Source organism: Coloeus monedula (genome assembly GCF_965178545.1).
Source record: "Coloeus monedula genome assembly, chromosome: 3".
NCBI classification, from domain to species: domain Eukaryota; kingdom Metazoa; phylum Chordata; class Aves; order Passeriformes; family Corvidae; genus Coloeus; species Coloeus monedula.
The window spans coordinates 33,841,605-33,913,238 of record NC_138783.1 but is presented as its reverse complement, the minus strand read 5'-3'; the positions used below and the strand labels follow the sequence as shown (position 1 = coordinate 33,913,238).

The following is a 71,634-nucleotide window of genomic DNA, read 5'->3' as shown; positions in this document are numbered from 1 at the left end:
AGAAAAACCAGTTATTTGGGGAACTAGTTAATGTGCCTGTCACCATTAAGCATTATTTATGCCTTGTTAGAGCATTTGGCCACACAGACTAGCTGAATGGAGCTGCCCAGAAGTGGATATAGATGGCTACACGTGTTTCATCAGGAATAGAAGTCCATACAAAGCTCCATCTCAGTGGAATCAGTCAGCATTCCTGCTGAAATCTGCCAAGCTTTCTGAGGCACCTCAACAGCTTTGCCTTATCTTGTGTGTCCTGTTCCTCTGATAACTGTTTTCTGCTCTGTGCTAAACATGCCTTATGTGTTGGGAAGTGCTGTTGATCTGGCAGGGTGCCTGAAAGGTTTTGGAGATGGGCAGGAATGTTTTGTTCTGATAAAGAAAGGGCTGCAGATGCAAGAATATCAATTCTCCAGAAAAAGGGAGGAGAGTATCTAGTGGAATGAAAATAACCCTCCTTTTCACATGGACAAGGGAAGTGTTTAATAGTGCTCAGCACCAGCTCTACCCATTATTTTGTCTGTGAGGAGCACCTGATCTTCACCTTGGTGATTTATCATCTACATGAGTAACTTTTACAAGAGGCAGTGAACTTACCTGATATAAAGACATTTGATTGCAGAGCTTGCTGCTGCTTCAAGTCTGTTGATCCTGATATTTTGGCAACATCTGTACATTAGTTTCTCTATTACAGCTCCAGGACTGTCACTTTCCTTCTCTTCACCAATGTCTTGATTTGATACAGTGTCTGTGCAACACTGTGAAATTTGTCACCTTTATGTTACACAGCAGTGTTCCAAAAAGCAAATCTTTTTCAATTTATACTTGCAACTTTCAGGCTTTATTTAATAGGATCCATTCAACAGGGGCCTGTTCACATCAGGTATGAAAGTGGCCTGAGAGACACTAAAGACTGTAATATTGAGCCCTCAGTTAACCTTTTCTTTTTTTGCTTTTACAATTGTAAGATTAGTCTTGGATTGCATTGCATCCCTTTACTACTCTCACAGCCAGGCACATAGGACCAAAATCCTGTCATCATGTCTCTCCACCAAGGTGGCTATTCTTTCTTCTCTTTTAAAATACCAGCTCCATGGGTTTTTCCTGGTGAAGCAGTGGGAATGTTTTCTGACTCACTTAAGTGAAAAATGGACAACTTGGCTTAAAAAGTTTAAATAATTCATTTTCATGATCTAGGTCACTTTGCCAGAGAGATGGGTTTGGAAGTGCTTACATAAACAACTCATCTGACAGATATGAGGGGTCAGGAATACATGGAAGAGAGGCAACAAAGAACATTTGGGAGTGATAACTTCTTCCAGTGTCACAGCTGATTCTAGAGGAAGGTATCAGCTCACGGACTGAAACTGTGCTACCCAGAAAGGGCTGATGTACACAGCTAGTAGTGAAACCATGCTCTGGTGTCTGGGACACTGGTTAAGCTACAATTCAAAATGGAATGACACGCTAGAAAGATGATACCAATATGACAAACCCTTAGACATCTTTTGAAAAGGAAATTTATGTCTCACCCTTACATTATAGTACTCTAAATCCATCAAAAAAATGAATCAGGAAGAATCAGGAGACAGAAAGTTGGACTTGAATGAGCCTTTGAATAAGGAATAGTTAAGCTATCCAAGAGAAGCAAAATACCATCCGAGGCCAGAGATGAGAGAAATCAGTAATTACTCCACCCATGTTCATCATAGCCAAGAGCTAACACAGAGTAGTGAAAAGTTTGGAGTAGAAGCTGCAATACTCAGTGTGGCAAGGCCACACTGCCAAATGGCATGCGACATCCCAGTCCTGGCAGTTTGGTGTCCTCCTACAGCACTCTTCCTGTAGTCATGTGTTATACAGACCTGGCAGTGATGGTGGGGACAGTGTCACCTATTCTGTCACAAATGCCAGAAGCAATGCTATCCCCCAGATCTGTTCTGGTGTGAAGGATTAAATGAAAGATCAAATGCTCTTTTTACTTGCCATGACTCTTCCAAAGGAAGAGCATCATAAAACACACTTCAATAAAAAAAATTTCTACCCAAATTAAACTCTTGCTTACATAATAAGAAAAACAACTTGTATTATTATCTGTAAAATTGCCATCCGGGGGCTACTCATATTATATTCCTTGTTTGAAGTGGTGACCATGGATATATTTATGAAGGTTCATTTCTGATCTGGAAAGAGGTGAGAAGTAGGAAAGCAAAATCTGCAGACTAGTCAGTATTATTTAAGGAAGGAGAGACCTGGAGACAGAGCAGAGAGTTTCTGAAGGAATATCCTGAAATAACGTGCTTGGCTTGGCCACTGGGTCTAATAAAGGATATAGTTAAAAGGTTGAGAGATGGGCAGTAAGACTCACATAAGAATGGAAAACCATGGGTATTAAAGGAAAAATGCTGAAACTTAATTTTAGAAGCAGGACAAGGAAGGGAGACTATGATGAATTTCATGAAATGGACACATAAAAGAGGCACATTGGGATTCTTCCATTCATGTGCTTTTCACAAGAAGCTGTTCACTGAAAGAGAATAGCAGTGAGCATGAAAGGAAGGAGAGAAATGTTATTTCAAACACTGTACAACCCCCATTGAGTTACAAGGTATTAGAGTGATGGAATAGGGGGTCTCAAAAGTATATTTTCTAATTTTTGTATTAGTATTTTCTGTGTATACCCATGAAAAATGGAAACATTCCCATTTAAAGGAATAGAGCTGAAACTCTGGTATGGAAGAGATATAAACTCTAAAATTCCATGGCATGAATGTAGCCAAACTGTAAGTGAAACTGAAACAAGGTAAGTAACTGTTTTAATTGTTTGTGACAGCTGCCTGTATTCCAATATCTACTTAAAAAATAAAGCCATGCCAATATGAGCTATAATAATTCCTGGGAATAGATTAGAAAACAGAGATATGCAAATTATTTTTTTTACTCAACACCTTTTGAGATTTCTCCTTCTGGAAAAGGTGACACCAGCTTTTGTTAAGGAATTTATTACTTTACAAATTGCAATGAATCAGAACTACAGTGAATATGAAATGAACGTGCACAGAGGGAAGACAGATGATCATAACCAGCAGCCTGATGGTCAGTGCCTGTTTAGCTGCTGTGGGAATTTATGTATGGGCATGAGTATCATTAAGATATTAAATTTGCTTTAAATGTGTCCCTGGGTAAAACAAAACAAAGGCTATATTAAGTGATCACCATTGTAACATGTCTTAAGCAAAAACAAGGCAGTCTTTATTTTCTTTTCCAGTATTTAAACATTTCATTGTTGAGCCAAAAGAGTTGTTCTGAAGAAGCCTACACATTATCCTGATGTGCAGCAGCTGAAGATTTAATCAAGGTTGCTGACTGGGACCTTCTCCCTAAATCTCTGGTCTCTTGTTCGTGTATATAACACAGTGACTGCATTCCAGTGAGTATCTTCAGGGAGCTCAAAAATATGCTGATCTCCAGCTTTCTTTGTGGTCTGTAGTCCAAGATGTAGGCAGGGCTCATTCCAATGACAGTTTGAAAATGCACTCCTAATATTACCTCTTCCATGTGTCTGTATTGTTTGGAAACTTGACTTTATATATAAGATGGTCAGCTTTGAGGTGATTTTAGGTCTAGAGATGAATTGTGAGGATGGTGTTAACCATGCCATTTTGCTATGAGGTCAGAGAAACTTTGGGTTGTGACTCATGGTCACAGGCAGATGAAAAACGGCTGTAGGGGCTGACACCTATAACATGAACACAGATTTCAGTGTCCTCCATTGCGCTGACATTGGAATTTGTCCAGTCCCTTGATGAGCTGGTTCTGGGCACCACAGTGCTAGGAAACTATTTCAGTGGAAATAAGTGAAAGTTTTCTGTGTTTTTATTGCCTTGGAATGGGGTGCTCGAGAGTCATATAAACATGACAGTTGGCACTAGGAACAAGATGGGATGATATGGCCAGGGACTAATCAGGCTGGTTTAAATTGTCACCTAACTGTGACCAAAGGTGGGCAACCACGCCTATGGATGGAGATCCTTTGCTGTGCTCAGCTCTGCTGCTGCTTCCAGACTCCTCTTCCCAACACACGGTGCTGCTGCCTGACATCTGCTCATAAAGCTGCCCTGTCAGGTCACAGGGAGCCAGGACACTTCCCATTAAAGTAATTAAGAAACCAAATTATTTGCGCCTGAAGTGGGCTGGGAGACAGGTCTGACAGCAGAAAGAGACAGCCAGCTCCAGAGGAGAAACATGGCAAGAGGTGGGATGGACTGGTACACAGGATACTGGCAGCAAGTACTCCTGTGGTCATGGCTGTTTACCATAGGTATGCTGCTTTCTACACTTCGAAAGCTGCTATGTTTTATCTTTAAAATATAAAAATAAAACAAAACAAAAAACCCCCCCAAGACAAAACCAAAAAATCCCCATAAAAAACAAAGATAGATTAGGAGGTGGCTTGATAACAAAACTTATTCTCACAGGGAAGAAATACCAGGTGCTACTTAATGTCTCTAAGAGCTGGAGCCAGGCACATTTCACAACAGAAGTAAGGCACAATTGTTCAACTGTGAGAGTGATTAACCAGTGGAACAGACTACCATGGGAAGCAGCAGATTTTCCATTTCTTCAAGTCTTCAGCTCAGAACTGGATGCCTTTGTGGAAAATACTTTCAATAAACATGAGATTTTGGGCCCAACACTAACTAATTCAGTAAAACTCAGTTGTGCTTATTAAACAGGAGGTCAAGCTGGATGATATAATACCCTTTCTACTCTTGAAAATCAATGAAGTGTAAATGAAACAGCTATTGAACTCCACTACGGAACTGGTTAGGGAACACATTCCTAAGCTTTCCTTGTCAGAGGCAGTGTTTTGGCTGGAATATTGCAGCCTCTGGTGTCCAGGAGAGCTCTTGCTTAACCCTCCTCTGAGATCAGCCTGTCTCTGTCTGAAGCCCTTCAGCTATGACTATCTCCAATTCAATGTTCTTTGTGTCTAGTTTACGTTGTGTTACATAAAAACAGGACTACAATATTATGGGAAAAAGAAGTATGCTTTAGTACCATGAGAAAGATAAATAGAAGGAAGCTAATTTAGTTAGATACAACAGATGCTACATGTGAATGAAGTCTGAGTAACAATTTTTTCATACAGTCTTAAATCTGCAATTTTCTCAGCAACTCATCTCAAAAGTCCTTAAAAAGCTGGTTTTTTTTTCCTCCTGAAAGTAATGAAACAATACTCAAAAGTGAACTTTTCCTCAATAGGTCCCAAAGTCCATTAGTGAGGCAATCATCATCATTATTTGCTTCAGATTTATAGACCGAAATAAAAAAAAGTGAGTTGTCCATAGCTAGTCAGAAACTAGTGAGAGTGATCTTGCTTTCTGTATCACAGACAAGTGTCTGACAAGATTAGAAGTATACAAATATCTTTATTTTATTGCAAGAAACCAAATATATTTTCCTTAAGGGCTTTCCTGTGGCTGTCTTGATAATAAACCTGAAGGAAGTGGGCTAAGGGATACTCTTGCTCATAGCTGGATCTGATGATTTCCACCAAATACAGTCACACAACAGATAACATATAGCTAAAGCTATAAGCATTTCTGGTACCTTCTGGAGTGACATTTCCATCCATTTAACATCTTTAAATGCAGTTAAGATGTTCAGAGTCAATCCAAAGCTAGCAGTGTGGGTAATGTGCATCTCAATGGGACATGAGAGATACCAGGTGGGAGAGGAGTAGTTGCAAAGTGTCTGGTGCTCAGCCTGAAATTCAGCACACAACTGTACAGCTGCTCTTCATGCACAATGCTGGTGCCTGTGTGCCACCCACATATTTACGTGGAATCATGATTAGGAACAGTTACCTTGTACACACTTGGACTGTCTGTGCACTCAAAAGCAAGCCTTCAGTCTGAGGATGAACTAAAACATCTATCACTGTTGAACAATATTACAACACTGTTGTCACCCATGAAAGAGTCACAGCAAATAGCCACAGGCCATGGTGCACAGAAAGGAACTTGAAGGCTCCACAGTTCTCACAGTATTTTTTTTTCCCTACCAGCCAACTTTAGAAACCACTTCCCAGCAATAAGCCAACATGCACACTGTGGAAACATTAACTCTTCAGTTTCTCAAAGATTATCAGAAATATGTAGGTACCCTGAGCTCAGATCTTACCTTGGCACTAAGGGTGGAGGAAACAGGCCAACAAGACTTTCCCCTGATTGTGCCGCTATGTAATCTGTTAGACTATTTTATTCTCTACTAATCCCTGTAAATTCTGTGCTTTTTCCTTGTCTGCCCTGCATCTGGAACATGTTTGTATAGAAGGGAATTCAAGAGGCCATTGCCCTCATTGGCCTTATATAGTATCAGTTATGCCTAAAATATTCTTGACTGACATTTCTTTAAAGTTTAAGCCTCCATATACTATCCTCCACAAAAATCTATTCCTATCAATTATCTTTTAATATATTTTTCCTATACATAAACTGAATCTTCTTTACAGCAATTAAAGCCCATTGCTTCTCCTGTAAAAAAGAATTTATTTCTTCAATGAACTTCCCCTTTTTTCATGTCTGTTATCATCTCTCTTCTCAGTTTTCTGTTATTTTGGGTAAGAAGTTCCAGTTTGTTCTATCTTTCCATTGTAGGTCATGGTTTCAAATCTATCATCATTCCTGCTGGTTCTTCTCTGGACACTCTCCAACAGAGCCAAATTATTCTTGAAGTGTAGTGCCTGGAACTGGATATACAGATAAGACCTTAGCTGCAGTAGTTTACATTATTCAAGTTTTTATCTGTTATAATCACCTCAGCCTCCTTCTTGAGGCCTGGTCTTTACTTCTGTGTTGTCTGTCCCATGTTTGTGCAGTTGAACATTTCTGCCTAAGTGCAGTATCTCAAATTTACCTCCATTAAAAAGCTATTTTCAGACCCTTTTATAAATATGTCAAGAGCTTTTGGAATTCTAATCCTACACCCCAGTGTATTTTCAGTCCCCTCCCACCTCTTTGTCATTTCCATGTGGAATGTGCCCATTTTCCATTCCAGCAGCTAAACTATTATTGAATAGATTGAAAAAGACTTAACAAGGGAGAATTCCACGTGGTAGTGCTGCTACACTAATAAAGGATGGCAGCAAGGAACAGTGCAATGCAATTGTGACTGCACTGTCCTACTCTGGTAATACCCAACACAGAGATAGACCAAATTTTTCCTCTCCAACCTTTTAAGGTCTTCAAGTGGAAAAGTGACACAAAGCCATCTTGGGCCATAGTTTGACCTGCTATGTTTTAAAGCAGCAAAAGTTTATGTTTTCTGTTTCCTGCCTCCCCTTTGGCACTTATACCCTGCACAGCCTCTTCTGTCAGGCCAACACAACTATTTGTGTGGCCAAGTGGTAAACCAGGTTGGGGGAAAACTAAGACAGCAGAAAAAGAAGAACCATAGCTCACGCATACATGCCTGCTCTGAACCAGGTCACTGTGGAGATTGTGCCCACACAAGGAAAGCGACAGGAAAGCACAGCTGGAAGTGTATGCTCACAATAGGTTTAAGAAAGATTCAGCCCTTGCTGCTACTTGGAGAAACTGCCCATGCACCTCTCTGCTCTTGCTTTCTCTCTGATGCTGGCTCTAATATTTCAAAATATTCTGTCCTTTTTGGCTCGGTTAATTTTCACTCTGGTTGGATCCCTGATCTGGCTGACCACAAGACAGGCACTGGACATAGGAGTGAGGCTCCTAAAAATATGATTTCATGACTGGCTTTCATTGAGCTAAAGTGATATTTTGGCCCAGAAGCATTTTCTTTACTGTGCCTTCCACCAGCTCAGCATGAGGCTGTGTGGCTGACAAAAGGGCACAGCAAGCATCAGCAGTGTGTCCTGGCCTGTTGCATCCATACCATCAGTGCCTGAGCCTTCTGTATTGCTAAGGGCCTTCCATCTGCAACTCCAAACCTGCCTCCAAGCTCTGTGTCCTCTCACCCTGGCTGCCTTGGCATTGTTTCCCAGAGCTCCTGGGGCAGTATCTTTCCCTTGTTTTTCTCAGGCTGTTGTTCTCATGCTGTTATTTTGTCATTCTCATGTTGTTATTCTCATGACCTTGCACCTGCAAGCCCCCGATAGTGTTCTCAGCAGGTTCTCATGGGAAGCTATTGCCACCAGCGTGGGAATCACCCCTCCTTTCCCCCTCTTCCTACCCTTTTGCTTCTGCTTTACATTTCAGGGGGCACAAAGCTGAACAACCACCCAGTGTGTGGCACCCACAACATAAGTGGGTTTCAACCAATACCAATTTGAGTGAGTCCCAATAACCATTATATCATTGCAATGGTAAAAGCACTACAGGGAAGCCTGGAGAGAAGTCCAAGAGAGAAAGTTTTCTGAGGACCCTCTCCTCACTTTTTTTTTTAACTGTCCGTGTAGAAGAGCTCTGCCTTTCCTTTCTCTTTCTCAATCTCTCTAGTTATTTTTTTCACTCTGAGTTTCAATGTATGCCCTCAGCCTTGAGCCCCACTAATAAATCTTTGTGCACGTGAACTTATCTCCACACCCTGTGTGGGTCAAAGGAAAGGCTTGTAAGGCAGAAATCCCCCCGACAGCCCCCTTGCTGTAGCAACACCACCTCCTATATCAGTTCTGCTGCATCGTGCAGGGAAGAGTGCAGATCCAGGCAGTATAAACGAATGGGTTTAGCTGATGAGTTTGCCACCACATGCAATGGAGGGGAGGGAACATATGGCTGAGGCAAGACAGAAAGTGACAGTGGAATGGCAGCTGCATTGCACTGGAATAGAGTGAAATCATACTCTAAGTGGGAAGAAATAAACATTAATACCCAGGACTTTCCTCTTTGTAGAGAGATAACAAGTTTACATGAATTGGTGTGGCCAGAGGAATGGTTCCAGCACTGAAAGCTGCCTGTCACCACAGAGACAGGCAGATCCTGGGGAACAGAGTTCTTGGGAAAAGAAGGCGCATGAAAAAAGTGATGAGGTGATAGGACACAGGAGCTGTTCCAGCAGCTGCTGGTGTGGACTGTCGTCCTCTTAAGCACTGCTGGCAAATCTGCCTGCACCCTGTTATGAGGTTTCACAGTTACTTTGGAATTTTTCCAGTACAACTACTGGAAAATGAAACTGAAATATGAGCTGAGAGAAAAATGCATTTATTTAAATACAGATTAACCACAGGTGTTGGACCATTTTCCCCAGCAAACAATTCCTGCACCATGCAGCTAAAGAAAGCCTGAATTACAATGCATAACTGTCTCTAAGGCATTTCTCAGTCATCACATTTTGCTGCAGCGAATCATTGCACTGAAGTTTTAGCACTGTGAGTAGCTTCTGAAGATGATGTCAACACAGTCATCATGACTGTCTGTATTTCAGTGGAAAACACTTGGGCTAAGCCTTGTGCATGGCTATTTCAATAGAAAAATATTTAAGGGAAAGTGTATTGCCATGGTGAACTACATAGAAAAACTAGGGTGTGGCATGGGAAAAAAGGCAAAAGTTACATACAGAGGCAAAGGCAAAAGCTGCATTTTGGAAAATTTTATTCATTTATCCGTATATTTTTTGCATTAGCTGCTCCTTTGGTGAGTGATGCTGCCACAGAACAGACGACGTAGCACAAGGCCTGAGTCTGTACTATCTTCCCTACAGACTGGCTGTGTAGCAGGATGGTTTCTCTAAGAGTATTCCCTGGTGTTAAGGAGACAACCAGGCCAAGAACTGCCTACCAAAGGGGCACCAAGTGGTAATGGAAGCTGGGGATTCCCTGCATGCTCCTGACTTGTATCTTTCCCAAGCTGAATGCGAATCTTTATGGGGATGATCCTTGTAGTGTTTTTGGGAAGAGGGGGAGAAAATCCTAGGGAAATAGCTGCGCATACTTCTGCTCACTGTACAGATGGCAAGTGAAATACAGTTTAGCTGAGTGTTAGTTTCTTATTGTGGGCTTTCAGATTCTTTGATGTTATGGTGATTTAGTGCTTTAATACTCACACTTCTACGGACTAGTTCTGGGATGGCCAATAGGATGGACAGCAGCCCTTAGCATTTAGGACATTTTTAACTGTTGCTGTTACAGGCTACACCAGCAGCTGAATTCCTGTTGATGGCAGAGGTTGCATCACAGAATCTTTATTGTACTTTGTCACTGACCCAGTGTGTGGGGCTGCAGATCCCCCCATTTATTCTATAAACTGGTCTCTAAAGTCCCTTTGCAAGCATGCTTCATGTACTGTAATGTGCCTGTCTGGTTCAGTGAGAGCTCCTTCACATACAGAACAAGCTATTCTGGAAGAGAGGTCACTTTAAACTAGACTAAAGGCTCTGTTCACACGAGCTGTGGGTCCATGAGGATTTATTTGGTGACAATACTGGCTTAAGTAATTCTGGCTTTTTTCCTGCCACCTCCCTCTCTTCCCACCACTTGTTCTTGTGCCACTCCCTGCACTGTGACAGCAGAGCTGTTTGTGTACTACTTTGTGAACAAACAAGGGAAAGAGAATAGAGATGTGCTCCTTGCTTTCTTCTGCCAATTCACTTGACCTGTGTGATTCTTTAAACAGCTATGTAAATCATTCCTTGGCAGAGAATAGAAGGGTAGGTGGAAGCAGGAGAAATTAGGTGGATGGGGTAGGATGGGACTGTTTGAGCTATGCTGCTGCTGATCATGAAGCCACAGACTGAGATGATACTTTACTGACACAAAACTGCACGTTGACCCCCTGTCATCGTGGTAGCAGAACTGTTACAGCAGCATAGTGAATCCTACATCTTGGGTCAAACCCTTTCTACATTGAAGATAAACCATAAACTGATGTGGCATGCAGGGAGATTTCAGGACATTGCTGAGCTGCAGCTCATCTCTACCATCAGGATGAGATCTTATTTCTCTGCCATCTTTCACTGCTAGCTTCAGCTTCCTTTCTGGTGGTCATTGGAGAATTTGCATTTGTCTGGTTTTGCCCATTAGCTAAAGACAAAGGATCAAGTTACTTCGTGCTTGATCAATTTTCTTCTGGGTTAGTGAGCTGAACTGGCTCATTGAGAGCGTTTTGAAAAGCAAAGCCCATGGAAGAGAAGTGCTGGAAAACCAGAATTAGGAACATGAAGAAGGTTTGGAAAGGGGGGTGGGTGAGATATCCTTCCTTCAGTATCACTGAGCTGTCAGATCAACTCAGCTGTCTCGTCTTCTGATTCAGATACATCTTCCATTTTTATGCGGGTTGTTAGCTCTAGCAGATGGATAACGTATGTAAGTTTTATCCATATAATCTTGAACTTCTGCAGCAAGATTTAAATGTGTGAGCTGTTCCTTGTTCTCAGAGTATGAGTCAGCCGAAGGTTTGACCCATTAATCTTTCAAAAGTGAGAGGGGCGGAAAAGACTGCAGCCTTTTCTGGCTGTTGCACTCCCATTACACAAAAGGGATGCTATGGTTTTCTGTGTGGATGCTTTTCCAGTTTGTTTCTAATGTTGCTGTTTTCATAAGGCAAAAGCTGTGTTAGCTGTCAGACTTAAAAACTCAACTGGTGTTCTGAAAATCCAGCCATGTTTTCAGACTCTTAATAAAAATACCAGTGGAACGGCCTGTGTAATTGGGGATGGACTGACAGGGCTATTGACTATACACGGAGCAGAACAGAATCCACCTCAGTTGCCATGGCTCTGTTTTCCCATTGAGCTAATAGAATTTAAAGAATTACTTTTTTCCAGTTAATTCAGTAGTTCTGATCTACAGACACATAGAAAACAGTTAGTAACAATAATAGGAAGCACTTTTTATAGAGCAGATCCTCTATCAGGTAATTTAGCTGTGGGGCTATCTCTGCACATAGGTAAAATAAGTGCTTCCTAAGGCAGCATAGGGTCGGGGCAGCACAAAGGCCAGGGCCCCTCTGTTAATGCAGGAGCTCTAAAGAGCCAGACTCAGATGCTTCACTGAGTAACAGGAGAGGTTGGAAGAAAACACGTATTGCCTGGGCAAAATACCTCTCCATGCTCCCTGTATCAGTGGAAACAAGAAACTTGTTAACCAGGCCTCTACTCCTTGATGTCTTCCCACTAGCTCACTATTCCATATATCCTCCTTTCCCAGCACAGCACAGCCCCTTTGTCTTTAAGATGGCAAAATTAAGGGCTACCCATACAGTCAGAAACCCTGAGCTAATTCTAAGACTCTCTAGAACACCAGTATCTCTTACATTCTTTCTTACATATCCTCTGCTGCCTACTCTTGGAGACAAAAGTTCTGAGCTACCTGGAGCAGCGGATTGCCAAAATCACCACTAGAAGAGGACAGAAGGTATGCGGACTACCTGAAGCGTATCAAGGAAGAAAGATGCCAGGGGAGATGTCTTGCTGCACCTGCCACAAACAAAAGCAAGCTGGTCAAAGATGTAGCTGCAGCAAACACAAGACTGTAGAGTTCAAAATCTTGAGAGAAATGAGCAAGACAAGTAGTAGAATCACAACACTGGACTTCAGGAGAGCAGGTTTTGGCCTACTTGGGAATCTTACTGGCAGGATCCAATTGGTATGGGGCTCAGGACAGCTGCTTGATCTTCAAGGAGAAGCTCCTCTAAGAAAAAGAGGAGTCTGTTCCAATGTGCAGAAAACCAAGCAAGTGTGGCAGGAGACCAGCATGGATATATAAGGGACTCCCAGCTGAACTCCAACACAAAAAGGAAGTGTGTGGAAAACGGAAGCACAGATGGACTGCCCAAGAGGAACACAGAGATATTGCTTCAGCATGTAGGGCTGGTGGTAGGAAAGCCAAAGCTCATCTGGGAGATGAAACCAGACAGGGAGGGGAAGGTTACCAGGAAAGGCTTCTGTAGGTACAGTGGCAGCAAAAAGAAGGCTGAGGAACATATAGGTCTGCTGCTCCATGGAGCAGGGTGCAGACCCAGTCACAAAGGACATGGAAAAGGCAAAGGACACTAATTGAAGCATGTGAATTTCTGACTAATTACAACTTCAAAGAAAGATTACCATGAGGGTAGTTAAACACTGAACACAGAAGACCACAGTGGCTGCAAAATAGCTTGCATTGAAGGTATTTGTAACTGGACTCAATGAGGCCTTGAGGAACTGGCTTTAACTGGCCCTTTGAACAGTGGTTAGAGATGATGAGCTTTGGAGATTCCTTTCAACCTCCACAATCCCATGATTCTGTGAAGAAGCTTGGCTGGAAGAGAATGAATGAAAGGCGTGAGACCGGTTTACTTTCTACCCATATATATAAAAAGTATTTCAATGTCCCTGAATGATCCAGAAATATTGTGGTATGTATTAAAAAAAAAAACCAAACCAAACCAAGCCAGACCATCTCTTAAGACCCTATGTCTTTGAGGCGTTCCAGAAATTTTTTGACAGTTATTATTGCAATCCTATGAGAACACATATTTGGCAAAATCTTTGCATATTATTAAATCCAGTCTCCCAGGTACCCACTATGTGCTTTTAAAATACCATTAAATCACTACTTAAAACTGACTGCTAATTTTTAAAAAATACTTTATTGTTCTCCTGTTTTCCTCTATACACTATATCAAGGGCCCTATTACTTCTTAGTTAATATGCATATGGTATTTATATAGCAGTATTATACTAATTAAACAAATAATGAACCATATTTTTTCATAATACCCCTCTGGGATGTAAGAAGTGCTTCTCCTGTAACACTGTTGGGAAACTGAGGCAAAGAAAAGCATGGAGGCTTTCCAAAGAGCATCTCAGAAGAGCACAAATTGAAGCAAATTCTCCAAACTTTCAAGCTTGTGTTTAACCACACAACTAATTCTTTAAATAGAAGCTTGATGAAATGTACTATGACATTTGGAAACTGGGCTCCCCTGGTACACCAGCCTTTCATATCTTCTAAGAAAGCAAAAAAAAAAAAGCAAGTGGTTTAGGCTAAAAAGTGTCTCGAGAGGGAAGCAGAGCTATCACGTGGAGAAGGAGGTTCCCCAGCATCTGGAAAATAGGAGAAGGCATAGACCTGCCAGGACACAGCAGTCTGTGAGGGACACGAACTGATTGAAACTGATTGATTCTGGAGTGGGTGAGGAACCTTTCTGCACGCTGGCCATGAAGCACAGGCTAGCTGAGGCTTCCACTTTCCTTGTGAGCTGGTGAAACGTGGTGCAGTTGAACGTGCAGCTCAGCTGGACGTCTGGAGCATGTGAGCTGACAGCTGCAGGACGAAGGGGAGCTGTCTTCTCCCCAGTAGCTAAAGGGCACTCACAGGGAGAAGTTAAAAACTCTCTCTGCTGAAAACTTTGTGGCTGCCCTTCTTTTAACAAATCTGCAGCACAGTCGTGATTTAGTCTTTATTACAAGACATCATTCTAAAAACCATCCTGTCATATTTTAGAAACAAGCCTGTATATTTTCCCACAAACATTTCTATCAAAACCTCGATCTTACAGCACAGACCTAGGCAGGTAGTTTACCTGTAAACTACCACCTTTTGCTATATGTTGTGTAATGCTTCATTGGAGCCTACAGTTCTGCAGAAGAGAAACTGTTTATTGCTAAAAACACTGTAATACACGCACCATTTGAAGTATATCTCTTCCTCTTTATCTCTGAAGTTCATGCGAGATTAAATTTTATATACTAGGCACGGTTCACTTCTGTCACTGCCCTCAAAGCACTGGAATGTCTCCCGCAGGGAGAAAAGACTCGTTTCTGCCTCTTGAAGAGTAGCAGATAAGATGCTGTGCCTGTGGGCACATTACTTTTCCTCTTTGTTAGAAGCTTTTTTTTTTTTTTTTTTTTTTTTTTTTACTCTTCATAATAATTATGACTCTGGGACCTGTGGTTTGTGAATAAGTAAATAAATAAAAAACTGGCAACTGCAGTTATTTAATTTATAGCTGCAGAAGTAGCTTGCCAGGGAGTACAGGAGTAGGAAGCAGAGAAGAGCCTGTTTTTCTTATCCGGAAACTTTATTTCCAGACTGAAGGACTTTCGAGGAGTAAGAGAACTCAAAAAAGCCCCAACAGACCCTTTGGGCACAAGAAAAGACGGACAGAGGGGTCAGTAACACCCGTGGCGAAAGGGGCTGTTTGTTTCTCCATCACACGCGTGCTCGGGCTACAGGCAGCGCTAGGCAAGTGCCACCACGCTGCCGTGCTGTGAACACGCGGGCTAGTTCTCGGCAGAGCCCCCCAAGGCGAGAGGGGCTCCCGCCGCCCCCTCAGCCCCCGAAGCGGCGGGAAGGGCGTTTTTCCAGCGGCGGGAAAGGCCCTTTTCCAGCGGCGGGAAGGGCGCTCCTCCGCCGGCGCAGCGGCTCCGGCCGGGACAGCGGGGCCGCTTTACGGCACAGCCGTTCCAACCTCCTCGTCCGCGCTTTGCGGCTGCGTGGCGGTGGGTGGGGGGCGGGGAAGATGTCTGAGCGGGGAGAAGCCCCGGCGGCGGCGGCGGCACCGGCGGGAGAGATGCCGGCGAAGAAGCAGAAGCTGAGCAGCGACGAGAACAGTAATCCCGGGGATCTGTCCGGAGACGAGAACGTGAGGCCGGGCGAGGGGGAGGCGGCAGGAGGGGTGGGGGGAGGTGGTGTGGCGGGAGCGCGCGCGCGGCGGGCACGGGGCCTCGCGCCGGGGGCGGGCGGGAGCGCTGAGGGGAGGGGGGGCCGCCGCCCCCCGTCCCAGGCGGGCCCCGCCGTGGGGAAACATCGCCGTATTCCGGACGGGAGAAGGGGTGAGGGGGGAGAGCGAGAAGGGGTCTCATGAGGCCCACCCGTCTCGGCTCGGTGGCCGCCCCTCGGGGCCGCTGGAGGGAGGCCCCGGTAGGAGAGACCGAGGAGGGTCTGGGGGAGAGACGCTCGCTCTGCCTCCACGTGGGTGAAGGTGGATTTGAGGCCCAGACTGTGAGCGGGCTCTGTCTCGAACTCTGCTTCAAAACGTCAGACTTCTCTCTTTTTTTTTTTTTTTTTCTCCTGCAATCCAGCAGAATTTTCCATCTTTCTTGCAGTTTTGCATCGTATGTCTTCACTGTCACGTTGTAGAGTAACATGCAGCACAAGTTTATGTGTGCAGCCTCTTGGCGAATGAGAAGTAGGAGATGGTGCTCGTAAGCTACCGTCAGCAGAAGGCAGCAGGGATGGCGTCTGTAATCTCTTAAGTTAGTTGAAATTCTAGTGTTCGAAGTAAAGGTAATGTGATTGATGTAGAATAACTTTATACCTGAAAGGTAAACTTAATCTAAGGTATCGAGCAGTCACTTTATGTAGTTACTGGTGTGGAGGGGGTTATTTGTGTGTGCGTTTTATAGAGCGTGGAGGTTTTTTTCTGCACTTATCCAGCTAGTGAAGGATGTGGACTACATCCTCTGCAACTTTTGGAAGTGGTGTTTGTGAGGTGACAGGCAGGTTTGAGATGTTCCACACCACTGCTCTTGTTTTTTTTCGTAGCTCAGCAGCGTTTGTGGATCGAAGTGTTAATTTGGTGACAGACATTCAGGCTTGCTTTGCTGTCAGCTGTGTTCTACCAGTAACCATGGAACAGGTTGCCCAGAAAAGTTGTGGATGCCCCATCCTTGGAGGTGTTTTAAGGCTGAATGTGGCTCCTAGGTAATCTGGTCTAGTGAAAGGTGTCCCTGTCCATGGCAGTGGGTTAGACTAGATGATCTTTAAAGTCCATTCCAACCCAAACCACTCTATGATTATATGATTCCCTGATGTGGGTTGCCTCAGCAGTGAAGGGATTCCTTTTTCAAGAGTTTGTTACTGGACTCCCCTACTTCTGCAAGATGGGGGATTCTGTTCAAAATTGACATAATAGTGTTGATTTGGAGAAGGGGTGTGTTTTGCTCTACAGGTGTCCCATGTGCAGGTTTGTTGGTTATGTGGTAGTTGCAGATACCTGGTGTAGTAGCACCACACTAGCTGCCTGGTGTTCTCTCACTGACAATATGTGGCTAGTCCAGAGAAAACTTCAGTCTTGTCAAGTATTGAAATTTTGGCAAGTGCTGTTGGGAGGTGAGAATTGGGCAAGCTGACATTTTTTAGGGTAAAGGAGAAAAAACAGGAAAATGTAAAAATTGTTAAACTTGGTTATGCATATTGGTGGAGGATGGGCTCTTTTAGGGGTACAAAGTGAAGGAAATTACTCCAGATTTGGGCAGTACACTTATGGGTTTGTGTGGTATCTCTCCTTCTTTTTCTCCTCTGAATGTCCTGTTTTTCAGAGTTGTTGGGCAGACAAAGACTAGTACACCTCTACAGGCTTCTGATAACACAGACATGAAACTGGGACAAAGAATAAATGCTTGGTGGGAATTGGTGTATTAATGTTTATAGTTGACTTCATTCCATATTCCTCGTGGACTTCCTAGTGCAGCTTCTTGAATCTCCTCCAGTGACAGGCTGTTGTCTGCCTCTGTCTGCCTTAGTTCAGCTCTAGAAATTACTTGGCCTGGGATGAGTTGTTTTCCCCCCACTACTCTGATGGAAAGTGAACAGACTGTCTTGCCAGAAAGAATGGGAAAAGTTGATTTTTAGCAAGACAGGTACAATGCAGGTAAAGGTGAAGTGCTCTCTGACGGGTGATGCAGGGACATGTCCTTTTAAACAGTGCACTGCAGTAAGACCACACATGAAGTTGTAGTTTCTGCTGATTGTCCAAAGCTGATTTAAAATCTCTGCACAGCTGGAAAAGGGGTGTTTTGGGTATCTCTTTTTTTCAGTTTTCCCCATTCTTATCTTATGCTAATGGTTGGAGGGCCAGTTGGATTAGTTAGCTGATCAGAATTTAGCTTTTAGTGGAAAAAAGTAGGTATCTCTGGGAAAGAGCAGGAGAGAGAGGTGAGACTTTGTCTTCTGATGTCAATACTGACCCACTGCGGAACTGTGCTGTGACTGGTGCTGCTGAGGGTGTACAGAAGCCTCAGAATGGCTTGGTTCTTGGTAAGGTCAAGCCTCATGTTTTTACACAAACAACTCTTCTTCGGTACTTCAGATCAGAGATGTTCTCTAAGGGAAGCAGCTACTTTATCTCTAGACATTTTGTTAAGAGCAGCGACCAGTATTCTGAAGAAACATCACTGGATCACAGTTCGTATCTCTCCCTCTTGGAGTAATCCTTGTGTGATTCATGTTCTGTTTCTAGAGAGGAATACTATTATGTTGGCATTAGATTTAAATACATGAATCTAAATAACAGCAAGTCCTGGGAGATCTCTTCTTATGGATGAGAAGAAAAAGTGAAAAGGCCAAGTGCTGCAAGATTAGTTGAATTTATACAGCAGTTAATGATGTCTTTGTGACATTCTATATCATTTTGAATGTTTTCAGGATGATGCCGTTAGTATTGAAAGCGGTACTAACACCGAACGCCCTGATACACCGACAAACACTCCTAATGCACCAGGAAGAAAAAGCTGGGGGAAAGGAAAATGGAAGTCAAAGAAGTGCAAATATTCCTTCAAATGTGTAAATAGCCTAAAGGTAGGTATGTGTAGGCTTCAGGGAATGCTGGGCACCACTTGCTGGCAGCAGTGTTAGTGTTGGCTGTGAGACAGTGTCAAGCTAGATACTTTTAAATATCTTTAAACAATTATGTTCCCTGCTAATTTGAAGCGAGTACCTTTCTTTCTTGGAATAGCCAAAGTTTTGAAGAAAAGGGGTAAAGAGAAATAGGAAACAGTAGGTAGTGCTGCAATTAAACCCCATTTTTGTACAGTTTGCGAAGTTATGCTATAATTATGTATTTCATTGAAGTTGTAGATGCTAGTGATAAATATAAGAAGTTAGATGAACAAATTGAACTAAACCAAAATCCGTGACAACTCCATGCAAAGCACAGAACCTGCACAGATTTTTCTGCATGTTGAAAAAAAACCCCAAGCAAATCAACCCAACAATATTAGAGTAGCTTTTACCTAACACTTAACCAGATCAGGTATTTTCCATCCTCTGGCAGTATCATAACTACTATGTGGTGCAATTTGGTTAATTTATTGTGAGTGTTGGGATCATGTGTTAGCACCTGATTTAGATAGTATGTATCTTCCCATGTAACACCTGATGGTTTTAAGAGATGTGGATTCATGGTCTTTACTCCCTGTTCTGCTGTTTTTGCGTGGTGCTGTTTTCTTCTGCACTAGTGATGGACTGTGGTGGACTGAATGAGTTTTCTCATTCATGACTATTTTAGGCTGCCAGGATGTTCTTCTTTTCTCATTCCTCAGCCTTGCGTGGGATGTTTATGTAGCAAAAGCTGTAAATAAGCCCTAGGATTTGATTTTTAGAAGATTTCTAAATAAAAAATGATTGTGTCTGGAGCAAGATGGGAGTTTCGTTACAGTCTGTATTTATTTGGCACGAGGATCTGTGCGGCTCAGTAGTGGATATTTTCTGCAGAATTGCTCTAAGAATGTTTTGTCATTCCCCCATGCTTAACTGTGGAGCTGTGCTGATGTGGCTCTTTCTGAACTTTGTCTTCAGGCTGCCTTACTGAAACACTGGGGTACTGAGTGCGAGGGCGTAAAAAAGGTTTGCAGCATGGAAACCTAAATGAGCGTTGCCAGTGGAGAAATTTTGATATAAAGTTACACTGACAAAAGTATCTGGGAAACAAATTGATCTTACTGTGTTCTTGAAATATAAAAATTATCTTCAGTCCTTTGAGGGTGTAGGAGGAAGGGAAGTTGTTTCATTTCACCAAGGTAGGCAGCAGTTCCTGTGATTCGCATGAATCGCCCCCGCGGATGGTGCTATTTGCGGCTTCAAGTCATACTTCAGACACAGACACGGCCCTTTGGGCACCCAAACTTCCAACAAGTTCTGAGCTTTGTTACTCATACTTGTTTTCTGTCTGCAGACAAAAAGGGTTAGTACTTTCCAAGTGTCTTCTGGGAAGACAAAACATTCCCTCACCTCAGTGTCAATCCAGACCCCACTGTAGGGTGACCCAAAAGACCAAACTATGAAACTAAGCAATCCCTGATTTCCGTGGATTTGAATCAGGGCCTGTGAACAGATTCCTGTGCAAGTGGAATCAAGCTGTGAGGGAGTAAATGTAGCCTTTCAATTACGTGGGGTATTTTTATTTGCTTTTTTCCCCTATTTCTTTTTGATCTGAAATTAATGCTAATAATATGAGATGTGCATGTTAAGACAAAGACTAGGTAGCAGCCAAATTTGGTTTTCTACTTCATGATTGAGGAAGCCTCTCCTTTGCCTTTTCCTGTTCTTCCATACTAATTTTGCAGATACTCTGAAGAAAACTCTAATGATTGAGTGTTATATGTGGGTTTAGAAAGACGCTTGTGACTCTTTGAGTACCACATCATATATCCCCTAGTTTATGTTTTTAAACTATGCTGTAAGGTGCTGATATTGAAGTTAATCAAGGGTCAACATGATGTAAAAATATAGAAATGAATATTCTTTAGGGGTGTATAAGTTGTGTGTTTTTCCACTTTTGTACTCTTGGTTTTCCCCTCTTGTTTTGCTTTTTACTTCTTTCCTTGGGGAAACAAAGAAATATGGCCATTACTGTCTGCTTTGAGTGTTAAACGGTTATGACTCAGCCTGAAAAACTCAGTGCTTGCTAAATATGCTTTTCAAACACTACTTTGGAAGTTATTTTGGGTGAAATTTAAGCATCAGGAGAGAAAATACAACTCGGAAAACAACAGGAAATAAAAAGCTGCCTTTTTTCTTTTTGGAGTACTAAATCACTGTAAGATGTACTGAAAAATCTTTGCTTTCTGTGGGATGAATGGAAATAGGGTTTATAAATGAGTGTATACAGCTAACACAGTTGCACATCCTCATATATCCATATATGTTTTGCTGAGAGATCTTTTGTCAGAAAACCATGTATATTTTGCTTCGTTGTGCTCCCTTTAAAGCAATGCAATTATTTTCTCTACCCTTTGCTTCTGCTTACTGTGTGTGTTAAAAGTTGTAAGCAGCCTGGTGTTGTCTCAGCTTCTGCTTGCTGTCCCCTGACCTGGGAACCAGTATCCAATGCCACACAGGATTCTAGCTTCTTGATGTGTAATGGAGACTAAATGTAACTAAACCCACTGCCCATAATGGCTTACTTCCCCTTCTGGGTACTGGAAATGCATGTGTGGGCAGTTGGTTCCCCACTGGCAGTGTGGGTGATGTGTATTAAAAGGCATTCATGCAGGTGATTATTTTTTGTGTTGGCATAGTACTTGTGTCTAAAAACAGGTCTAGTATTGCTTTTTGATTGAACCTGGGTTGGTGTTGAGTGAATAAGGCTGGAACTCACCATTGATTGTTTTATTTATTTGCTTTTGTAGCAATAGGTCTGTTTTCTCCTCTGCATTCTTTCTCTAGTGCATGAAGAACCTGAGTACTTTGGGTTTCGTGCCCTTTATTCATACCAGGGACAAGATGGTATTTCACAATTTTACTTTTGGATAGGTATCTGGGTCACTTCTGTCTGTACAAACCAGTGTCAAATTTGTGTCACATACTTGGCATCTGAACATAAACATTGTGCACGGCACTTAGAAGTATGATGTTTTGGAAAACCTCCTTCATTGTTTAGCACTTGGGACAAGAATTAGAAGCGACAGGTATTTTCAGAATAGCTATGTGCTGTTCCTGATCAGTGAGGATGTTGGGAATTTAAATAGGAGTAGACCTTCTGCAGATACACTGGTATCTTCCTGCAAGAGCCTCTGCCTGGCTGCTTCATCCATCAAACACCAGCAAAACTGCAATATGTATGGTCAGGCTCTTGGAGATTGTAGCACCTGGTGTGAGAAATGTAGTGTGGGTGAAGTAAGTAGACTAAACACATTTGTCTTGCAGAGTAATTTTTTCCAGGGAAATAGGTTTTCATTGAAAGAGCCTGCAAAATACTTTAGGTATGTACTCAAATATAAAAATATAGAAAGAGTATAGCACTCCGTTATATATCTCTACTTATTAACTTGGTCTGGGTCCTACCTAGAAAATCAGAAACTTACCGCAACTTATGCTGAAAAAATATCCTGTCTTGAGGGCAAAAAACATACTGCTTTTCACTTTTTGTATTTTGTTAAATTTATCAGAAACAGGGCATATGACAGAAAACAAGGTTATTCCAGAAAAACAAATGCAAAACCTGCTAATATGCATCTGTAATAAAGCAGTAGGAATCCATGCATTTTACCTGTGTTACTTCATGTGATGCGTTAGAAGTTCTCACTATTCACCAGCATGAACTCCTTCAAGTAGAAATTTGAAACCAAGTAATTATCAGTGGAAGAACTTTATTAAGCATTCTGAATTTGATCTCTCAGCCATTCTCTTCAAACAAGACTTAAATACGCTCAAAAATCAAGGCTACCAAGTAAAATTAATAAATTTATTGCTACCAAGTAAAATTAATGAATGTATTGCACACAAAAATCATGGCCTTGTGTATGCAATTTTATGGCTTACAGTTTTCCTCATTCTTCATTTCTAGTTCAACTGTATTGCTTTACAGATACTGAATACCTGCTTTTTCCCTCTGTCTTGGGATTACTAATAGCCTTGCTACTTTACCCTTTCCTAATATCCTGTGCCCCTCATCCCATAAAGCCATTAGTTTGTTCTTTTGTATGGGTAATACTTTGAGTTAAACTTTGAACAATTCTTTTTAATCTGTGCTGAGCTTTGAAAGTTGTTACCTCTCTTAAGAATTGCAGAAGGGCCTTCATCTCTGAAAGATTTTCTGCTTTCTATTTCTAGCTCTTCTAGATGTTTTTGTTAATAACAGATAATGCCTTTCTCAGTAAATACTACTATTTAAAATTTTTCCAGACTTCCTTTACTTTTCTTTTTCTGAGTAGTGTTAGACTCCCTACTTGCACCCCCATCTCAAATTTATTCTTTGGTTTTGGATAGGCCAGAGCTGCCAGGGCTGGTGCTTCTCGGGTTGTCTCTGAAGCGCTGCCATTTGAAGGCTGCTTAACAGCCATCATGAGACACTTCCTTCCTGCCTGCACTGTCCCAGACAGTCCCCTGTGGGGAGGCACTTCAATGAGCATTATTCTTGCTGAAAACATCCTGTCAGGACAGGCCAAAATACTGTTATCAATTATTAGCAAGCACCACCATATTCATCACAATTCATAAACATATCTGCTTTTTTTTTTTCTCTCAAACTGATGTAAGTTGTGTAAAAATAATACTTGGCATTTCTCTGGTAACTGTTTGTAAAGGCAATCTGAAAACACTTTGTAGACATGAACTTTGTAGCAGTATTGTGACATGCCGGGGAGAGTTGCTTGTGTCTTTGACAAAGTTACAAGACCTAACTGTAATGTAATAGTTAAATGTGGCCCTTCTCCATCCTTTTACTAATATAATTATTCTCTCTCCTGGTAATTCTTCCCTGGGAAGTTGCAAATCCTTGTGTATAAGTAATTAAGATAGAAAATGCATGTAGGTGTGACCTTAGATGCAGAAGTTACCTTGTTGAAAATTGCAAAACAAAATAGTAGAGCTGCAGCTATAACTTGGGAGTTCTGCCAGCTTCTGGCCGTAACTGAGAGAACAGTTCTTCCCCTTTACTTTTTAAAAGCTTGGTGGAAAAAGAAAGGGGAGGGGTGTGTTTGTCAGAATATTCCTTTAACCTCCATTTATGACAGCTAAGTTAAAATGTGATGTTACAAAACTATGATTGTTAACTGTTCACTGTCTAAAATTGTACTGGCTGTGAATCCATTAGTTTGAGGAGGGAAACTTGTTAATTGAACTGTTGGATTTCACAGCAATAATATGCCTGTGGGTTTTGTTGGGTTTTTTATCTCTAATCTTACTTTACCCCTATAGGAGGACCATGGCCAACCTCTGTTTGGAGTCCAGTTTAACTGGCACAGTAAAGAAGGTGATCCTCTTGTTTTTGCCACTGTAGGCAGCAACAGAGTGAGTAATCTGCTTTTCACCATACGCCCTTCTGTGTGGTTCTGCATGCATTCCTGTTTTCAAGCAATCCCTTTACCTGTGTTTGGTATGGGCACACAATACTTAATATAAACAGATGTATTTCTAAGATGTGTAGCATCTGTTATGTGGGAGAGTTGTGTCCTTTGGATTGTTCTACAAAGTCATATATTAGCTATTTGATAATTAACTTGTGTAGTAAAGAAAAAAGTCCTTCAGTAATATGTGTATGGGATAAGGAAGAGAGGTGCATAAATGTACCTTCTCAATAAAATTGCTCTTCATAAATGTTATTATTTTCTAAAGGTCATATACTCATACATACTCATATATACGGGGTGAGAACTGTCTGCAGTGATACCAGCCAGCTTAGTAGCTAAATTGATGGCCTGTGTGGAGTCAATTTATAGACTTCCTCTGAATAAGGATCAATGTCATTTCAGTCTTGAAAATAACTCCTGAAGTGTGTTCTATGCAACTGTCGTGAATAAATGAGAAGTATTTCATTTCTAGGTTTGTTCTGTCTGGCAAGTCAGCAAAAGTATTAAACTAAGTTGAAGCAAGGTTTCAATGAGTCATTAAAAGACCAAGTCATGTTAGAGATGACTACGGTAATTAATTCCAACAAGGGTTTATCTTATTAAGACAATTCAAATAATAGACTTTAGTATCTGGGAAGGACAGCTGACAAGTCCTGGAATGGTGCTTTACTGAAAGTGCTGTGGGCATTCTTTTATCAAACCATTTTCACCTGTTGGAGACAAATAGATGATGAAATCTAAACTGTAGATGCACTCTACCTCTCCCCATCAGGCAGTCAATAGATGGGTGCATGTGATTTCTTTTGATATGTCACAACTAAGCAGCAGTCTCTCCCACTTACTTATTTTTGGTTTTTTGCCTCCAGGTTACTTTATATGAGTGTCATTCCCAAGGAGAAATCCGTCTGTTGCAGTCTTACGTGGATGCTGATGTATCCTTTTAAGTTAAATACTCACGTGTTTTCTTCCTCTTTATGAAAAATCAAGAGGCTTTGTAGGAAAAAGCATACAAATGTTTTGTCTGTGATTTCATACTTTGCTTATGTGTTGCATTCTTTATGTTAGGTCCAAGTCTTGCCTCTTTCCCACATCCTAGAATCCCTCCTGTTAAAAAAATGTTAAAAATGCAGACTCATTGACCAGACTGTATTAAAGTATTTGAAAACTAGTTCTCCATCAGTTTCATCTTCCCAACACTACTATTTGTATGTTTCCCTGCTTTACAGTGGTCTCAGTTTCCCTGTGAACTGGAATTGTGTTTAAAGCCTAAGAACTGCGTTCCATGCTCTGAAGCATTAATAACTTGTGTTGATCCTTTGCAATACACAAGTCATTAACTTGTGAACTCAGTCGTGATTCATTATTCCCAATCAAATGGGATGCCATGAAAGAGAAGGTGTCCTTGTATGTTATGGAACAGAAGTGAGGTAATTAACATCTACAGAAAAGGTGATGTTGCTGGTATTTGCAGGTGGATAACTCAATATGTGTCTTTTTCTTATGGGGTCCAGCAGAGACTCCTGGGCACTTGGATAAAATAGCAACAAGTTTGCTTAGAATAAAATGTTTAAAAAAGAGAAATCTCCTGTTTGTTCTGTGATCCTTAACTTAAGGCATTGCAGGCAGATGAAAATTTCTATACCTGTGCGTGGACATATGATAGCAATACAAGCCATCCTCTTCTGGCTGTGGCAGGATCCAGGGGTATTATTAGGATAATTAATCCTATTACAATGCAGTGCATAAAGGTGAGTGTTCAGAACTTTGAGATGCAGCTTGTGTTTCAGTAAGGCATGACACTTTTTTCTTCTAAGTACAAGTAAACATGAGGGGAAATGGTAACTTGGTCTCTGAATTCTATCCCAGCACTACGTGGGCCATGGAAATGCAATCAATGAACTGAAATTCCATCCAAGAGATCCAAATCTTCTTTTATCTGTAAGCAAAGGTGAGGAAAAACCTCTTTTTGTTTTTGTATAAATGAGGATACTTTGGATTGGAGTTCGGTCTTGAATATGGCCGAAAACCTTAATGAATTGTTTTTATGAATGGCACTGAAAAAGTTCACCTTGAAAGTTGAGAGCAAATCATGCTTTTTCATGGCTATATATTTTATACTTATTAAATCCATGGCCTACAGCCATAACTCCACCTGTGGTGCAAAGAGACTGTGAATAGTGCTACTTATTAGGAGAGAGAACAATCAGGAGCCTTGGGTTTGCTCTTTGCTTTCAGACAGTTGAATTAAATATTTTTCAGTTGTTGAATCACGTTGCCATCTAGTGGGAGCGTCTTAATGTTGCAGGCAGCATTCACCATCATGTTCTTTGGGAAAAACTTTGATTGTCTGTTGCTTGGAAACTTTAATTGGACTTTGTGTAAAAAACATATTAGTGGAGGGAGTTTTTGGTATGGTGTCTTACGGGCTTGTGCAGAAAGTTTTAACAGTCACAACTTCCTAATCTTGACTGTGTGTTAAGTAAGGGCATGATCTGCCCCAAGGAGCTAGCCTTCAGGAATGCTTGTGTTGGAAATACTCACTGAAAGAGACTTTTGACTTTAGTATATTTGGACTTACTGATGAAGCTACATGAGAACAGGAATTGGGATGCTTGCCTCTGTCAAGTTGGTGCTGTGGGCCTGTAAACATCCAGTTTCTGTATATTTTTTAGGTTCTCTTTGTAATATTGTTTTGACATTAGCCACAGTACTGCAAGTTTTAATGTACAATCTCTGGACCAGGTACTATCACTGAGAAGACATGAGGCAGGAGAATAGCTGAGATGTTAGAACTACTTGGCTGAGAGATTAATAAAAAAGAGGAAAATATTTGGGACTCCATGGCCACCTGTGTCCCTTCTGGGATTTTGTGTGTTGCTGTAATTAAGTGCAGTGTACTTGTGGAATCCAAAAGGGAAATACACTAGAGGTTCCCATTTCCAAATGGGAGATACACTAGAGGTTCTTCATTAGAAATTAGTAAAACTTTCTTTAAACATGTGGATTAGTCTCATTGACTTTGGAATACATATTGTTTATAGAAACAGTTTTTCCTTTCCCTACTATCTGTGGTTCATAAAGAATAAATCTCAAGGTTAAAAGATGGCAAATCACAGCTTTTCTGAATGTTGATGTTAGAATGGCAGAAAGGAATTCTAGCATTTTTTGATACATAAAATTGGTTTTAAGACTGACGAAAAGCATATTTGTCTGAGATCAGACTTTTCTTTGCTTTTTGGATCATCTAAAGATCCGAGCATGTTTTTGCTAGAAACTGTCCCTAGGGGAGAGGGTGGGCACACTTTTTCACTTACAGAATTACTTTTAACAGTTAGTTATAATAGCAATTTTAGTTAATGCAGTTCTATTGTTTCTAACGAGAAGAAGAATTAAGTGCTTTTTTTGATGTTTACATAAACACCTGTTACTGAAAGTGGTTAAGCTGAAATATATTATTCAAATGTCCATATAAAAAGCAGCATGTAATTTTATTTGTTCTTTATAGATCATGCATTGAGACTGTGGAACATCCAGACAGACACGCTGGTTGCAATATTTGGAGGAGTAGAAGGGCACAGGGATGAGGTGTTAAGTGCAGTAAGTGGAAGACTGTGGGGCAGTCATTTAGATACACAAAGGGTAGTAAGCAACTTTATATCCTCTTGTGCACTGTTTTTGATGTTACAGCTACTTAAAAATAACCAACTGGAAGTGCATAAATACTGTTTTAAGGGGATAGACAACTTTAAATGTCAGGTGGTTTGATTGATGTGGCCACCTCTTACAGACAGGATCTGTGCGTTTCAATAGCTGGTTTTCTCAGGGTGCAGCCTAGAAGTGAGCAAAATAGGGCTCAGTGGGGCTAGAAGGAGTAAAAACATTTCATGATGGTCCCACTTCTGAAGATCTTGAGGTCTTATCAAGTCAAAGCAGCATAAGCAAATAAACCTTGAGAGACATGGTAGTGAAGGAAAGAAGTTACTTGAGTTTAGTTAAATTGTTTTTCAGTGGCTGTGAACAGACACTGGTACCCAGCAAATATCAGCTAGAATAGTTAAGTTTTAATATGCTGTTCTTAAGAACTCTTTCCATTCCTGTTGTGTGACCTGTTGTGAAAGGTGAAGGGTACATCTGTAGGAAACCTGTCACTGTATTATTCACCCATGTCATAGCCCTGGAATTCTGCCAAAGTTGCTCCTAGGGAACTTACTGAAGGAGGAGAACCAGCTGTAGATTCACTGTCTGTCAGTGCTGTTGAATATGTCTCTCTTTCTTGAGAGAGACTAAATATAATTGTTAAGATGCTGTGCTGCTTTGCAGTGAGCTGGATTACATTCTTAGTGTTTTTCTATTTAAAATATGCAGTTTTATTGCATTCTCTACACATAAAATGCTGTTTTGATGGAAACGATGGAATAACATCTGAGTTGATACGATGCATCTTAGGATGGGAGTGCTCAAAATTATTTTATATACATAGGATTATGATCTTCTTGGTGAAAAAATCATGTCCTGTGGGATGGACCACTCTCTAAAACTCTGGAGAATTAATTCCAAGCGAATGATTAATGCTATCAAAGAGTCTTATGAGTACAACCCAAATAAAACCAACAGGTACGTAGTCTTCATCTCCTTGTCTGTCTTTGCAACACATGAATACTCCTATCAACCGTCCAGGTTAATTCCTTTCCAAATTGGGAGTTCTTGGGGATAGTGAGTGACCTGGATGTTGTGCTGGGTACTGAATCTCGCTAGATTATGGGTCTTATTGATGTTTGCTTCACTGGAATGTTGTTGAATTCTGATTCAAAGTCCTGAGATTTTTATTTTTAAGTATCTTAATTATTTCTTATTTGCTTGACTAGAAAATGTCTAGAATTATTATCTTAAAGCTTGTATTTCATGCATTTCAAGATGTCAATATCTTTTCTTCATCTCATCTCAAAATTTCTAGAAGGAAATCAAATCTGTGTAATTAAATGTGTCAAATAATCTGATATTGAGTAGTTAATTATTCTGTATTATTTGACTTTGGGGTGGGGACAAAACTGATTACATAGTAGTAACTTTAATTTTCATCATTCTCTGATTTGACCTCAGATATGAGTAAATTACCAAGTAAACATAGCAACTAGATACATGATAGATAAATCCTCCTTTATGAAGTTCTTCAACTTTTTGATCTTAACTTCCAGTTAAACCATTGAGAGAATTGAAGAGTCTAAAACACAGTGAACATGTTCAGCAATGAGACTAGCTGTGAAAATACTCTCGCTTTTTTTGGTAATGTTACCAAATATTAAATGATGCTTTTTTAGCGTGCTTTTTTTAAAATGATGATTTTTTTTTTTTTAAGTGTGCATTTCTATTTAACAGTTTAGATGTTGCAGAAGCAGCATCAGGAAGACTGAGCTTTAATTAGTTCTTGAAGTATTTGGTGACAGGAGTTGTATTCAGCATCTGAAGGAGTGGTTTTGCTCAGCACTGTCTCTGCACAGTGTTTTATGTGGGAAACTTAGTTATTTCATTAGGAATGAGGATGAAAACAGGGACTGTTCCTATTACTATTAAAAAGAAAAAAAACCCTGCATAAAAAATCTACTTTGTTATAAAACTTAAAAAGGTTGGGCTTGTTCTTTTAAGATCAAAATATGTTAAAACTGGTTATTAAAAATGACACTTGTGCTTCTGTGTTTGTTTCTCTGAATCTCACTTGGCAATTTTCTCCATAGGCCTTTTGTTTCCCAGAAAATTCACTTTCCTGACTTTTCTACGAGAGACATACATAGAAATTATGTTGACTGTGTACGGTGGCTGGGAGATCTAATTCTTTCCAAGGTAATGCTGCAGCTTTTTCAACTACATTACATTTATTTGCTGGTCCTGAGGATCCTAAACAATAAAGGTTTTATTAGCATTTGGGTCATAGGTTAAATTACTGTCTTGTGTCAAATGATTTTGTGGAGTGTATTGTGAATTTTGTCAACTGTCAGGATGTGTGGGTAGGCAGCTTATATTTAGAAAGTAAAATTCTTACTAGAGCTGTACCTCTGCTAAAAGTACAGGGTTTCTGGCTAACCAGAATCTGCACAGAACATACAGAAAGGGAATCTATAGATACTGATGAGGGATCCAGTCTCTAAAAAGTGAGATGAGAGTTACCATAGTGGAGTAATTTTGATTAATGTGTTGTGTCCACTAGCAACATTGGCTTGCAGATATTAACTAGGCAGTCCAACTACCTTGATGTCAGCAATTGGTGAGTGCACAGTCCTCTTAGTCAAAGGCATTGGGTAAACAATCCTCAAACCAAGATGAGTTTAAGCTGCTTATGAAACTGTGCTTGAGCACATCTGGTTGACTTCATCTGAGGTGGGTGAGGGAGGGCACCTGCAGTCCCATTACCTGGCAAAGCTGTGAGGGCATCTGGTTGCCAGTGATGGACGGTGATTATTGTTGGTGATATGGCTGTGATCTAAGGACAGAGGTGAGATTTTCAGTTCTACTTTTTGTAATCTCATTGGGGAAGCTGTGAGATTAAATGTTTGCTTATGTTTAGACTGATTCTGCAGTATAAATTACAGGTGATGTTTGCCATTGTTTCATTCCAGTCTTGTGAAAATGCCATTGTTTGCTGGAAGCCTGGCAAGATGGAAGATGATATAGATAAAATCAAGCCCAGCGAGTCAAACGTGACCATTCTTGGGAGATTTGATTATAGCCAGTGTGACATATGGTACATGAGATTTTCAATGGATTTCTGGCAAAAGGTATGTGTCAGATTCGACTTTGCTGTATTTGAAGGTGGTGTGTAGCTTTTAATTGATTCCATATTTATGGGCATAGGAAAAATCTTGGTTCATGTGACGTTTGAGAAACAGAATGGTTTGCTCTAAGAGGCTTTATATGAACCTGCAGGAGCTCCAGATTTTTAGTGTGGGTTCTGCCTGGTAGAAAAAAATTCCAGCAAATAAATACTTGTTTTCCACTAGAAATATGTTTACTGATGTCTTCCTCCCATCTCTGCAGAGATTGATAAAATGGAAGAAAGGAGGCCAGTTCTACAGCCTTTCTGACTCTTTCAACAAACTCATTAAGTCATTCATGTTTAAACGTTTACACACAATTTATCAGCTCTAGAGCCTTTATAAAATCCTGACGTTATTCTTTGATGGAGTATTCTAAAACTTCTCTATCCTCTGCTTTCTTTTTAAGATGCTTGCTCTGGGCAATCAGGTTGGCAAACTTTATGTTTGGGATTTAGAAATAGAGGATCCGCATAAAGCTAAGTGAGTACTTTGTTTTTGCTAAGATAGGGAGTTGGGGTACTTTTCTTTTTCCTTTCCTGATAACTAGAGAAATTCTTTAACAGTACTACCTAATTTCCATTATGATTACTAGGGAAATAAATATTGTGAGCCCCTGAAGGTTAATTTTATTATATCTCACTGATTTATAATTTATATTATAGTAATGCCAAGAGTCCCCAGTTGGAGTGCTGGCTACCATGTGTAGATACAGTAAAAGACAACTTATTTCTCACAGAGCTTACAAACTAATTGGGTGGAAATTTTGCAAAGCCATTAGAAGATGATGTGCTATGTGGGTGTATCACATGACAAAGGTGATATAGGTGACAGGACCAGAGTGAAAAATGAGAGTGTAAAGGAGAGCTATGAGCACAGTATGGCTTTGCAGTTCCTCATGCGTGTTACCAGGCAATTTTACAGCATATCTCTTAGATATATATAGATACATATGTATGTAAACATACAAATGCAAGAAACCTCTAAACCCAAAAAAAGGCCCCAAACAAACCCACTCCCAAAAAACATTTTATATAAAATGGATATACACTGTATATATAAATATTTTATGCTTATATTTTTATATACCCTATATGTTATACATATCTCTATATGTTTATTTACATAATCCATGTAAATACATGTGTATGAGTACATTAATGTATGAAGTTTGTGAAAGTGCTGCAGTCTTTAATCACCCGATTTTGATATTTTATTCCTAACTCTGGGAAATACACTGATTATGAAGTCCTAAATAATGTGATTCAATAAGCTTTCAATCCTTGCTTCACTAAAAATTGGGTGGATGAGAAACAACTGTGGGTGAACAGGAAGCTCTGCTTTTCCTAGTCCACATTTAGAATACAAAATACACTGGGAAGGCCATAATCCTGTTGCCTTCAATTCCTCCTTGGTCACATCAATAAGGGATTGCTAAAACAGTGCTCCAGTATGTAGTAGGAAGATTTAACATTGCAGCTGAATAATTTTCTTTTCTTTCTAGGTGTACGACTCTTACTCATCCTAAATGTGTTGCTGCCATCCGACAGACCAGTTTTAGCAGGGATAGCAGTATCCTTATAGCGGTGTGTGATGATGCCAGTATCTGGCGCTGGGACAGATTACGATAAAGTACTTTTTCTTGATTCATAGTAGAAAATATATTTTCAAATTATAATATAGTCTGTTAACTTGCTAGTACAGTAGATGCATTTAGTGTAGACTTTCTCGAAGGTTCGGCAGGCTTGAGCTGGACTTAGTGATGTTTACATTCTGTGTATTGTTCTGCTTGAAATTGCTGCTTTTAATAAAAAGAAATATTTTTGTAAAGTTTTCTGAATTGTCCATATTAATTATTTCCCACAAGGAGTTTTTACTTATGGCCTAGGAAATTTCTTTGAGTAGAGCTATCACGTGAATGTACAACATCTTGCTAGAAATTTGGTGTATTTATGCTTGCAGTTGTATTTTGTGCCTTCTGTAACTGAAAACCGATGAAGCTATTATTCAGGGGCAACACAAAGGAAATGCTATTCTTAAGAATATAATATACATAATCGTTAAACAATTTCTAAAAATATTTTTAACTCATTCCTTAAATTAGTTGCAGATTGAAATTGATTTTATTTTTAGTAATCTCAAACTGGAATTTGCTTTTCAACGTATCTGTTAATGACTATGGGGGAAAAAACATTACTGGCTTTGTTTTGTGGATCACATTGTTCAGTTGTTTGAATTCTGACTGTCAAGTTGCTGTGTTTATCTAAAAGTTAGTTATTAGAAATATATTTTAATTGCCTCTATTGTCGGTATTCCCAAATAGCCTCCTCAATGCTTTTACTTGCCTTAGGAATAATGGATTCTAAAACCAATGCTATTTCATATAGGTTTAAAATGTGTACAGTTAATAAAAGTGAAAGGGGGAATATGGATAAGATGGCAGAAATTATTAGCAGTGATAATCTGTGTTCAAAACCTTGGTGTGTGTCTTGTCAGCAGATAGCAGAAATGCTCATGTCTGTGTTACGAAAGTGGTCCAGGACATTGCTCAGTAGCTGTGTGTACTTGAGTGAGGAAGAAGGTACATAACATTTATTGAGATTGAACCACTTACATACTTTTTTCCCCCTACAGTGCCCTTATCCTTCAACATAACATGTTATTTGAGAAGAATGTATTTAGTTATGATGTAAATACAAGTACATTGTCATTGTCAATATAATGGTGCCTTTCTGATCAGTAGATTAAGTAGTCCTGTCTGCTCTGACTTCTTAAGTGCGTATCTGACTTCTTAGCTTTCAGGTTATTGGTTTCTTCTGTTTATTACAGTTGGGGAAGCTTGTAAGTGCTCTGGTTAGATAAACTACCTGTTCAGTTGGAAGTAATACGACTAAACCAGTTCTGATTTATGTCCTTGGGAACCTGAGAAAAACAAAGGCCAGAACTGACAAGTAGTTTACAAATTTTAGTCTGTAATATATGACTGTTTTCTTTTTTTTTTCCCTCTTTTAAATCCTTGTCCTTACTACTGGGGAGGTGCAGTAGTACCACAGGTCTGTCCAAAACTAGTGTGTAATTGAGCTGGAGTTGGGACCTTGTTTTTCTTGCACAAGCCAAATGGCCAGTATGGTCTTTCTTGTGCCCATGAGTGTCTGGTCAGGGGCCACGATCAAGAAGCCAAGTGTAAAACCACGGAATTGGGCAGAGCCATGTAGAAGCCTGAGTGCTGGAGGGAGGAAACTGAAATTTCCTGCAGAGTTGAACACAGATCAGCTGAAGAGGGAGACAGGTAAGACTGGCACTTGGGGGAAAGTATTTAACCCCCTGCATCTACAGAACTGCTGGCAGAGTATGAGCCAGTGTTTATGCAACAGCAGTGGCCCATAGACCTCATAGTTCATTGTATGGAAAATATGTGGGGTTGGCAGAGTCTGAAAAATTATGGGGCTGGGGTGTGGTTGGGAGAGCACTCCAGAAAGGCGGTGGGAGTGCTCAGGCTTCCTGCAGCCTCAAGGAAAGAACTTTGATTGAATTAGCTGTACTAAGAACACTTGGGTTGGAGGCTGGTGCCATTTAGCCTTTGCAAATGCTTTACAGTAGCATGTCATTGGTCTGGGTCTTCTGTGTTTTCCCATGGTTGGAGTTGAGAATGAAGTGGGATACAAAAGCAGTAGGGATTTCTCAGCCATGGTTGTTGTTCTGGTACATAAGTGGTACATTTGGACAAATGAGCTGCTCTGAGAGGAAGGAAAGGTAGGGTGGTGCTTGACTGGAAAGAGGCCTAACACAGTTAGGGTCAGCAGTTAGGTTCTGTTTTAACTTATGAATGTGCTGAAGACTGTCCTCCTAAAATGCAGACAGATGTTCCAGCAGCTTTGCCCTGAGAAACCTGGATGGAGCTGAAATCAGATTAAAAGTGTTAATGAAGGGAAGAACTTGCATAAGTAGAGCTGTAACAAGCCATGGGGAGAAAAAATTCTCCTTTACAACAGTCAGCCCCATCTGCTTTGTAGAATTAATAGTATCGTGAAGATACACAACAGGGGGAAAAAGTCCCTTCGTCAACAGGCAGACTGATAAAGCTCAAGTGGATATAAATTTGTGTATTTATTTCATTAGGGTGTTTTCTTCCTACAGCTGCCTAGTTCTAGACTTAAAAAAAAATTAGAAAGAATAAAATTATTGTGTGTCTTCTAGAAGATACAGAGCTAGTAGAGGTATAATCATTGCAAAAGAATTTAAAGAAGAGTTTAGTATTTTCCAAAACCTTTCCACTGTTTAATATATACTTTCGTGAAACACAGCTTGAGAGATCCAGTGCCTAAGTTCTTCAACAATAGAAGTGTGGTTTAATCCTAGTATTAGAGAAGCCTACCAAAAACATCCTGAAAGAACATGTATTCTTCCCCATTGTCTTCATGCCATCTTTAGGTCTGTTCTTTGACAAATTCCATAATTGACTCCTTCTTTTCCCCATCTCAAGACAGGTGAGGGAGAGGTAAAGTCAGGCTGATGAGTAAGAGCAGTACAGTCAGGTAACTGTTTCAGAGGCTGCAAGTGCTCTTACAGAGGTCTGTTCTTTATGAACTCTGCGTGAAGAGCATAATAAAATTTGAAGATTGTTGATTTGCTCAGTTATTGCACACTGAGTATCTCCCTGAAGAGATCCTTCTTTTATCCCTCCACAAAAAAAAAAAAAACCAACCAAAAAAAAAAGCTGAAGAGTAAAGGTACCTGGAGGCCCATGTCTTATTCTAACAACTTTCAGAATCTTAGAAATTGCATAAATGGTAGACTTGGACTAAAGTTCTAACTTTTAGGCAGAGACTTTGCGCAGAGGCAGCAAGAAGCTTTGTACCAGCGCTGGAAGTAGAAATAGAAAACAGGTTCCTGATTATTAAATTAGTGGTTCACTTAAAAGGTCTCTGTTCTCAGAGTATGGTCCTGTTTCCTGGGATGATGCTCCATCTGGTGGTGAATGAATAAAGAACGTTACCACAACGCAAAAGCCTCTTCTTGAGGCTTTTAATGTTAAGCCAAAGAATATTATGCAAATACGGACTGAATTTGCCCTTCCTAGTATAGGTAGGAGTGCTTGTTTTCTTTGGTGCATTTCATGCTCATGTTTCACTACTGATTGTATTGGGGAGCTCTGGTTCCATGGCTAAAAGTCAAGGAATTTACTTCCTCTACAAGTGCTACAGACAAGTTTAGGTTCACCTGAGAATGCTTTGCTGTCACCATGAGCTGTGTCAGAAGAATATTTACAATAAAGAAATAAAGCAACTTTATAAAAACAAAAAATCCCCTGCATAATTAGAATTTTGACTGCTTGCTGTGAATTTTTTATCTGTTTCTGTATAAGCCAGCAGCAACACATGCACTTTGTTGCTTGCTGTATTTTTAATTTTTTCTCTGGGCATGGTGATGAGGTGAGGGCAGACCTAAAAACAGGTAGGGCCCTTGTGAAAAGAATCTCCACTGTAACTAACAATTCCTGTTGGCTTGGAAAGGAAAACTATTGGGAAAATGTCCCAAAATGGAGGGAAATATATCTACCCCGTCATGGTTATGAGTGGCATGGAAGGGTATGATTAGCCTCAAAGCCTAATGATCAGTAGACAGGGTTTTTTCTTGTTTTGGTTTTTTTTGGGTTTGTTTGTTTGTTGTGTTGTTTGTTTTTTTTTTTTTTAACAGGTTTTCTTTAAAACCTGAACTCGCTAGTAGCTAGAAACTGGGAAGGGGAAAAATACTCTAAATGTAGAAGGATCATTACAAAATAATTACATTACATCGAGGTTGTTATTATTACAGGCATTACATCTCTGGACGTACGTGGGGAAATGGATTTTAGTATTTTGTGGGGGGGAGGGGAAATTTTATATATATATACACATATATATATATACACATATATATATGTGTTAAAGGCATAATAGATGAATGTATGTATTGGATCTTTGTTTCTCCTCAGATTTACTACTGAACTGCTTCTACATACATAATCCTTTTCTCCCATGGTGTTGAGGTAAAACGTATTGTTGGGGAACAGGTTAGAAAACCCCGTAGTTTCTTACATTAAATTTCCTTAGACAAACGGAATGCCTGTTTCCTCAAGCATTCTAACTAGTGATCATATGATAGGATCTCACAGAGCTAGTGAAAATCAGCAGTGAAAATACTGATACTCAGGGGGGATAGAGTCTTCCCTCCATGGAAAGAAAAGTAATTTACAATGATAATCTCAAGCACATGCCACATTCAGTCAGCTCAGAGACAACACCTGCTGAACCCACAGTGGCTACAGCACTGGGAGGAGTTCTTAATCCACACTACTGAATTAGTCAAACCCCATACAATTACATATTTTCATTTACAGCCTTAATGACGAGCTGGGGGAAGAGCAGCCACAACGTTAATACTGGACTTACTGATCCCACCCACTAGTCCGGCATGTCTGGCTTCCTAAAGCCCAAACAACCTCACCAGCATCTGGAATAACTGGAATGCAGGTTTGGTCAGAACAAAAGTAGCCTGTTGTAACTAGAGAAGATTGAGCAGCAGAGAGACAGCCTCTGCCCAAACAGGACCCTGGGGTTTAAATACCTTTAGTTATATGACTTGCTCTTCACCAAACCATGTCAGATAGTGAGGGCCATAGAAAGTTGCAGCAAGGAATAGTGACGTGAGGGTTATTTCACAGAGGGCAGCTCCAGCTAGTCAGATGAGGAAGCTATAGATAGTACCTCTTTTTTTACAAATAAATCACTCTTGTTAATTAAATTGTGCTGCTGCAGTGAGGCTGTTAGGTCATGCAGACACATATTCCCTAACCCTGACACCTTGCAGAGGCCTATGAAGTGTAAATTACTTACTTCCTCACTAGGCAGATGCTTCCTTAGAAGTGTGAGAAGCTGAGTAATGACCACTCCCAGCCTCCATTTGGTCCTTGTGTCTCTTCTGATGCACTCCTATCGCCAACTATGCGAGGCATCTGCCATCTGTGTGACAAAATACCATATCCTACAGCAGAATTTGACAGGTCACACAGAATCATCCTAATGACTCATTCTGATGAGGGAGTTCAGCCTGGCCCTCTGTTAACTTCCCTCATTGCTGCTGCTCCACAAACATTTGGCCTACAACTCTGTCTTCAAGAAAATTAAGCCTTTAGTCAAGCAGGAGACTTAAGTTTTTCAGGGCTTGGATCTGTTCCGTGGCTTCTAGGAAATAACCCTGAGCTTTGTTCCATAAATTACCTGGGGGAGAATTAATTTTACTCTTCAAAAGCTATTCTTACATGGCTTTCCTGGTTTCATCAGTCTGTTTTCCTCCTCTTCTGGGCCCCAGGTTGAGCTCCTACCTTTTATTCCTTGAGTCCCTCTGCTTCTATGCAAGCGAAGAGTTCATTTTAAGCTGAGGCAGAAATGACACAGGGTGTCATTGAGCAGGCTCAAAGGACTGAGTTTCCATTCTCAGGACAAGTGTACCTAAGGTTGACTTGATAAAGGACTCCTTAAAGGCTTCATTCCCCAGTCAATGAAACCAATATAAACTTATTTTCATGACAGTGGTCTGGGAACAGGTCTTAGTCATTGGTTACAGAAAGTAACTTACAAAAGCAAGTTCTATTGTTCAAAATAGTATTTCTTGATTGTCTTGGTTTGAAAGACAGGTGTCTGCCAAGGAAGGCAGGAGCTGCCCCCAATGTAACCCCCTTCCCTCCCAGTTATTATAATTTTGAAATTAAGGGGCTCTCAGGCAAGGATATGAGCAATAGGAATAACAGTTCTTTACTATTTTTTATATATATAGGGGGGGGTGTGTGTGTGTGTGTGCATAACAAGGCAAACAAACAGCAATAACTCTGGCAGTAGCAGCAAACAATCCCAAACCCAGTGCCAGCCTTCTCGGCTGTCAGGCTATTTCCCCTCGGGTGCAGTTCCGCTCGCAGCCGGCAGGGGCGCTGGCGGCTCCCGGTGAGCAGGGCAGGTGCGATGGTTCCCCCGCGGCTGCAGGGGGCGCTCCGGAGCGAGCTCGGGGAGCACGCGGCACTGGCGGCCTGGGATCCCGGGAAGGGATGGAACAAAGGCTTCACAAACCCCTGGGCAGCCGATCCCGGTGTCCGGCCGGACCCTCGGGAACAGCAGGCTGGAACAGCAGGGAGGAGCACAAATCCTGGGTGGCAGAAGAGATGTATTGAACTCTGGTGCTGCAGCAGAAACCCCGGGAGGTCTCAGCAGGCAGGGCGTGCGGGGCTACAGAGTGGCAAAGGCTTGAAGCAACAGCGGGGGCAGAGCGGCCCTGGCCCGGCTCCCAGTGCGGCAGGGAAAGGCGGGCTTGGGATCCCGAGGTTTTTCCTGAGGCACCCAAAGGTGAAAATCAGGTGAAAAGGTCCCTCTTTTAGTGAAGTAGGGTGTTAGGGTCCTGGTGCAACAGCCACTCCAGTGAGCATGCTCTACTCACAGTAGAAGGAAGGCAGCAGAAAGCAGAAGCCTGCAGCGCTGACAAACTGTCCACAACGATGGCAGCCCTCCTCTCCCTCCGAACTCCGGGAGAAGAAGAGAGCTAGGGGCTGGACCCAACCCCTTCTTCCCAGTTCAAATCTTGCAGCATCCCCCACCCTACACGAGAAAACCCAAGTGAAAGAGAGTAGCTAGTTGGACCCTTCCCCCTATGGCCAGGTCTTTGTCTCTCTTAAGTACTCAGTAATTTGTTCCCCTAGCAATATGTATGGGGAAAATTCTTAAAAAGAATATAAAAGGAGAACTCCTAAAACCCCAACACTGATCAAACTAATCTAGTGAAGAGAAGGGCCAGCTGGAGCTCACCTATGAGATATCTGGGCACGAGTGGCTGAAGCCATCTCACTAGCAGAAACTACACTCGTCATGAGAACCACTCAGACCACCCCAAAATCCTATGAATTTATGAGCAAATGTGACAGCCTTTGGGGGCAGTAACCTAGACAGCATTAGCAGACACCCCACGTCTGTTTCTAAGAGAAACAAGATTTTACTCTCTTATTACTGGGAATAATTCTTCTAGCAGAGCCAAAGTTCTCAAGGATTCCTCTTCATTACAATTTCATACAGGAAAAAAGTTAAAGACAGCTACTCCAAGATTAAGCTCAATAGTGTCTTACTGCCAAAGAAGGAAATACTGCTGTACCATTTATATGAGCTGGGGACAGGAATAGCGGTTGTCCACAAAGAGAAAGAACTTACAGTGCAAGTACCAGCAGGAAATCCATCAGCATATTCACACCTGCCTGATCACCGTTCAAATGAGGTAAAGAAAGAAAAACTGTATTTGTTTTGTGTACAACTCCCTAAAGCACCACACAAGTATGACACAGTGCTGCCATTTTTCATCTTGTAATTTTTTCCACTTTAAATGCAGTTTCAAAAAAGTATTTCTACATGGAACACTGATTTCTTGTTGCAGCCAAGCATGTCTGTTAAATAAGCCAACATGCAGACAAGTTGTTTCCATTGGTTTTAATTTTAAATACTGTTCAAGAGTAATATAAAAGTTACTAGTTTGTCTATTTAGACTAATCGTTGTTTGAGTTTTCCCCCCTTCCCCCAGAAATCTTCAGCAGAGTTACTTGATGCATCTTTCTGGTAACGCTTTAGAAAGAACTCCAAATGACAGAATTTAAGCTTATGTTTTCCAAAAGAGAGGGTTCTGTGTCAGACGTCTCTGGAAGTTCTCATACCTAGAAAAAATAACAAAAAAACCACTAAAAAATAACAGCTACTGCATATAAAATTGTCTTTTTTATAAAGGGTACAAATAATTTAGTCTATGCAGAGAACATGATAAACTACATCTACTTCACATCAGGACATTAGTAAATCCAAAATCCATTTGCGTAATCAAGAATATTTGCAGTTAGACTTGTGTATTTCAACAAGATTGACAAGATAATGACAGCAGTATCCCAGAGGAGACTTATTCAAGCCTAGTAAAATTGTAAGTGAACTTAGACTGGATATGAGGAGAAATTTCCTCACTGAAAGGGTTGTCAAGTACTGGAAGTGGTGGAGTCACCTTCCTTAGCGGTGTTTAAAAGATGTGTGGACATGTTTTATTGGCCTTGGGCTAGGGGTGCACTTGGCAGCAGGAGGTGAATGGTTGGACTCCGTCATAAAGGTCTATGAATCTATAAATGGCTGTTTTATGCATGACATTTTTTGGGCTACGAAATCAAAGTCTGGGCAGGTAAAAGTGTGAATCTGAGGCTGAATGGTAACGTTTTAAAAAAATCAAATGAGGAAATATAATTCTCTAACACATAATGCAAACATGTATGCACACATGCTGTCCTAATTTCACTTTCCATACTCGAAGCAAACCATAAACAAACTGAGCATCAGAATTCACTGTTGACATACAGTGACGAAATAGGCACAATATACAATTTCTGTGCCTTTCTAAAAGAAAAAGAAAAAAATAAGAGAAGACTATAGGCTTCGAGCCACAAAAGTTAAAAATCCACTTTTAATCCTCACAAACTCAAAATGTAAGGAATCAAAAGGTACTGTTCTCCTACACCTCAGTTCACAGCCCAACTCAAATGAGAAAAGAGTCTGAAGGGTTTTAAACCCACTCAGCCTCACCCAGGCACTGACAAGTTACATGAGAGACTTTACCCACACATGTTCATGGAGTTTGTAGTTACCTTCAAAACACAAGGGATCTGCATCAAATTACACTCCCAAACAAAACATATGGCTCACATCAACTGCTTGCATATTCACGAGATCTGTACTAATGATAAAACTATTCAGCCAGCCTAAAATACCGATTTGAAAAGGGCTTAGGTTAATACTGCAGAGGCTAAATAAATAAGGCCAAACTGATAGGCAAAACATTTTCAGATACCCTAAAGGATTGCCTGCAGTTCACAATTTATCTCCAGACTACACCCCAGACAGTTATTAAACCAGTCCCTGGAAAACAACTCTCAGAGGGACTTGTGCATTTACTCTCAAGGATCTTGGGTGACAGAACCAGGTCAGTTACGAACATGATTTCATCACCTCTCACATATTCATAAGTAAGGCAACTATGCTGGAACTGAGTCTAGGAAGAGACCAAGTAAAACAAATAAGCACAAATTGACAAGTACCAGTGTGTTCTGTTCTCCCACAACTCCAGAGCATTTGCATTATCAGCAGCACAGTTCAAATGCACATATGTCAAAGGCAACTTTTTTAGAACCAAAAAAGCTTAATTGGTTGCATAGCACTTTTCTAACAAGAAAATAAAGCTGACAAATAAATACAAAAACAGTGGGCAGGACCTCTCTATACTAGAAATAAACAACAACAATTTTAAACACTTTTGCATCATCTCACTGAATAGCATGACAGTAGTTCGGTGCTTAGAAATGAGGGTCTAATGCCTAGAAAAAAAGAACATTTGTTACTAGAGATCATTGCCATTACCATTTCAGAACTACATTTGCAGGAATGAAAGCTTCAGAAGGATTTGGGGTCATCTGTGCCTGAGTAACAGCAAACGAGGAAGCAAAGTTATAGAAGTTATCCAACATCTTCTGAGTGAACTGAAAAAAAAGAAGAGACATTTTAAGGAAGTTCTTCCTTCAATTTGAATTTTTGTGTGAAAGTTTAACAGATATACAGCTCCTATATGAAGTAATTTTAGCATTGTCATCTAAAACACAGTGGGAAAGTGGATATAGTCTAGAGACATATGTTTTAAATTGATCAAAACATCCTATGTTTCACTCTTGCCCTCAGATCTATCCAGCATCCAGAAATCATTTTAAGATTCTTCACTTGCCCTCTCCCTGCTCAATTTCATCCAGCTGGACAAAAAGCTGGGCAAACAGCTTTGATAAGAACATTTTCTGTTTGTGACAAAGTGACAAGAGCTGTGCCTCTCCTCAAAATTAAATCATCGGACAAATTCCAGACTGGGCCAAAGCTGCCATTCCGGCTCCCAGAAAAACACTTTTTGTTAAACCATTGGAAAAGTCTGCAATCTGTCTAGTTACAACTCATCAGACTCCAGTGACAGGGCAATTTCCTTCAGCATTCCCCACACAAGGGCTGCTGTCCTGGCATCTTTTACCACAAGATATTGTGGGGAAAACACCTAAAGAATGCACAGGGCACTCCTAAACTGTAGGACTAGGAAAGCAAAAGAGTGAAAGGCCAAAAAATAGCAAGCCCTATGTGCAGAGGATGAGGTTGTAGGACATTCCCAGCCAGTCTAAAAATACACAAGTCTACGGGTACCTCCTTATTTCCCCTATTCTTTTATTTTTTTAAAAAAAGTTATGCCTTGTTTGGATGGGAGAACAAGCAATTTTCATATAGAAAATTTAATAGACAGTGAAATGATGCAGGAAAACAGAGCCTGAGTTAATATATGCACAGTCTTGTGCTCCCCTCTGACAAAAGGAGCAGAAGAAATAATATCCCCAAACCCTACCCTCAATCTCACCCCACTCACATGCAGAACTCTACAGTTTTGTCCTACCTTTTTTTATCTATAATTTTATATACATAAAAAAGACATATTCAATAATAAATCTTCATAAAACTTACTAAAAATGTAATAGGAGAGCAACTCCTTAATTTAAGGTAGCAACAGATGACTGTGCCATTAAAAAAATACTTTTATTGCTATAATGTAGCAGTTCCAAAGAGCTGATGTCAAATATTAAATGAAAGCCATTAGTTATTCACAAATATACTCCCAGTCATATATGCCCTTCCTCTGCAAACCCTCAAAGGTCTCCTTCAACTTTGACCTCACACATTTTCTCTGTAGGAGTAAGTACTACTTCAGCCTTTGGGTCAGCTGCATTCCTTGAAGGCAATTACAATTTCAGTTAAGTTAGATGCTCAGAGTTAGATGTTGTTCTTTTTTAATAGAAAAAATCACTTAACTGAAAATAACGTTTGTAAAAATGTTATGCAATCATGAGGTGTTTTCTTTTTTTTTTTTAAATAGTACTGCCAGAAAAATCCATGAACCACCTTGCAAATGACCTGACGTGGCACGTTATTCCTCATAACTTAACTACTGCTGTGGTAAAAATTGGTGGAATCAGAAATATTATTTAGGTGTCCTTTGCCCCTAACAACTCCAGAAAAGGTCAATTAACTGTACTATACAAAACCAGCTGTTGGTCAACTCCTAGTCATGCTAGTCATGGTAACTTTTTCCAAGAGACATTACCTATTTGGAGCTACAATGTGTATAAACTGCCAAAGAACATCAGCTACAGTATCAGGATTACTGTACAATTACCAGTGTCCCTCAGCAAGCACCTGGAAGGAAAGTGAGAACGTAAAAAAGGCCTGAAGAAAAGCCTCACCAGCTGCTGAAATGTTTAAAGAAAATGCCAGAGCCATCAGTGTTAGGGAAATCAAGACCCACCATGCAGGTCTAGCTTGCCTTGGACTGCTGTTAGACTGCCAATTAACTGCCAGAGCTGGTTGAGGACTTCCAGAGGTTCAAACCAATGGACAGGCTGGGTTAAAAAATGGCACATATTGTAGCCCAAGGCCTGATCCACAGGGAAGGCACTGGGGGAAAAAAAAAAAAATCTTTCTGTGGGAAGGGACATAATTCTATAATTCTGCAGAGCTACATTAGAAGGATTTCTACAGGGAAAGTGGAACAGCTGGATATCTATCTGCATCCATGCCCACATTTGCCTTAACTTGTGAGTAATTTTTGACCATCCCTGCAAGTCTACGTACTGACGTTTCAGCACCTACAAATCACCAAAGATCCACTCTCTCTTACATGTATTTAGTCGTAGCTGCTCCTATAAGGACGTATCATAAATAATTTTACAGCAGAGTGACACTGACACAACTGAATTTCTTGGCCTCATGCCACTGAGCATGCAAATTCCAGTCTTTTACAGGAGACAGTTTTTCAGTGTAAGAAAAAGTAATTTCACAGTATTAAAGCATCCAACCAAATAATTTGACAATGATTAGGTTGGTTACAATCCTACTGCCACCCACAGCAGCTTCCCCTACCCACTCCCCAATTAGTCCTTCAGAGGCTCAGTTCTTGAGACTTTCATAGTACAGAGAAGTTCTGAAAACAGAATGTCCAGGCTACCTCTGTGAATGAATCTACTGATGACACAGCAGCACTTGCAACAGGAGTCTGCTGGGCCAGGTTCTCCAGCAGTTCCACCGAGATTCCAATCTGAGCTACTGATGGCGTCTGTGGGAGGTTCATGGCACCAAAGGGATGTTGACTTCCCTTCCCTGAAAGCACCACGAACAGCGCTCATTAGGTTTGGCACATACGTAAAGGCTGTGTAACTTAAACCACCATGTTTCTCCTGCAGAAGGTATTTCCCCAGCTCCCACCACAGGGGTCTTCCTATCTCAGAAATACAGAAAAACAGGCACAAGTACACACAAGCACAACAGATGGAACAGTGTGATTGGTACATTTAAAAAGCACAACAGATCACAAGGAAATGTCTAAAAAACAGAAAAACAAGACTTTAAAGCTCCCTGTGAAGTAAATGGATTCAAGAGGAAATATGACCAGTTAGTGAAAGACAGCAGAACCTTTCTCTACAGGAAGCAAGCTTTTAATTCACATTTTGGCAATTGCAGATAAACTGGAAACATGCAGCACTGCTGAAGTTGTTTGATTCACTCATTAAAACCAGGTTCTATTGAAGCTGTTTGTGCTCTGAAAAAGTAGAGTACACTAGTTTAAGATCCCTCTGACTCAGCCCCAGGTCTCCTCTGAACTGCTAAAACCTACCAAAAGCAGCAAAGGTCAAAGAAATAGTCATGGAACAGAAAGGCCTTTGACTTTGCAAGTGCCACAGAGAAAACAAGGAACCCCCCAAATTGCATGCCACTCACACAGGCATCATCCCAGCCCTCTGCCCTCACTTCTGACCTTTCTCAACCCATACTTTCAGACCCAGCTTCAGCCAAGGTCTCTGCAACAAGGACAGACATTCAGAGTCACTTAAATCATGTACTCTTCTGTCAGCACCTCTAAATGAAAATGCAGGAAAAGGTCTGTGGGACCACCATGCTATCAGTACACAAACACTAATACTGCACCTATCTTTGTGGGAACACAATAATCAAGTACCCTCTTAACACAGAGGCAATGTTTCAGCAGCACTCTGACCTCTTACTAGCAGGAGAAAGCAAAGCTAATCAAGAGCTGTCCTGTAGACCAGTCAGCACTATCTTGAGCTGCAAGAAAGGCTAATGGAGATCAAAAGCACCATCTGACTTAGTTCCACTAAGATCTAAAGCACCATCTGACTTAGTCAAAAAGTCAGCCAGCAAAAACAGTTTGACAAGTTGAACCGAGATCAAGACTGAAGACCTCAGGAACTTGACCATTCCTCTGCAGAGACACAAGGCACAAAGAAGCAAACAGCCAACCCATATGGAAAGGACATTTACAAACTCAGCACCCTTTTCAATTGAAGTGCTTACTTCTCACTCCAGAGCCTACAACTGCAATATAGTGCCACCTTATGAGTCAAGTACTCCTATTGAAATGTTACTTTACACAAGGTAAGAAGAGAGTTCATCTCCTGACATGCTATTTAGTACTTCTTCTGAGAAATGTCATTGTTGTTTGATCTCAGCATTTGCTGTTGATAGATGCTTGCTTGATACAAGCTATCAGAAACCAAGTATCGAGGTCATTATTAAAGTATCCCAATAGCAACAAAGCTGGTACAAGTTTTGCATCTTGTAGCATCTTCACCTGAGAAGAAGACATTACAATAAAAATGTAACATCCTCAAGCAACAGTAGGTTGCATCTGTTACAATATATGATTACTTTAGACAGTCATGATCCAAACAATAAAACACATCCATTCCATTCACTTTGCATGAACTCCCACAGAACCATGGGCCTGGAAAGATGTCTGCCTAAAAGGGTGAAATAAAAGCATCCACTGCCATCCTTACACCAGGAGAAATACACTCCACATTATCCATGCTTGGCTCTTGCAATTAGCATTCCAAACCTTACAAGTGCAGAGAACGTTAATCAGTACTGAAATACAAACTCCGGTTTTTGCACTCAGACCCTACACTCTCCAACACATTACATGACAGCAGAGCAACTGCTATCAGAAAACTATTTTTCCACCCATTTCTTTCCCTTCATTGAACCCTTAATTCAGTGATTGAGCCTTCATTGCCTTTGAGCCCAATCACAACAAAACCCTTACGCATGTGTAGGCCTCAAATGCAGACATCATATTAAAGCATAAAGAGCATCACAGCAGAAAAGTCTGTCATGGAAAAGGCTATCCTGTAACTCTGATCCCACTTGTGAACATACTGCCAGTAAGGGTGCAAAATAGAAGTCCAAACTTTGTTTTCTATTTCTACCACTCCTTCAGGCACAACTGAACACCAAAAACCCTTACAATTCCAAGGCAGGGAGCATTTCTAAGCCCCTTCTTTATGCATAAACAAATGAAACTCTGCTACAACCACTGCTTCCCAGGGAGCTGACAGGGACACACCTTTGGTCCTCTCAACAAGGTATTAAACCCAAAATGCAGAGTTCAAGTATCAGTAACGTCTCTCAAAGATTCCAGCCCTCTGTTACATAGTCCTCTCCATCTCAAAATTGTTTATGGCCATGGAAACTTAAGTTTGTCAGAGATAAGCTGCAGACAACAATGGGAACGGCACAGCTCTCTGCTGCTCAAATCAAACACAGCAGCACCTCAAGGCACTGCAAATGTGTTCAACTATGTCACTGAGTTCTTCCTCGAGAGCAGCCCTTACTTGGAAATTATGGCTAATCATGCAAAAAGCATTTGAAAATGTATTTTCTTCCAAAGCTGTGTCTCAGAGCATACATCAGCAAATCTTTCAAGCATGAGAAACATATGCCAAAAGCACTGGTGATATGCTTTACTGTTGCACTAACAACACAGCTTTGGGATATACGAAATAACATCCCCCCAAACTCTCCCTGTGGTTGCTCCCTCTTCTGAAGAAAGCCCAAATTTTTGAGGAATGTGTATGATCAGAATTCATTTTGCTCTTCAGCTTGAGAGCCCTTATCTCATACCATACTGCCACATCCAGGACTGACTCAAAAGAAAGCATGCCTGCCATGTTAGGAATGAAAACATTACAGCACAATAACCTCAACGCTTAATTAAACAGATTCAAGTTAAAGATGCAGACTACTCCCAAGCCTAAAAAAGATGTGTACTACTTTATCACTGTATCACTTTAAGCTGCTTGACTGATGTATCTCTCCCTTTCATATGAAAAAGGTGTGCCTTTGGAATGTGTCACTATTTTTATAATGCACATAGCAACCCCCCTGCATATTTAGGAAAACATACACACAGACACCCCCCCTACTCAATGTACCGAAAGTACTAAAACATTTGGAAACTTGCATTCCAATGAGGACATCCTCTATTGAACAATTCTGTAGAGCAACTGCTGCTGGCTGGGTAGTGCCAGCTGTCAGAAATCACTGCCAGGCTCTACTCCCTGCAAAACCTGTCTGTGCTACAAAGAATACAATTGCTTAGCAGAGGAAGCAGAAAGAAAATGTTGCTGGCATGTCTAGACAAATGCCTAAAAACATGCTACGGAAGTTACAGGATCCTTTTTCCTCAGGTTCTCTATACAGAAGCACCAAAACATGTCCAGTCTGCTTAAAGGAATTTCCAGATCAACACCACACACAAGAGAAGATGACCAAGAAATTTCACAAGGAACAGTAACACACAGACAGACTTCCATGAAGCTGACAGGCTGCTTCTAGTACATCTGCTCAGAACTATCTGAAAACACTGAGTTTTTCTTTCTTGAGCTTCTTTGAAAAAAAGTAGCTTTTTGTTCAAAGCAGCCTTCACACATGGATCCCTTATGCATTCAGGAACACATCTGTTTCACCGATTTCTATGTTCTACCAGTCTTACCAGATTTCAGACCAGAAATTTTGAAGATGGCACTTGGCTTCTCATTAGTGACAAACCCCAGCAGCTGCCACACTGCCATCCCACTCTGGTCTGGGTAACAAAAATAGACAGATCCTCCCATTCCATCTGGAAATGGTATAGTTCCCAGCATGAAGACCACTACATGGTTGATGTTTTCATAGTCTGGTAGATCAAATACAAATTTGTCTTCAGCCACTTGTTGGGGTGCAGCTTGTACCTAAAGAGAACAAAACCTTTATTAGTATTAACACGTTTTCCATCTTCATCTGTAACTGTGAATTTCCTTTCACAGAAATACACCTAAAGAGGTACATAACAAAAGGTGAGGAACATACTAGCCTAAAGAGCAAATAGCCAGATAAAAGCCAAACACAGCAGAAGAACAACTGAAAAAAATACTACCAGAAAGACACAACAGTCTTGTTCTACCTGCACTGAACACATATCCCACCCGGGACTACAGGATCAGAATACCTTCGCTCCCCATGTGCGTAGGAGGAAAATAGGGTGCAGAAGAGGTTGCCAAGTCACTAAGAAGTGGCTGTTGACCACCTGGCTGGCACAACCCCAGGATCATGGACACCTGTTCACATAGGAAATACAATAGACCTTGAGAAAGGCAGCAGAAGGATGGCTGAATGCCAGAGCAAAAGATACCCTCTTCTTTACCCGAGATGCCACATCCTTGCAGCCAAGGCACAATCTAGCCTTAAAAAGCTTCTTTTAAGCTCCCAGCTTGTCTCTGAGGAGACAACATTGACAGGGGGGATGGCAAGCGCCTGCCGGCAAGGACGCTCTACAAGGCAGCTGCCTGTGGGGACGCGGGGCAGGGGCCAGCCGAGCGCCGGGCAGGCGCGGCCCCCTGCCTGGGGCCCGGCGTGGGGGGGCGAAGGGCCCTGAGCCAGCTCCACCCCGGCCCCGAGCGGGTTGAGGGCCCCGCCCGGGCCCGGGTAGCGCTCACCAGCCTGCCCGCCACCAGGCAGCCGAACATGGCGGCGGCCAGCGAACCCCCTCAGACGCCTCGCTACTCCCGAGCCTCCATGAGCGCCGTCCCCGGAAAGTCAACACGCCCCCGCTCACCCCGGTGCCGCCGAGTCACTTCCGCGGCGCTGCCACCATGGACTACAACTCCCGCGGTGCAACGCGCAGCCGCGCACAGGCAGTGTGGGTGGGCCGCGCCGGAGCATGATGGGAGTCGTAGTTCTTTCGCGTCACCGCGGTAATATCTATACTTGGCATGAAGTCAAGCAGGTGACACAGGAAGAAAATGAACAGGGAGATAAAGGGAAGCAAATCATCTGTTAAATCTCCATAAATTACGATAAAGGTTCCCCTCCGCTCAAGATACAAAGATTGTTTTTCAATCTCTGTTTACAGGGCAGTTCTTTCAAGTTACTGCAATGTAAGCTGCACCCGTCTTCTTTTGGCTGAGGGAAGTTCTTATGCTTCACTGCTTGTGGTCTCTTGGGTGTCAGAGCACAGGCTGGCTCACTTTGACTGGGAACAGTGTTCTGCACTTCCAGTAGAAGCCATTCTTTTAAATCTTGTTCTGTTGTGTCTTTTGGTGTTTACACAGGTATTTTAATTCATGCTTCAATCTTAATCATACCTGTGTTAGTATTTCTGTCAGAAATCTGTATGAAACCTCTCCCCTTTACTGTGCCAGTGTGCTGCCATGGACTCTGAAACCTGTGATTAGACCCATCACTGTAGGAAATGTCAGGGTCTTTTCCTGCGCCCAGGATCACCTTTGGTGAACAGCTTCTCCTGTCCTCAGCCATCCCAGGCCCTGGGCACTGCACTTGTGGCTTATGGCAGAGGTCTATCACTGGGGAAGCTCCCAGGGTTGCTTTTGTTGTCCACTTTGTGGTAGATAAGTTTTAGCAAAGGATCATGCTGCCTTTCCAAATGCTAAAACCTTAAACAAAATGAAGACCCCAGTGCCTGCTACCAGATGGAGTAACCAACCTGTCCCTTGCAGTGTGAAGATGTGAGGGAATTACGAGAGCAATTAAAAATTGTTATGCTAGCCCACGGTTATTTGTACAGGCAGGATGGAATATGTACTTCTGTTTGATTCACCTCTTGGATTTAGTAAGAAGCCCAGGTGTAAGAAGTCTTGAGGCAATAGTGCAGAACTGCTGAGTCCCAGGCCTCATTTTGGATTAGAACATTTGCAAGTGAGTTCTCCGCTTGGCAGGTGCTTTTCCAGCTGGCCCTGATGAACTGGAAAGAAAGAAAGTGTTTTAAAGCTTGAGATATTGCAAATTAGTGCAGGGTGGCCAAGCTGTGCAGTGCAGCTACTGAGACACAACAAGAAATCTGCTAATTAGGGAAGAGCTCAGATTGCCAACTTGGTGCAAACCTCTGAGATTACACCATGTCTAAAATGCTCAGAGCAACCCCATCTTGCAGGCCTGATCTCAGCAGGGCTCTCATGCACTCTTGCTTAGGCATGTTGTTTTTTTTTTTTTTTAATTTAAACCTAATTATTTACTATTTATCTAATACTTGTTGAGCTTTCTGTGAAGAGCTATTGCTACTCCCCCTGCCAAAAGCTAATCTCAGCCTGTTTGTGAAGTTGCTCTAGAACTTACTTGTGAGACAGATGCCCACTCCAACCCTACTATGATCCATGCCTTAATGCCATTTAGGTAAAAGAAGGTCATACAGAGCCGGCATGTTCCATGTGTGCAGTAAGGGCAAATACTTCCTATTCAATAGTAACAGATAGTGGCACAACACAGAAAACAGTTATATGTAGAGAACCTCTGAGAAGAAGATTCTGTTCCTGGGTGAGGCAAAGGCAGGAGTAAGAGGAAGAAACCTCAGGCAGGCTGAGTCCAGGCTGACACAAAACTTCACCCACAGGGTGGTGGGTGGTGTGCCAAAATATGTGCTGGAATCCCACCTGAACACACAGACCAGCAGCATCTACACGTGTCTGAACATGGGCGCAGCGAGGTGTGGATGCTGGATGAGCAAGAACTGTGAAAAGTAATTTTTTTCTGAATAAAGGGTATTTTTCTTGTACTTCTTTTCACATTAATCACAGTTGCAAAAGCAGCAATAGCTTGTAAAATATTCATGTGGTAGGGTGGGGTGTGTGGGGGGGTGGTTTGTAGTTCTCCTTTCCTCTTTCTCTGGACACCTTTTTCTCTTTGTTTGTGAGTGTATTTTTCTGCTGTCTGTCTGGTCTCCAGGCCATTAAGGATTTCATGAACTTATGTCATTTACATGTTTTCCAACCTGAGGAGTTGCAGCCTATGTAGTCATTTATTGTGCAGAAGTTGTTCTGTATTTTTTGATCACTCTTGTAATTTCTTGTTCTGTTTCCCCCAGATTCACTGCAGGGGGGCAGTCAGCCCTGCAGCCAGTTCTAGCTGTCAGCAGTCAGGAAGGCACTGGACAGATCTGCCCACAGGTGCACATCTCTCCCATTTCAGGAAGGTGGTAAAGCTCTCATTTCTGGCCATGTGAGATCAGATGATATCAAAGAATGAACTCTTGACCTGTTCTCCTGACTTAACAACCCTGGGATGTTTCAAGATTTGATTCTTCTGTGTACCAGAGGAATCTCAGAGCTCATCTTCTTGAGCACTTGGATGAAGCTGCTGTTTGGTACCAGGAAGAGGGTTGAGGTCATTTGGGATAGCAGAAATATGTGATAGGAAGGTCAGGGTTATGTTTTGTGAAGAAGGAGCTGCCTCAAGGGACAGAGGAGGAACAAGGCTAAATGGAGCATGCAGGAATGTGATGTCAAGTGGTTCAGGGTCTGTGGGAGCTTTGGGGGGTGCTCGGTGCGGGTTCGGACGGAGACGGATGGTGACGGTGACGAGAGATCTCTGAAGTCAGATCTTGGAACATGCGGTTTATTGCAAAGGGCGTGGGTACAGGGGCACTGCTTAGAGCTGCAGCTGGCAGCTCTGAGCAGGCCCAAGAGAGCAAGAGAGTAAGTGGGTAAGTAAAAAGAGAGAGAGCGAGAGGAATAAGAGTGAAGAAGAAGAAGAAGAAGTAGTGAGAGAGAATGGAAGTAGTAGTGATGAAGTCCTGGTTACAATACAATAAATCATCTTCTGTACTGAATATTCTAATTGTCACTAACCAATCTAATACAAGATACAAATCCTATAGCATTTATATACAGCCTATAAGAGTTCGTATATTACCATAGAGTGTTACATCTTAACTTCTAAAAACTACTCTTTGGACCCCTTCTGCTGAGCTAGTAGGGTCTGCTCTGACCCTTGGACCTGCCTGCAAGCAGAGGGTATTGTTCAATCAAGAGGGGATTACCTTCAGTTGGCCATACCATTGTTTTCCAGGTGTTCAGTAACTAAGATTTGGTATCTCAAAGGTGGCTTTCATTTCGATGTCGCTTATAGTTTTCATATTCCCAAAATCTTTTGTCAGGCAATCATATTTATAAGGCTTTCCTGTTTCATCTTCCCCAACAAGGGTCAATGACTCTAAGGTCACTTTAGAAAGAGGTTTTAGTTGTCTTTGTGCTGAGCAGTGGCCTGTATTTGTTGTGTAGCTGCTTTCCTGTGCTGTTGACCCATAAGTGTTAATTTTGTCCCTTTTGAAGCCACTGAGCATTTTGTTTACAGAAATAGTGATCAGTAAAAAGTTACCAGATAAATCTACAGAGACTGAATATTTACTTGGAGAGTGGGAAAACGAGCCAAAGTGCCCAACTTAACTGCAGATTAGTTATGCTCTTTTGAGTATGTTCAAATAATTGCATAAAGCAATCAAAATCTGGAGACAGTGAACACAGGTGCTATTGGTGGCACTGTTTTATATGAAAAGATTTAAATTTGGATTATAATTTTCCATTATTATGACCTCTGCTTAGCTGCCTCTCAACTTTTCCAAACTTTAACCATTAGGACTAAAGCTCTTTTCAGTAAGTGCTTCCATTGGTTTATGTTTTTGTATATGTAAAAGTTTCAGCCAGAATGTTTCTGTTGTTTCCAAGACATGGGCCAAAAAAAGCATTGTTTTGCTCACGGTAAAAAATCAAAATTTGGATGACCCCATTCTTTCAGAAGCCCTAATTTCCTCATGTTGTGAGAGGAGAGACTTGCAATTTGCTGGCAGGTATTCTTGAGTCAGAAAAGGTGCTGTGGAAATAAGCTCACCTGTATCTAAATATGAAATATTTGGAGAATCCCAGTTTGTATGTGCTCAGAAGAAATGTATGTAGCACCGCAGATTCCATCTATGCTAAACAAGTCTCACCAGGGCTGCAGAAGTTCACCTGTAGCTGCCTCTAGGTGGAGCACCAAGGCAAGAAGAGAGTACTGAAACCTTCTTACCCAACTTAACCTGAGGGAAGTACTTAAATTAAAAACAGTTTCCTTCTGTTCTTTCTAGACAGTGGCTCCTCTAAGACAGAAACTGTCCTCTGGAAGAGCATCTTTGTTGCCAGTAATTAGAGAAGACATCTTGGCAGTACAGCCATTTAACTGAGGAGCCTCACTTACATGGGAATTTAAGTGGGAGGAATCCAGTCATTTCTCCAGCTCACAGTGCTGGTGTTTAGGTTTGATAGGAGGTACAAGGGAGGAAAGGAGGAGTATTGGAGATGGGGGAAGGCATAAGGACATTAGGTTGCAGCAGAGGGCAGGAAGGAGGAAGAATGTAGTTTACTTTTTAGTAGTACTGCTTTTTTGATATTTGGGAAATGGTTCTAAAACCCCCATGTCAGCTGAAAGAGATGATCCCTGGTTTGGTCACAAAAAAGTGCCTGGCTTATTGACCTTGCACGACCTGTTCTTTGCCAGTGGTAGAGAGGAAATTGGTGTCTGTACTGTGAATTTTATTTCACTTATCAACAATCTTGAAGCCTTTGTCAGTGTTATCTGACAGCACCTGACTATGGTTCTGTGAGAGCTTTAGCAATGATAGGATATTTGTAGAATATAGGAGATCATGTAATCTGTTCCTCAGATGACTTTTGGGACTTGAGTTCAATGGATGTCTTACTAGTCTTTGCTGCATTTAAGATCTCTGAATCTTTATGGGGAGAATTATTTTGTACATGCTGAGACTGAATTTACATTTTTTAGGTGAATGACACTTTATCGCCAGCAGATGGTGATAAAATACCAGGGCTTGGCATTTTAAAAACCACTGTTCGTGTCAGTAGTTCAGACTGGCTCTGGTGGTATCTCTGCTGAAAAACTGCTCTGTTCAGTTTAAACCCTAATCGGGATGAAACAGCTCATAAACCAGTTTACAAATATATTAATGATCTGTCATTAACTGGCAGTCAGTGAGCTATACATTCAGGATCAAAACTAGTAATGGAACAGATAAATCAAATAATCCCAAGGACCATCAGTCTCCCCCATGCCACACACACAGAGATACACATCCCCACACCTCCTGCTCCAAGACTTGGGGCACAAGCAAGCCAACCTTTTTTTTGTATGCTATCCCAGTACTTAGCTTCCTAGCTGCATTTAGAGTGTAAACTTCACAGCAAAATAATTTTTCGTAGATGACTATGTAAGGATTTTTAAAAAGACATTTCTATCTGGTTATATAAAATCCATTTAAGTTGCACAACCTCATTAGAGACCTACCCTGTTTGAGTGTCTCTACAAGCATGTCTTAAACACTTCAAATGGACAAGTCTGGCTTCCCTAAAGTTATCAGTTTAATTCTGTTTCATCTAAAGTTGGTCTCCCTCCCTGTATACATGAATAAAAAGAAACTAGCATACAACTACTTAAGGAAAAAGTTTCAATTGATTTATAGCATAAGCAAGACACTTATTTTCTGGAATTTATTGATGAATGTTAACAAGAGGTATTGTCCAAACATAGCTTTCTAGGTCTAGCTGCGCTAGCTCTGTAGGTTTGTGTCTTCTGTTTAACAGTACACATTCATCACTCCTCCTGTTAAAGTGTTCTGCTTCTTCAGGTTGCTTGCTAAATGTTTCCCAAACTGTTTTAGGCATAATGATCTGGATTAGTTTAAACAGATTTAATATGATATCTTCTCACTGGGCATAGTGTGACTGAAGGGTAAAAGCAACACAGGACAATGTGACAGTCCAGCTTCAGGTGGTGGTGTCCTGTCACTTGTTGATCTACAGCGCATATGGAGGCTCCTCACCCTTAGTTCTTGCTTGAACTGTCCTGTCATCTGCAGCTCATTAGCTGCTGTTTCTCAGCTTTTGATGATGGCCAATCCATGATGTTCCCTGTAAAAAAGTATTCACAAGAGCCAGAAGATCTTTGATGCATCAGAGGATCTCAGGCATCTCAGATGGGCAAGGCATGGCTCACTCCCAGTGAAGAAAACTGCTTCTCTAGGAGCAGGGGCTTTCTACCTCGTGTGCCGTTGGTGTTGCTATTCTGTGGGCAAAATTGCCCTGTTTTTCTGAAAGAAATGAATAGGAAATTCTACACCATGATGACTGAGTTCACTGCAGGTGTTGGGAGAAGGTGAAAGGAATATGCAGCTACTTGAGGGTGAGGTGTGAACTGATCTTGAGGGTTGTTCACAGGACTGCAGGTGGTTGACTTTGCCTGTCTTGGTCTGTTACAACTTGACATTGAGACATCATAGCTGACCATTTCTGAACTCATTCTGCCCCAGGTGAGGAGGTAAACTCCTTGTGTTTCACTTTACAGCATGCAGTCAGGTAGGCCATGACAACTACATGTTTGAAGTAACACATACCAACTTGCTGGCTTGCTGTGTATGGAACGGACTAAGCTTTGTCATTGTGCTGTAAGTAGTTAATTGCACGGGTTGTTAACTCCTGCTCTTAGAAACTGTAGTAACTCTTCATCATATCTGACTATATTTTCCTTCCCTGTTCAGAATGGAGAACCTCTCTGCATGGTCATTTGGCTGTGCTTTGAGTCCTCAGCTTTGCTGACATTCCTTCCATTACTGTTTTTCCAATCTTCACTCATGACTGCATACAGCTGCTGTCTTGGTGGGGCTAACCTGGATGTCCAGAAGGTCCCATTACATTTCAAAACTGTCCAAGTGCTTTTTGTTCAGTTTCATCTCACTAGATACAGTAGGGGTGAGATTAGTGTCAGCTTAAGCCAAGGTGCACTTGGATTCTGGGTCTGTGCTTGCTGTTTGTGTGGGCTGGAATACTTCCATGAAGGACAGGTGTAACTAAAAGCAGCACCTACTCTCATTATCATGCTAATAAATCAGCTTTATACAATACATGTACTCCTATCTTTGCAAGCAGAAATGTGGCATGAGGGATGTGTTTTATTCAACCTGGAAGAACTTTTTTTCAGAAGAGAACTTGCTTTTTGAGTTGGTTACTGAAGACCTACTAGTGAAAATACGGAATATAACCCTGTAGCCCTTCCTTGTGAAAGGAATGTGAACTTCTAATGAAGTTCCATCATGGTTGCAGGATTTTCATGTTTAAAGACTTGAACCATAGTAACTAATCTCTGCCTATATGGTAATTAAAAATATGTATTAGAAATGTTGTTCACCTTGGCTTCCAGGATTTGGAAAAACATACTGAGATGCATGATCAATCCTGAGACACCCTGAAATTCTTCAATTCCTGGTAAGTTCAAAGGCTATTATGGTACACAGCAACTCTTGGATGGAAGTCTGGAAAAACACCGAGGAAAAAAGAAATGATTTTTCCTTTGTGAAACCTTATCTGTATTTCAGACAAGCCAAGCTGGACAGGCTAATGCTTCCTACACAGTGATGGAGAAAGGGCATAGTGCTGAAGGATGGGTAGGAAGTATTACACATCTGTAGGCACTGACTTCAATGAAATATAGTAGTTTTCATCAGGGGAGGTTATTCTCTATGTTTTCCCAAGCTTCCTTCTGAAAACTAGTGCTTGTGCTTCTGGGGAGCTTTGTAAATTAAAAATCTGCACTATCACAGGGCTCATTAAACAATTTGATTGGTATTTGTGTACTGGACACAGAAAGAAGCAGCCTGAGTTCAGAATTGCTTTCAGTTTTGCAGCCAAATTGTGCATCCCTCTCATGAAGACACTTTGACAACTTTCTAGTTCTTTTTTCTTGTATTCCAGCCAATCCTGCTGAGCAGTCCCTCAGAGCTCACTATAACTTAGCTCTGTTTTAAACTGTGGGTCTGAATTTCGGATGCAACCAATGTTATTTAAGAATTTGCATGCATCAGTCCACTGGAGGAGATGGACTGTCTCACCCAGCCAGCATTTATTAGCTCCCTTGGGAACAAGTGATGCTTTTTCTCTCTCATCTGGCAAATCTCTGTCCTGTCAAAGGTGCTATAATTGATCTTTGTCATTAAATTCAATAATGTCCAAATTTATAGAACTACCTTTTTCAGGCTAATGCAGATAAATGAGGTTCATGGTAAAATATTGACTTTTACTTGGCACCTATGCACCTCAGCACTTTATGCTTTTGATTAACATACAAGCAAGGCTGTAAAATCAAATAAATGAATGCAAGGAGTAATGTTTTATTCTCTTTAAATGATATATGAGACACGGCTATTTATAGCAAGGGGTTGGGAGAGAAATGTAAAGCTAAGCCAATTCTAGGAATGCTGATACAGGAGATTCAGTGAAAAATTGATATTTGTATGAGGAAACTTCTGTAGGGAAAGTCAGAACACCATGTAGTGGTGTAGAGCTCATTTGTTTGTGCCTTGATCATGGTCTCTACCCAATGTAGCCAAACACTATGTAAGAAGCATTTTTTAAAAATAAGGCACACATTTTTAATGCTCAGTTACTGGAATTCCTTGCTAGGGACTGTGATAGATCATTTATATGGAAGTCTTTAAAGCAAGATCTTATACTTCTCTGCAGGCAATGCTGCAGCTGAGCTGTGAATGCTGGACTTACTAAAGGAACTTCTCCAGCAGATGATCATTATGCAGGAGTCCAGACTGGACAGTCATGCTGGTCTCTGTGTGGATGTGACACACTCAAATTAGAGAAGGCTTATTGTGAAAATGCTGTGATGAGTTCAAGCTACTAAGAATCACCACCTATTTTAATAATTTAAGAGAGATTGTCCTCAGAGAGATGGTTCCCTTGAAAAAGTGTTTATCCACTGCAAGGGAAACTGCTCAGATCTCACTGAACCCACAGCCAGGGGAGTTTTCAAATGATCTCACTTGAGCACAACAAAAATACTGACTAATTTCAGACTTATTCCCTCACTATGCAAAATACAAACAGGCAGATCCTGAAAGGATGTAAATTGCAAAAGCTCTATCAAGGGAAAGTCTGTAACAGATGAGAAGGTTGCTGCATCTCTGAGAATGCTGCACATAAACCATCTTTCTCCACAAATAATGACAATACAGAAATGTGAAAAGTGTGACCAATGTAAACACAGACCATTCGTCTGCTTTCCTTGCTGTCAGAATCACTGTGGATTTAGACAGGAACCACAGAACCTCCTTCAGCTTTCATTTGAAGAGGGAAGGGTTTTTAGCACAGATGCACTGGAAAATGGTTGAATGGGGAACACGAGCAGAGCAGTTTTCCTGCTAGAGCAATCTGGAACTAGGTCACTATGGGGTACTCTGATTTCAGAGTGAAAGTTGTTTCATTGCAGATACTTAGCTTGCTCCCAGGACAGAATCAATTTTCAGGAATAGGAACTTTTATTTCAGAATAAGGAGTCCACAAGGGAAGATACTGCAGAATAGCAGTCATCCACCTGTGTATTTTGGCTGGCCTGTATTTACAGAACATCAGAAAACTCTGAAACAAAATGCTGTAGTGGCACTGCTTCTTTCCACCTTTAGTTATGTGGCTGCCCTGTGCTCCAGAAAAGCTTTCCTGGAGCATTTTCTCATACTGCCAATCTCTGAAATGACAAGTCCCTAGTTAAAATTCCTCTCAGACATCAAACTATAGGAAAAAGAGAAAAAGTACTCAGAAGGACTAGGTCTCCCCCCGAACCCATTTTTCAGATGAGTAGCTTTGTAATGTCTTACCAAGAGATTTCTCTTTGTCACAGTGGTGCTTCTGGAGATTTTGCTACCTGTTGGATTCCCAGCTGTTACAAAAGGGAGGTGACTTTGCTTCAGCAGGAAAGTTACAATATCTTGAAGTGTCACAGGAGTCAGCATCATTTTCTCTTCTGAAGTTAGGAATGAGATATTATTACCCAAATGGATCCTGGGAGGTGTGCATACATTACCAGGTCTGTCAGAGACATCTGTGAATCCCACAGCAAATGCAAGGGATCCATCCTGACTACCAAATGTAGACATCTGCTGAGTCACTGGATTCAGTACTCTGGGCTGCCTTTACAGCTAATGGAAGGAACTGTGTGCTTTCATCTGAGCTATTCCAGGTATTTGCCACAGGATGCAGTACCCCACAGAGATAAAGTGCCCATTTCTTTCCACCAGTTTCAAAGCTAACCCAGGATGACTAGCTCAGGTATAGAGATCTAAACTGTAGAGATGTGCAGTTAAGTGAATTAGGCTGAAGCCCTGTTGTCTTTTAATAGATTTTATATAACAAATCTGTGTCTTTTAATTGTAATCCTCAAAGAGGGATAAAAGTGTGTGAACACTGATCATGTGCTCTCCTAAAGAAATGGGCTTCTGATCAGGACATTGAGAGGCTCTGAGAAGGATTATGTCCTCTTCTATCATGAAAAATGTTTAACAAATCCTGAGAAGTTTTGGAAATTTATCTATGGGAAAAAAAAATAAGAGAAAGTCTGACAGTCCTTCCCACAGTTCCTTTGTTTCAAGGTCATCATGAATTAATTTTGGAGAACCATGGAATCAGTTGTGTATGTCCAATAAATTATGGAAGGTAATTAAGCTATTAATTTTAACTTCAGTGCTTCACTTTAGTGTCCTTGTGGATCTGTGACACTGGGTGTTTTTTTGCAATAAAAAACTTGGATAGGCCCTTTAGTTTGATAAAGGCATTGGTGGAATGCTGTCCCGTGATTTTCTTCTGTGAAGAGTTACTGTAATTAGTTCTGTGAACAGATAAATCTGGGTTGTTACCTTTATTTTACAAATGGAAAAGCAAGACACAAAAGGGCTTCCATTGGCAGCAGCGAGCTTTGTATCAGGCTGCAAATGTTCCACTCAAGATGTCACAAAGTTTGTGGCACATTTGGGAAAAGAATGCAGAAAATATAAATGTCATTGAGTGCATACAGAGGGTGACACAGATCATGAGGATGAATTAAGATGGCAGATTGCACTCAAGCTTGTGTAGGCCTTGCCTTCTAGTTTAGGTCACCAGTGTTCACTACACAGGTGTACTAAGGACTAAAATTTTGAGACATGCATTCATTTCAACTGGTGCACTTTTGCTTGTGTTCCTTGCTGTAGTAACACCCACAAACACAATTGCAGCCCAGTTTCATAGAGCACAGGGACATGAACCAGGCAGTTTTCTCACCCTCTGGGTTCCCAGTGTCTGCCTGTTGCACAGCCAGTGGTTTTCTGAATGCCCTGAATGCAACTGCAAAAGGATTTGACATCTAGGGACTGTTCTGCAGGGCATTTGTAGTGTCAAAAAGTGTATAAGGGTGATGTAAGCAGAAGGAGACGCTAGTATAGAAATCATGCTGGCAGTGGTCATGTGGATGTTGGGATTCATGGGACTTGCTTTCTTGGTCTGCTAGAGACAGGCTGTGTCCTGAGGTCCAGTTGGCAGTGAGTACCTGGTTGGTGGCAACACACAAATGCACACACAAGCACACACTCACAGTGCAAGCATTCCATCTGCCTGGTAGCTTTCCCTCAGACCCTGACTTTCTCCAGTTGCTGGCATCCAGACCTAAGAGCCCCTCAGTTTTGTGGCTAGCAGACATCAGCTAGGGCCAGTAAAGTTGAAGTTCACTAGTGGATCATGCACACAGAGGGAACAGGGAGCATGCTCACACAGCTTGCTAAGGAGAGAGTTTAGCTGTGACATTGCAGTGGTCAAGTGTGGGGATTGGATGAAAATGCTGACCAGCAACATACAGGTGGCCTTTTTTGTCTGCTCTTTCCTCTGTACACACTTGCTCCTCCCAGATCCAACTTGTTCTTTCCCTTTCCCCACCTTTGATTTTTCCTCTAAACATCCCATAGTATGTTTTGTATATTTCCACAGTTCATTTAAAATATCCTATAATAAATTACACAGTCTTCAAACATTCTCTGCTGTATCCCCATGTCTCCCATAATAAGTCTTACAAAGCTTAAGGCAACAACCCCTTTCAGTTTGTTCAGTTTTCCAGGGAGAGGGTTTTCTTTGGCTGACACATCTTGGAGGGTTTTACATTCAGGTACAGCCAGATTTGCCCAAATGCAGGTATAGTCTTTCTGGAAATCTTTTTCTCCAGTCCTTTCAGCTCCTTTCTGCAGTTGATGTCTGAAGTTGAGCAGGCCTAAACGGTACTGTTCACCTTCTACATGTGATTTTTCATTTCATAGGCCATTATTATCATGTCATTCTTTTGGATTTTTTTACAAGCAGAAGTCCTAGTCTACTCAATTTCTCTGTGTACAGAAACTATTCTACATCTTTCTCATTGTCTTTGTGCATTTCCTTATTTGTCTCTCATCTAGCTGAGATGCGATGAAGGCGGAGTCCTGGCAGTGGAATTTAGCACTGTTCAAATAAAGGAAAGCAAAAGAGCCTTAGACTTCCCAGGAATGGGCTTCTTCTGCCCTAGTTTGGTCTGAAAAAGTTCACTTTAAACTAAAATAAAAATAAGGACAAAGGACTGAAGTGAATAACATCATCTTCATCATGACCCCATTAAGGTTAATAAAATGTTAAAATGAGGCAGTGCTCACCCACTGTTCTATCTTTACTTCATTGCTTTTTCCTACTAGCAGTGCATCAATAACTTGCAGTATATTCTAACTGATTGAATAAAAAGTTATATTTAATTGGGAAATCAATGAGCAGGAATAGGGCACTGAGGTCATATAGATTGTATCATCCTGACCAATCTAACTCTGCCCTTTGAGCTGGTCTTTCATCATTATATTTCACTTGCCAATTCCTCAACGGTCTTAATTATGGGCATAGCAATTTGTCTTCAAATATCACACTACAGTGAAATCTATGCATCAATAAATACAGCTCAAAAGCGGTTTTCCACACTGCTGGAGACTTAATTGCTTCTATGGTTAAAGCAAATGCTGTAATTCCTTACATTTGTGGTGCTTTTCAACATCTTCAAGTGACTGGAAGCCATTCAGGATGGCTAAATTAAAGGAAAACATGTATTTAAATATGAAGATTGGTTCTGAGTAATTTTTGGCACTTTATCTGTACAGAACATTCTTCCCTGTGCTGCAGTTGGAGCACGGCTAAGAAATAGCAGAGGACACTTCTGAAAGAATAGCTGGTGTCATTGGAAGGATCTGCTGGCTGTTCAGTTTCTGACTGCCTCTTTTAAACCCTAGCTATATACAGGGGAAGTGGTGAATACCACATTTGCAAATTTTGCCAAGGAAAACCAGCTTTTTATTTTCAGTAAAGTGCAATTTTAGTGCTGTCCTTGTGTTTGCCCTCTGCAAAGCAAGAATGTGGGAATACCACTTGGAAAGCACAGGGTGCAAGTGAGGCTTAAAAAGTCATTGTGTGAGCAAGAGTAATGGAGAAGTCCACAACTGCAGAATATATTGGCTAGGATGAGTGGCATCCTTGCAGGATTTCATTGAGTTATTGCAGCCAACCCTACAGGTGATACAAAGCGTCTGTGTTTTTATTGTGCTGTTCTCTTTGCATACAATATGTCTTGTGCTCCCTGATTCCTCAACCAGCATTGGTTTCTGCAGTGGCAGCTTTCCTGATTTCTGAATGGCTGTCAATATCTTTTTGCTTTTGTAATAGGTAGCCTAAGTTCTCCTGGAAGAGATTCTCACATCTCTTCTGCCTGATGTTACCTTACCAAGGGTGGATGGGACAGGGCAAGACCTGGGGCCACTCATACCATGTTTCAAGTATGCTCTGCATGCTGGCATCTCCCAAGTTCCTCTACCAGGAACACCTGCTCAATTGCTTAAGAAAAGGTATTTCAAGGGAAGCAGCGTGCATGGGTGATTAATTTAACCCAGAGCCCATGAGACGTTCCAGTCCACATTGTACTGTGGATGCAAATAAGGATCAGTTTTGGGGCAAAGAACTCAGCAGTGTGCTCAAGGATGAAGAACAAGATCTGGGCATTCTTGTTACCTCAACTCCTTGCCTGCAGACAAAGATGGTAATGATCCCTTCTCTAGTGGTTTAAGGCTGCCATTTCAGAAACAGATGAGGAAATACTGTTTAGAATTCTTGGTTTCTGACCTACTCAACAGTATTTTCAGCAGTAGTTTCTTAATGTTATGTGTGTAGCTAAATACGAATTGGTCCCATTTTGTGCTACATTCCAGTATCTGTGTTTGGCATTTACATGAGTCAAAGTCAAATCCTAGGTCTTGACAGAATCGAAAAAACATTCCTTAGCAGGCAGAACATGTTGTTTTGCTTTTTCTTTCTCTAAAACTTCCATCATGCAGCTGAGGAACCTCTCCGGACCAAAAGTTTTGTGGAAACAGGCCAGTGGTTGTGAAAAGTTTCAACTTTGATGCTTCATCTTTTTCTGCAAAACAACTCTGTTGAGGCATTTCTGACAAGCTGTAAATTGTATCTCTGAAATATCTGGAGAAATGTGTTATCTTTTGAGGATTATTTTCTGTGCAAGATGTAGCATGATCTGAGCTGGTGCTACAAGGGCATCTGGAGCACCTGATTCTGAAAAACACATGTAGAAATAATCCTTCTTAAAAATATTTCTTCAAATAAAGGTGCTATTTAATGTCCCAGATATAGCCGAGCAGAACTATTGAATAACTGTGTCATTGGATGCATAAATATCCAAAAGATAAGTTAATTATATATACTTTAGACATAATGGAAATAAAGGTACTATAATTGAACATTATCACAGGTTTTGATGTTCTTGGCTTGGAAAGCAAATATCCCAGCTTCTACTTGGAAGGTTGTCTTGGAAACCTATCAGCCCACACAGGGGTACTGACGAGACATAGACTTTAGGAAAACCACAGCACAGTCTCTGTGCCTCAGAATCTATCAGTCCCCAAAGTCTGTCACAAAAATTGACAGCCTCAGGAGAGGTTTGGACTTCTATCTTAGCTGTGTATTTCAACTTTGTAAAGCCTTTTCCTGTAATTTTCATACATAGAACAAATGTGCTGGACTTACCTCACATTATGCTCATGTCTATTTCTAAAAAAAAATTTAGAACTAACTTCTTGCTATAGGGGCACTCATATTGTTGAATTTCATCCCTACCATATTCACAGTGCTTTGTCCAGATGTCACGACCAGTACCTGCACTCTCATGGGTAGGTTTGAAAACTCTGAGGGTTAAGTGTTGCCTCCAAAAGACCTCAAAGTAACCTGAAGTCTATCTCCAAATTGATGCATACTATTTAATCACCGTACTTGCCATGGGAAGTGGTGGAGTCCACAGAAGATTAGGCTGCTGGTCAGAACATGCAGGAATAATCACAGAATCACAGAATGGTTTGGGTTGGAAGGGACCTTAAAGACCATGTAGTTCCTACCCACCCTGCCATAGGCAAGGATGTCTTCCACTACCCCAGCTTGCTCAAAGCCACACCCAACCTGGCCTAGATGTACATAATGGTAAATACTGACTTTTATCTAGAATTTCAGGTGCCTTCCAAAGTTGTTCTTTCTTTTTCCATTTTCTGAGTATTTATGCCAGTGGTTCCCAACTTCACTATCCAGAAGGCAGCAATGCTGAGAGCAACACACTGTGTGCAGTCTCCCATTTTGAGCTCTGTATTCCTGGGGATGTCAAGAAGCAGGGGATCCCACAGTTACTGAAGGATCTTGTGGTGAGCCTAATGTCTCTGATTCCAGGAATGGGGTTGCTTTTTACATGAGTAATATATTTGTTTGCACCTAGTTTATGGATGGAGAGATTGAGGTTAAATGAAAAACCTTTTGCTTCTAGACAGTGATAATTCTAAAAAGAAAATGCAAATCATTTGTTTTGGACCTGTGTCCTCACCTCAAGTCCTCATCTCAACATCCAGAGCTCTGGCTGATACACAAAAGAAAATAGGTACTTCTTTGTCTTTAAACTCCTGTAGTTGGTGTCCCCCCCCCCCGCCCCCCCCCCCCCGCCTCTGCACCTGGAAAGTACTTACTGAAATGCTGCATCAGCAGATACTTGTCTTGGTCTTGTCTTCTCTGGAAGAGGAAAATATGCATATGCTATTTTTCTTCTGTGTTTGGTCACAGGATCTTGTGTTCTGTGATCTGTTTTATGAAGTTTTTCAAAGCAGTCAGGTTTGTAGGCTTTGTGCAGCTATTGGAGGTATTATCTAGTTTGTTTTGTTTGGCTGATGGGGATTTGGCTGGATTATCTCCCCTCATCACATAAACCCTAACTGTACATTTTCTATGCATGACTGATATGGTGATATATCATCCTACAAAAGCTAGAAAAGAGTGCTTTGTGACTTTGCCCTGAGCAAACTGACCTTTCTAAAAATGAAGCTTTGCCTCTGTGAATGCTGCTTGAGTGTTTCCTTTGTAAGATAATACTTTCCAAGAGTTACAAGCTCTATAGTTGTGTATTGCAACATTTTCTCTTTCAAAGAATAGATCTCCTTGAGGAAATAACAATGGTTAAGTGTTCATTTCTTTTGCAGAGTGTAGATCTGATTATTCTCCAGTCAATTCAGTGTTTTTCTTGAGGTTTTATCTGCTACTCACAGGCAGTGAAATAGAGGAAAGTTGTGAAAGATATCACTGTATACAGCTAATGGAGAAATTATTTAAGGAAGAGGTCACCTTTGTATGCAGACATTGTATCCAGATGTGGTGGGAATTATACAGATTTATATGGGCTTCTACATTTAATTAAAGATACTGCTAAGATGTAATGGTGTACACACATGCAAATGAAGGGAAGTCATGGGTTTTTTTACTTTTTTCATGGCAAAGATTAAGTAGGGCTGCTGCTTCACCAGAACATTTTTTGAGACCATTATCAAGTTCTGGTGCAATTCCATTATGTCCATATTGTCCACCAATAGTCAATGGCAGTACTCATGCAGTAACTCTAGTGATGTCAGCAATGTATATATTTGACACCAGTGTACAGTAAAGGAGAAATTAGAGTAGCAGAAAACAGCGATGGCAGCACAGAGAGAAAAGAGTCTTTAAATATGATTAAATAGATTATGAGTTAATTCTGAGCTTCCTGAGCTGGTGCATATACAAAGACCACTTACTTTTAGGGAAGTGTGTCCTTTTCACACAACTGAACAAAATCAGAGTGGCAGATCAAATAATTTTTCATGCTGAATCCAAGAAGAAACAACCTTAAGAAAGTGGAATGGAAAATGAATGGAAAATAAAGTCCATTCACAATATGCAAAAGAGAAGATTCCCCATATGGCAGGCTCATGCTCTGAGAATGCTTATGTTCTTCCTGGAATGGCTACGTGAAAGTAAAAAGGAGTAGCATGACTTTAAATCATCAGGAATGTGCAAAGAAAATAATCAGCTGGGAAAGTGAGCAACGAGTTGGTGGTGGAAAGTAGTAAAAACCTTTGAAGAGCTCCAGTCCCTCTCCAGTTACAAAGGAAGTTGTGTAGTTTAATCATCAGCAGATGTTTCCCATAAAATCCCATTCTCGGTTATGCACTCAACCATCTGAAACAGTGCCAGGTCTCTCATATGTCTTGATTACATGGAAATTTGCTATGATTAGCCAAATTCATGCCAACATATCCACACTTGTGCCATTTGGAAATCTGGAACTGCAGCAATTGCTGTTAAAAAAGAGATTAATGAAGGTAAAGTTTGTGTTCAATGCCAGTTTCCTCCAAGAGGTTTTGAAAGGTATTGCTGTTGCTGAAACACTTTCACTAATGTATAGTTTTGCTCATTGCCTGGGTCTCATAGTCCATATCCCTTAACTCAGGACATCAATTGTGAAAATCTTTGGCAAAAGCAGAGAAAGAGAGCTTCCAGAGAAGGAAAGCTACTGTAGTTCTTTTAAAAGTATCAGCGCTTCATCATGTATCGATGGTGGCTGAAGCTAAGGCAAGATCAAGGCTCTCTTGCCTGCTACCTATGTGCTCCCTCTGCACCAGCTTGTGTGGGTGATATGTTTGGGTGTGATCTGGATGAGCCGGTCAAGAATTTGTATTTGTTCACATGTGTGTAAAAGAAATAGTTGAAAGGGAGGAAAGCTCAGTCCTCACCATTTCCTTTAGTGGACAGAAAAAGCAAAGCCCAAGCTAAACCTCTTTAATATTGCAGTACTAGTAGAGGAATGCAAGGAAGTGGTTCCAGTACACTGGTCCACACTGACCTTCTGGGAAAATACTGTGGGTTTTAGCAGTAGTTACTCTAGAAAGATGTGGAAAACCTCTGTAGTTTATCCTGATTAGACAGGAACCTGCTTCCTTCAGGAGAGGCCTCAGTCTGGATAGATGGTTGACTCTTCTCCAGTGCTGTGACCTCACTCCTGGTCTGTGACCAATTCCACCTTCTGCACACGGGATTGCAGAGTGGAGAGGGGCAACTCTGCAACTCAAATGGTGGTCACAGTCCTGGGGGTCATGCTCTGTCCATGGCCAGAAAAAACAGTGGTAACCATGAATCACAGTCAAGCTTGACAAGGCAGTATCCAGGTTTTCCCTGAAATGGATAAGATGGCATCCAGAAAAAGAACAAGTACTGAAGAAAAATTAGGCTTCGGAGCTGTTTGATTTTAAGTTGCATCACAGAATAAAACTGTGTCCTGAAAGAAACTTGGATGCAGTTAGAATATATCCTGAACTTGGAAAACAGTTGGCCTAAAGGCAAGAAATTAGAAGAAAAGACATGGAATAATGTTTGAGGAAAATAAGCCTCTCCTCAGTTCTATGTGAAGGCTTTATGAGGCATTGGTTTTGTGTTAAATTTACAGGCCCTTTTTATCCTGCAAAGGTGATCTCTCCCCTGTGAAACAATTCACTATTAAGAATCAGTTTCATATTCATCCTCCTGATTCATGCCACACGCTTGTGTTCACTGCAGAAGGCAAGTTAAGCCCCTTTTGGAGAGTGCCCTATATAATTTTATAGTAGTCATCTGCTGAAAGAACATAACTCAGTGTAATTTGTATTGCAAAGCTCGCCTAGTGTGTAGCACTGGGTATGCTTGCAAAGCTGTCTGTAGGAGTGCTGCCATGGTGGTTGTTCAGCAGTATTAGCTGAACTCCTGCTTTTGGGAGGTGGCCTGGTGAGGCTGTGTTGTGTTCAGAGAGCAGGGATGCTCAAAAGATGTCTCCAGAGGCAGGCAGATCTTCACTGAGGTGTTCTTGCACCACATTTTGGTGTGCAGTCCATCTGGCTGCACCAGTCACTCTCAGAGAGGACAGACTGAAAGGAATGCTGACTTGTATATTCCAGATGAACTCATTTCTGGAAGTTACATTTTGATCCCAAAGACTGAACCGTCTGCTGTATTTTATATATTTGAAGGATAGTATGCTTTATTTTCTTTAGCCGCAAGCTATTGCCGCAATGTCTTCAGATCCTTTTTGACTTTTTGTGCATGTTCTTTCTTATTTGTTCCAGTTAGCAATAAGTCTCCCAGATAAGAAACACTGCCATTTAACTCCCAGCAGACTAGGCTTTTCTGCTCTGAAACACTGGAGCTTATTAACTTGGAAGATACATAAGCTAACATTCATTCTAGCACGTCTCATATTATTTGGCTGGTACTTCTTTAATAGAAAATGAACCCCATATTCCATCCTCATATTTTTCTGGGCCCCAGTAGGTCCTAATTTCTTTCTGTTTATTAATTGTATTTAGCTAATTGACACTGATATTAATTGCATTGAAAAAGGAGAGTGCTTTATGCAGCAACACTGGTGCACATGCCCTTTTCGATACTGCAGACAAACAGTTCCTTTGACGGACACAGTCTCTGTTTTTAATTTTTAAAGAGGATCTCTTGTACAGTTCTCCCAAATAACTTGGGAGATTCATCTCTACTCAATAGATTTCTACACCCAAGCTAATAACCCTGTGTTGCCTTTGTAGTTACTGAAAGGCTTGTGTAGCCCATGCTTCTCATGAACAAACATGGACTCTGCTTAGACTGGAATGAATTTCTGCGTGATTATCAAAAGAGTCTGCAATGTGCTTGCACTGTCTGTGTTTGATCAGGTAAACCTTACCTTAGTTTCTTGGTAGTTTGCTTAGTATTGCAAAATGTTACAGAATGAATGGAGTCACTGATGGGACAGCATATCTGTACCTCCTGGATGCTGAGTCCAGAATGGGCTTAGAAATGGATGGGTTATCATCGTACCTTGTCTTCAGGCTAAATAGCCCTCAACTCTTTTTCTCTCTTCTCCAAGGTGGGTTCTTTTTATTTCTACTCTCTGCACTTTGTTCAAAGGTCCAATGAAGTGCAGGGTGAAAACTGGAGAGAACAGACCACCGAAGCTATTGCCATGGAATGTATTTTTGGGGAGCATTTTCCTGCTTGTGTCTCCTGCTATTCTTTCCCTTGGTCATGTCTGGCTTATTTTCAGACTCTGATCCACTATAATGTATAGACTGTTTTTCTAAAACCACACTGTGAGTGGTTGCTGCCCTGTGGTGTGAGTGCTGTTGATTATTCCTTCCCAAGTGCTGTGCCTCACCCTGCTAACAGCAGAATTCCCCCCCCCCCCAGCACATTTCTCTAATTTTCAAGGCAATTTTCAATACTAATCCTGTTGTCCAGTGGACTGGCAGTTCCTTCCACCATAGTGTCATAGTGTCATTACACACTACCACCCTTCATCCATGTCTTTAACAGTGGTGAGTCCTACAAGACCTAAAAAACCAACCTTTGCTGAACAGCATGGAATATTTCCTACTTATTGTCCACAAACAATTTTTTTGCTCATAGTGAGAACCTTCATTGTACAGAGGCTGAAAATCCAGATGTGATAAGAATGGCAGCTATGGGGGCAGGGGGAGGCCAACATCCAAAATCAGTTTTATCATCCTGGGATGTAGTTGCTGTACCAGAACCAAGACCTTCCTGTACCCAAGTGCAGTCAGATGTTGGTCATGGAATTTAATTTTGCACAGAGAAGTTCCTGAAACAAGATATGAAAATGAGAGTCATTAAATGTTAAAGCCCCAACTGGTTGTTCCAGATCTGATCTTGGGTACAGGCACAATTAATCATTTTCATTTTGAATATTTCTATTCCACTGCAGTCTGGGAAAAGTCAAGTTATAACATGTTTCTAAATTATCATATTTTGACTTAAATCTATCTTTTAACAGAAAATATATATTAAATAATATGTCAAGTAGAAAATATCATATCATGCATAGGGCAAAGGAGGACTCAGAAAATGGGGTCTTGAGGAACACCCTGCACCCAAGCTCTGGAATATGCTAACTTGAACCAAAATGTGATTTCTTTCTACACAGAATATTTCTGCAAATATATTTATTTCTAAATAACTTGTGTTGTTTTGGTATGAATTTTTGAGCAGATAGGCTTCTAATTCAATTTTCTGTAAATCTTTTAGAATACTTTAATGACAAAAAATGTCCTTGCTTGACTGAATTAGTTTAATTAAAAATGGTGTAAATTGCCAATTCTAATAATAATTTAAATCAGTAAGTGGATGGCCTTGATTTAAATAATCTATCATAACCTTGTTTTCAATTTATGATCATAATTATTTTACCAAAGACAGCTTAGTCCTTTACTGGCAAAAAACCATTAAAACTTCTTGATTTGGGAAAGAATACGTTTGTAGAATAAATTTGTCATTTTTCTGCTAACCAAGACAACATTTGTATCAACCATGTATGTT

At 41.1% G+C, this 71,634-nt stretch overlaps 2 protein-coding genes across 5 annotated transcripts; one reads left to right on the top strand and one right to left on the bottom strand.

Annotated features, from left to right (window-relative positions):
* Positions 1-15,414: 15,414 nt before the first annotated feature.
* On the top strand, positions 15,415-32,572 carry EED (embryonic ectoderm development). The gene is made up of 12 exons (XM_082278764.1): positions 15,415-15,542; positions 18,326-18,478; positions 23,819-23,911; positions 24,837-24,902; positions 25,593-25,718; positions 25,837-25,918; positions 27,476-27,567; positions 28,451-28,584; positions 29,703-29,808; positions 30,582-30,740; positions 31,186-31,259; positions 32,281-32,572. The coding sequence occupies exons 1-12, from the start codon at positions 15,420-15,422 to the stop codon at positions 32,405-32,407; spliced, it is 1,335 nt and encodes a 444-aa protein (XP_082134890.1). The 5' UTR covers positions 15,415-15,419; the 3' UTR covers positions 32,408-32,572.
* Positions 32,573-40,261: 7,689 nt separating this feature from the next.
* Positions 40,262-49,883, bottom strand: HIKESHI (heat shock protein nuclear import factor hikeshi). 4 transcript variants are annotated; one of them, XM_082278260.1, is made up of 6 exons: positions 49,723-49,811; positions 49,236-49,344; positions 48,741-48,923; positions 44,898-45,049; positions 42,233-42,351; positions 40,262-40,497 (listed from the first exon to the last, which is right to left on the bottom strand). In XM_082278260.1, the coding sequence occupies exons 1-6, from the start codon at positions 49,750-49,752 to the stop codon at positions 40,443-40,445; spliced, it is 648 nt and encodes a 215-aa protein (XP_082134386.1). In that variant the 5' UTR covers positions 49,753-49,811; the 3' UTR covers positions 40,262-40,442. The 4 variants fall into 4 exon arrangements, with proteins under 4 accessions (XP_082134386.1, XP_082134385.1, XP_082134383.1 ...); XM_082278259.1 differs by lacking the exons at positions 49,236-49,344; positions 49,723-49,811 and adding an exon at positions 49,842-49,883 and having other exon boundaries at positions 48,741-48,978; XM_082278257.1 differs by lacking the exon at positions 49,236-49,344 and having other exon boundaries at positions 48,741-48,978; positions 49,723-49,830.
* Between the last annotated feature and the right edge of the window lie 21,751 nt (positions 49,884-71,634).

What these genes read in the sequence shown, in the direction of transcription:
- EED (XM_082278764.1), top strand. Translation starts at nt 15,420, where the DNA reads ATGTCTGAGCGGGGAGAAGCCCCGGCGGCGGCGGCGGCACCGGCGGGA. An exon ending in CCACTGTAGGCAGCAACAGA is followed by an intron (nt 23,912 to 24,836) that starts GTGAGTAATCTG and finishes TTTTGCCTCCAG; the next exon opens with GTTACTTTATATGAGTGTCA. An exon ending in GAGGATCCGCATAAAGCTAA is followed by an intron (nt 31,260 to 32,280) that starts GTGAGTACTTTG and finishes TTTTCTTTCTAG; the next exon opens with GTGTACGACTCTTACTCATC.
- HIKESHI (XM_082278260.1), bottom strand. Translation starts at nt 49,752, where the DNA reads ATGTTCGGCTGCCTGGTGGCGGGCAGGCTG. An exon ending in TACGCACATGGGGAGCGAAG is followed by an intron (nt 48,924 to 49,235) that starts GTATTCTGATCC and finishes TTGATCTACCAG; the next exon opens with ACTATGAAAACATCAACCAT. An exon ending in AATTTCTGGTCTGAAATCTG is followed by an intron (nt 45,050 to 48,740) that starts GTAAGACTGGTA and finishes TGGTGCTTTCAG; the next exon opens with GGAAGGGAAGTCAACATCCC.